Source organism: Seriola dumerili, unplaced genomic scaffold (assembly GCF_002260705.1).
Source record: "Seriola dumerili isolate Sdu_G_001 unplaced genomic scaffold, Sdu_1.0 BDQW01000043.1, whole genome shotgun sequence".
Taxonomy (NCBI): domain Eukaryota; kingdom Metazoa; phylum Chordata; class Actinopteri; order Carangiformes; family Carangidae; genus Seriola; species Seriola dumerili.
In genome coordinates this window covers 313,613-385,701 of record NW_019174298.1, presented here as the reverse complement: position 1 = coordinate 385,701, position 72,089 = coordinate 313,613, and the positions used below count along the sequence as shown (strand labels likewise).

General features: G+C 39.5%; 3 protein-coding genes across 6 annotated transcripts in view; 1 reads left to right on the top strand and 2 right to left on the bottom strand.

Annotated features, from left to right (window-relative positions):
• Positions 1-21,783, bottom strand: part of LOC111217370 (voltage-dependent L-type calcium channel subunit beta-4-like) — a 22,302-nt gene extending 519 nt beyond the window's left edge. Inside the window, exons 1-15 of one of the 2 annotated variants that reach the window (XM_022739203.1) lie at positions 21,454-21,783; positions 20,390-20,482; positions 10,687-10,806; positions 9,344-9,466; positions 9,128-9,243; positions 8,965-9,044; positions 8,844-8,863; positions 8,316-8,393; positions 4,887-4,945; positions 4,685-4,785; positions 3,505-3,656; positions 3,323-3,418; positions 2,638-2,808; positions 2,383-2,428; positions 703-786 (exon numbers count right to left, since the gene is read on the bottom strand). In XM_022739203.1, coding sequence (XP_022594924.1) covers positions 2,399-2,428; positions 2,638-2,808; positions 3,323-3,418; positions 3,505-3,656; positions 4,685-4,785; positions 4,887-4,945; positions 8,316-8,393; positions 8,844-8,863; positions 8,965-9,044; positions 9,128-9,243; positions 9,344-9,466; positions 10,687-10,806; positions 20,390-20,482; positions 21,454-21,534 — 1,320 coding nt within the window. In that variant the 5' untranslated portion in view covers positions 21,535-21,783 and the 3' untranslated portion in view covers positions 703-786; positions 2,383-2,398. Of the gene's footprint in view, positions 787-2,382; positions 2,429-2,637; positions 2,809-3,322; positions 3,419-3,504; positions 3,657-4,684; positions 4,786-4,886; positions 4,946-8,315; positions 8,394-8,843; positions 8,864-8,964; positions 9,045-9,127; positions 9,244-9,343; positions 9,467-10,686; positions 10,807-20,389; positions 20,483-21,453 lie in introns of both variants that reach the window. The other variant, XM_022739202.1, reaches the window with a different exon arrangement.
• A 5,167-nt stretch (positions 21,784-26,950) lies between these two features.
• On the top strand, positions 26,951-67,795 carry LOC111217291 (adenylate cyclase type 6-like). 2 transcript variants are annotated; one of them, XM_022739075.1, is made up of 24 exons: positions 26,951-27,165; positions 30,526-30,802; positions 30,929-31,868; positions 49,874-50,023; positions 53,156-53,277; positions 56,440-56,551; positions 57,275-57,402; positions 57,544-57,702; positions 58,050-58,191; positions 58,677-58,805; positions 58,904-58,932; positions 59,036-59,183; positions 59,303-59,400; positions 60,293-60,380; positions 60,485-60,601; positions 60,949-61,107; positions 61,264-61,439; positions 61,953-61,979; positions 62,095-62,124; positions 62,773-62,905; positions 63,021-63,284; positions 63,406-63,610; positions 63,719-63,843; positions 64,948-67,795. In XM_022739075.1, exons 2-24 carry the CDS (start codon positions 30,783-30,785, stop codon positions 65,074-65,076), a joined length of 3,630 nt encoding a protein of 1,209 aa, XP_022594796.1. In that variant the 5' UTR covers positions 26,951-27,165; positions 30,526-30,782; the 3' UTR covers positions 65,077-67,795. The 2 variants fall into 2 exon arrangements, with proteins under 2 accessions (XP_022594796.1, XP_022594797.1); XM_022739076.1 differs by lacking the exons at positions 26,951-27,165; positions 30,526-30,802 and having other exon boundaries at positions 31,183-31,191.
• A 2,399-nt stretch (positions 67,796-70,194) lies between these two features.
• On the bottom strand, positions 70,195-71,825 carry LOC111217397 (testis-expressed protein 49-like). 2 transcript variants are annotated; one of them, XR_002664952.1, is made up of 4 exons: positions 71,744-71,825; positions 70,692-70,868; positions 70,441-70,564; positions 70,195-70,353 (listed from the first exon to the last, which is right to left on the bottom strand). XR_002664952.1 is itself a non-coding variant. In XM_022739250.1 (4 exons), the coding sequence occupies exons 1-4, from the start codon at positions 71,716-71,718 to the stop codon at positions 70,305-70,307; spliced, it is 441 nt and encodes a 146-aa protein (XP_022594971.1). In that variant the 5' UTR covers positions 71,719-71,800; the 3' UTR covers positions 70,195-70,304. The 2 variants fall into 2 exon arrangements, 1 of the variants encoding a protein (XP_022594971.1); XM_022739250.1 differs by having other exon boundaries at positions 71,628-71,800.
• Between the last annotated feature and the right edge of the window lie 264 nt (positions 71,826-72,089).

Genomic DNA, 72,089 nt, shown 5'->3' with positions numbered 1-72,089 from the left:
GCAGCTAAAGTTTGAGTTTGCGTACAGCTGGTAGCCTGAAACCTTTCCATTGCAGAGGTGAGTAGCCCTGTTGACTTTTATCTGAATGACTTGACCCTGGAGAGGTCATTACATCCCCTTGGTTTAAATAAATTAAAACTGGGAGTCTGGAAGAGAGAGATTGTAAAAATTAAATACATACAGTCGTCTGCTTAATAAACTGGACATCTGTGTCTGATTGATGCTAAAAGTCTGGAGCTGATTTTGGGAATGTTTTTTCATCTCTAAACGTTGTGTTTGGGACAGTTCGACAGTCGGAGGGCTTGGGGTGATCTTGATACTGATCTGGAGGCTGAGGGGAGGTGTGGGGGGGGGCCTTGTTCCTCAGTAGTTGTCTCGGGGCCAGGGGCGGCTGCGCTGGCGGTTGTTCCTCTGGTTGTGACCTTGCTGAGCTTCGCGTTGGAGCAGCCTGTCTTGTGACTCATGCCCGTTGGCACTGTGGGCACTGCCTGTGTGCCCACGGTGAGGGGGGTACATGTCCCTGTATGTGCGAGCATGGCAGGGGGAGGCATACTCATCCTCCTCCTCTTCCTCTTCTTCCTCTTCTTCTTCCTCCTCCTCCTCCTCGTCCTCCTCACCCCCCCTGTGGCATGGACTCCCCCTCTGGCCGCGAGACAGGGAGTCACTGGCCTCGTCGGACGGCATAAGACTGTCCTGCTCCAAGGGGGAGTGGGCCTCCTCGCCCGCCTCTTCCTCCTCGTCACCCTCCAAGCCCCCCGCCTCATGAGGCTGCGGCTGGTTCTTGTTCTGGAGGATTTGAATAACCATGGAGAGTAAAAAAAAAAAAACACGAGTCAAAAGAAAGCTCTGAAACCAGCACGACATCTCAAAGTAGCTTCACATTTTCTGCAAACTTTTTTTTCTATCCGCACAGACAGTTGTTCTGCCACAAACACACAGAGGGTGGACAAAACAAAGCAAACACTGCATCAAGAAGGATTTCGAAGGAAAGGTTCAAGTCTATCTTGAAACAACACTCATATGCCCAAATGTGCATTGAAAAAGTTATTGGTTGCTGAAATTGTTCCTCCTGTCCACACTGGCTGCAAAGACACTCCTTCCTAACATGTTAGCAATGTAAGATAGAGGAGACAACATGCACAGTCCTCATTCTGTGCATGTTGTTCAGAGACCAGCAACTGATTCAACCTCGATATGGGCATGTCAGAATTGTTAAAAAAAAAAGAAGTGAAAATACATCTTTTAACTCTTACATAGCTGTGATAATTACAAACACTGCAACTAAATGTCACTTGTGATGCCAATTAGCAGCATTTGTCAGCTCTAAATGAGGTCTGACAATCACCACCTAGTCATAAATCTAATAGCATAACAAAGCAACACTGATAAAATTAAAGGGAGATCTGATTCCAGAGTGCTGATATTACTTGTATTGCAATGTTATTTATTTTTTTGTATATATCACCTATCCCACTGAGGATTTGTGGATGTGCACAGGACTGCTGTAATTTACATAATTTTGGGCACATTACATATTTTGTTGATTTTTGAAGTGAAAGAAGTAAAATATGTAATTTGCCCAAACTTTTAGAAATCTGAGAACAACTCTGCACACACATTTGTGACTAATACTGCGACAACAATACCCTATTGTTGACAAAGTTACTGATCAGCATGCAGCAGTGTTTGCAGTGTCGGTAAAGTCTCTTCAAAGTCCTTTTTTCGTAAAGTGTTTACAGTGTTTTATCTTTGTGTATATAGATTAATACAGACACTGAACAAAAGAAATGCAAGTGAAACACTTGAATGGATGGTCAGGGGGTTACTCTTGGAGATAAAATGTTATTGTACGGGTGTTATGGTCTCAGTTTATTGTTGTGTTAATTTGCAGTTATTTCCGGTGAATATATTATATTATTTAAGCATTGATCATATGCCTTCAATTAGCGCTGTCATTCAAGATAGCATTATGCACCACTGTGAGTGGGGGGGGCATTCACAAAGCATGCTTGGAAATGGAAATAGACAGAAAATAGAGAACAATGGTGAGACTTTGACATTTCACACAAACGTTTTACAATTCCAAACATGATGTTCTCAATTATGATATTAAATTGAAGCCTGAGCTAAACTGCTTTGTGAATTTTCTCCCAGAAAGCTTGTGGAGCAGCGTTGATTCACCTGAGACCATCAACTAAAGGAAAGGAGGCAGGATGCAAGAAAGAAACACGCGCCATCTTTTCTGTGGTGAGATCTGAATGAATAAAATGCTGTTCATTCGCTGTCTCAGCCGCTGGGTCGTGTTCTGGTGTTGGTAGGTGTGTAAGAGGGGACTGTTGGGGTTCAGAGTGCAAATATATATATATAAACCCTACTACTCACCCCATTTTGTAAGCGATCATTCAATTAATTCCTGTGTTTCAGAAAACTGCAAAAATGTTAAGCATGGATGAGTGAGAGGACAGACAAGACAACCGGAGACAATTAAATAAAAACATAGGAGTGAGAATCTGAGATGGGAAGAGCTGGTAAGGACAGTGACAACATGTTCAAAACAAGATTCCTACTTTAGAGTCTTAAACTGTATTGACACAGTATTAAACGTGCTCTCTTGCTTTTACAGAATGGATGACTCACCTGTAGGCTAGAGATGGCAGAAGGCGGGGTCATCAGACTCTGCTCCAATAAGGGATTAAGAGGGGTATTTCCTGGGAGGTGAGTGGCACGCCAGTAGATTTCCAGGTATTCAGCCAAATGCTCACAAGCATCTTCCAGCTGGTTCTCATCCAAAATGACATCAAACATATCCTACAAGTAAACAACAAGAAACACATAAACAAGCCTGAGAGTCTACAGCCGTGCTAGCTGGTCTGTGAATCCTCTTACAGTGTCCATGGGCAGACACTTGTTGCCGGGCCCCTATTGACCCCCCCCCGCTAAACGTGGCAGTTTTATCATTTCCGCAGACATAGAAACCAACCACTACACTAGAGTCCTTGATTAGTCAATTAGCAGAAATTAATTGGCAACAATTTTGGTGACGGATTGCTATGATATTAAATCCAATATCTTTGGGTTTTTGACTGTTGAAAAAAAAAAAGTAATTTGAATGAGTTAACTTAGGCTTTGGGGAGTAATGATGGTACTCAAGTACAAACACCTAATATTAAACACCAATAAAGTTTATGATCAAGGTTTTACTTCCTTGTTTTCACCTTGTAAATATGACTCGTGTGTATAAAATGTTCAGATTGTACAGATTGATTAGGACTGAACATCTTCTATATCAGTAAAAAGAAATCAACTCGCTCCTTCCACTCACAGGGGGGCACTGAGAGAGTTTGTCTGCAGCCATCATCTGCACATTCAGGTGCTTGCTCTGAGACTTCCCCCTGGATTTGATCAGCCTCTGGAGCACCTGCGAGAACAGTAAAGATAGCGTTACAGATCAAGGTAGATGAGGCTGCCTGAATCCGATATCATGAGTGAGGCAACCTACTGTACCTTTGGTGAGGAAACTTTAACATAGACAATGATGGGTGCGAGGGAGGTTTTGGCGAGCTGCGCAGGATGGTTGATGGTGTCCGCGTCCAGAACCACCAGCTGCAGGGTTTTGGCAAGTTCAAATATCCTCTCAATCTCACTCTGAACCTCCGCTGCACAGAGACGACACATTGCGTAAATTCAAGCTCATTGCTTTTCAAGAACAAAGACCTGTGGAGTTTTGATGTTGAGATTTAGACTTGGGCAGTGTATGGTATTTAGAGATCCCAAAGGTATGACTGTCAAAACTGTCAAAAACATAAACAACTTTTTTTTTTCTATTAAACTCAAATAGTGATGCTATATTAACCTGATGTATTGTAGTGTTCAACACGGCCCACCAGCCATGAATCATTACAGCTGGCGAAATACGAGCCGAGAAAGATACTGGTGGGGATACAGGACTCCTTGTCTGGGAACATTTTGAGTTCAGATCTGATGATACAGGCCAACACAGATGAAGCTGATTGGATTATTTGCTACAGGACAGTTGTGGCAAAAGCAGGTAACACATCAGACCATTCTTGTCTAGGGTGGACCGTAAGTACTTTAGCACAGCGGAGAGCACAGTCACCCCACAATGCTAAATGCTGCAACCAAAGCCACACAAAGGAAATATACTTGTCGTCTTTCCAAAAAACCTGGATGATTAAATCCACTAAACCTTTATGTGCTAAACCAACGGATGATCCATTACTTTTTGGCTGGTTTATACTTGCAGACTAAAGATTAAAATAGGATTTAATTAGAATAAATAATTATTCAGCATTTCTTTTATTTGTATAGGCCTATTTTTCTATCTTTTTCAGCCAAAGCTGAAGAAGGAAGAATAGGGCTAACCAATCAGGCAACAGGCCTTCTACTTATATTAAGATGACCTTTAACTGAACAGTGTGTCAATTCTGTCAAGCTATTTTTATTTTGTGTTACTGGTATTTAATACATGGGAACAACATTCTGCAATAAAGTTATGAGAGACATTTAAGTTTCAAGTTTGCCTTTACTGATGGAAAAGATAATGGAAAACTAATTACAACTAGCTACAACAGGGAACTTATCTAACGGTACTGTATGCCCCTGTTAAATGTTAGAAGATATTAAGATGTCAAGCATAGATACTGCCCAAGCCTACTGACATTACCTAGACTGGAGCGAGTATTGGATCTCTCCATTATGGGTCTTTTGTTGAGGACAGATCTCTTGGCTAAAGACAGATCGGCAGTTACACGGGTGATTGAGATTCTGCAAACAGTCACAAAAAACACAGAGAAAAATATTCAGGGGAACATTTTTGATCAGATTAATTAAAAGCCTGAATTTATTGATCTCTCCTTTTTACTAACCGTCCCTCAAATCTGTGTTTCAGGAAGTCAAAAAGAGCTTTCTGCATCATATCCGTCACCTAGTGGGAGGATAAGAAACTGATTGTTATAAAAAGACAGAGCACATACCTTCAAATACACAATATAAAATTAAAGAAATAATTTTATACTTTGGTTTAATGTCAGAGAGTTAGTTGGTTTACTTCCAGTTATGTCAAATGTTAAGCAGGTGCAACCTTGAGACTTTTAGTCACAGGGTGAGCAGGTGAACAGGTGATCAGCAGGTGAGATGACTGATGAATAAATAGTTACAACCAAGGGATCAACCTTTCCAAAGATGGTTCATGGGAGAAGAGAGATCTTGAATTGTTTGAATTTTGGTTAATTACAGTTATTTAAATAAAACATGCTGAGACTTTCAGAAGGGAAATACTGCCTATTTCTGTAACACTGGGCTCCAGATAGACACTTGTAGCTAACTTGCCACACGTCAAAATAGTTGGAAACCATTAATTTAATTGTTACCAATGTATTTAATGATTATAATTATTTCAAAGGTAAAATCTTACAAACTTTTAATGTATTTAAAATGATTTTCAAAGTAATGATTTTCAAATTACTCATTATGCAGAAAAGCCAATTTCAGAATAATGGAAATTATTGGATAATAATTACTGATGTGCACATCACTTTAATGCAGTTTGAAATGGTGGTGGGCTCATATTAATTACCTTATATACTGGTGGGTGGTTTGTAAATCAATGAAGGGATCAATAAAGTCTTATCTTAAACTGTAAGAATACATCAAAATGTATTTGTTGATTAGTTATTTGTTCTAATTTGATCTAAGATTGTTGTTCCACCATCTAACAGCCTTTGTCCAGTGCTTTTGTTGTTAAGTATTTGAAGCAGGTCACTTCAAGAAATTTCTTGACATGTCTGTAGTCCCTTTCTCTAAGTGGGAGATATTGTGATTGTTAGAAATTCCCCGTATCTCCAACTCGGGATTACAGGTCAAGTGAGGGGAGTCAATCGCCATAAAATACCCAGTTTTACATCAGAAATAAACATGTTTACAGTCTGGTACAAAAAAGTTTTGGATCCCTATAGCTACTGTCCCCCTTCACAACAACTTTATGGGGGTTGAACTCACTTTTAAATTGTATTAAGACGCAAAGTTATGCATGATTGAGGGCGTGGCCATGACAGGTGCGTGCAGTTAGCGAGGCTGCTTGGCCTCTAGCCGTTAAACTTCACTCTAGCTACTTCATTCACGTGCCCGCTCGCCCGTCATTGTGGTGTTGGTGCATTTTGGAGTATTTCACATGAAAATATTCCACAAATAATATAACTTGCTGTGCAGTTGATTGACTAACAGAACGCGCGGAAGTCTGTACTCCTGTTTTTTGAGATGAGTACAATTCTAGTCTTTTATTTACACGTTAGCACTAATTAGCAGGTGTCGGTATCTGCACTCACCATATCTGGCTTGTTAGCTTAGCTAATTAGCCGGCAAATGAATTAGCCTTGAGTTAGCCTTCGAACAAGACGCCCAGCTCTACTACCGATGCTAACAGGAGCATGTGCTTCCCACATTTGTTGAACCCCTGCATGCACCGAAGTCTCGGCTCCACACACGCTCCACTTCTTTCTCAATTTTTGGATTGTCTGGTTTACCGGTTAGACGGAGTCGGGCGCTGCCTAGATGGCTACGGTGTAGCATGTCCAAAAACTACGGCCATCTTTACATTCAGCCAATGGGTTGCAGTTGGGGCTTCGTTTATCAATGTTGAGGGGAAACGCAGACAAACAGGTCTAATCTGGAATCACTGCTCCACCTGCTCCACCTCTGATGTGTGAGCAACAGTCATCAGGAGGAGACTGCTCCTCTGCTGTGACGTGTTGGACAGTACAGGAACATCACATGGACATTGGAGCATCTTCCATTTCTCAAGTGACAGAGTGGACGTTTGTGGGCAGCGCGAATTTCAAGCAGAAGTGGAAGCAAAACAAGTTGGAGTTCATCAATGGGTGAGTTTTTTTTTCTCCTAATTAATTGTGAAATGACAGTGATACATATATTTTAGGTGTTTTACTGTTATAGCTGCAGTGGTAGAATGAAGAATGAATGAATTTGTGCGTTGTTTTTTTCATGCTACTTTATACTTGTACTCCACTACAGTTCAAAGGGAAATATTCCTACTTTTTACACCACTGCAATTATTCGATTATTTATCTGTAGTTACAAGTAATATATTATATGCATACAAAACATAAAGCATTGTGAAATATGAGGCTTAGTTATAGATTAAGCTACCCAGCAGTATATACAAGTTGAGTTGAAATGAGTGATTAACAGAAAATTAATCGGCTTTTCATTTGATAATAGTTAAGTTCTTTTTCTCAAATGTGGTTTGGTGCATTTATATTTAATTAATTTGAATCATTTTCATTTATTTTGAATAAGTTTTGATGAAAAAATGATTACTTACAGCCCTACATAGTACAGTTAAAGTATCTGCACTTAAACCAACAACAGTCAAATGCTGCTTACTTTTACTTACATTAAATGCCAGACTTTTACTTTTAATGGAGTATTTTTACCCCATGGTAATGGTGCTTTTAATTCAGTAAAGGCTCTGATTATTTCGTCCACCACTGTACACCTGTTGAAGCACATATGTAATGCCCAACAGTGTATTGCATTGTATGTCTCTCTAAGTGCAAGGCAGATCCTGTTTTGAAGTAGTTTCAGAACCTGTGTACTGATATTTGGGTTCTTGAGACCATCAATGTTCAGCACAAATAAATGTTTGTTTAGTTTTCTTGTTGGTTTGAACTTGGTGGTCTAATTTACTGTTTGTGGCTGTGAGAAACCTCTGTTACTTTTACACGGCCATGTAGAGCTGAAAGGATTAGTTGATTTGATTAGTCAATTGTCAGAAAAATAATCTTCAGCTATTATTAAAAATCAGTTCAGCACTTACGTTATTTTTCAAGCAAAAATAGTGAAAAGTGCAACGCGTTCTCAGTCATGTTTCTGTACTGGCATAGCAACCTGCAACACCAGGCTTTGTTGGTGGAGCCTGGTGTTTTGTTGATTTTTATTTGCATCTAAATGAAATGCCCATACTGTTCTGGCATCTTGAAAAATCATAAAAACCACTGGTGAGCTGAAGTTGTTATTTGATGTTTTTTGTAACTTAAAATGTTTTGCAATGTACATCACATCTATTCCTGCAGACAGATATGGAGGAAACGCTATAATAAATCAAGTTTTCTATAACTTGAAACATAGTTGGCCAATAAAATTGATTCTCATTCCAAAGGTAAATTAAGAGGGGCATCTCCAAACAGACGCAGCAATGCAGGGACAGTTTTTAAGAGAAAAAAGGGTGCAGTGTTAGGCAGTCGTTCTGTCTTCTGGAGGTGAAATGGGGAGAGGCTGACCTCATAGCCCTTCAGCGATGGTCCCACGAGGACCACCGGCCTCATAGAGGGCACCACGTCGTAGGGCGGGACGTGTTCCTGCCAGAAATAGGGGAGGACGATGGGAGCGGGATGAAGAACAGAGAGAACAGGGGGAAAAAAATAATGGGGTTTGGGTTTGGTTTTTGTGATTTTGTTATTTATTACCAATTGGGACTTACCAATTGAAAAATAATGTAAGTTAAGTTTTTGCTAAAACTGCCCTGTTTTAATAATAATAAATAATAACTAAACAATTAATCAGCCTCCTATATGCACATTTCACTGCTGCAATAGTCTGACTTGTAATTTAAAAATGTTTCATGTCTCCTCATAAAAGTTATAACTTACATTACTGTCTACAGCAAGCAAGAAAGACTGCATTTTTGTTTATATACAAGTTTTTGAGGGAACTGAATTCAGTGACTTCTCATGCAGATTATATCCCTTAAAATCAAAATCTATGTTTTATTGGCAAATGCTGTGTCCTCATAAGGTGCCAAAACCTACCTGTTTTTGCTTCTGTTTGGCTTGTGAAAACAAGAAAATAACAATCAATAAAGGGAAAAAGACAGATGACAGCAGAAGTAGGTTTCTGTTCCAGCACGAGAGGCAGGTTTGTAATACTTACATTCACCTGCAGATGGCGGTGTGGTCCTCCAGCTCCCAGTCACCATGTCACCTAAACTGGAGGAATTACCCCCTGTTTTCCTGCAACAACAAAACACAAATTTCTCAGTTATATTGTGGAAACAGATCCCCAGAGAAGCTTGTGAGTAAATGTATTAACTGACCTCTGTTTCTGCTCCTGTTTGAGTCTCATGGCCTCCAGTCGTAGAGGGCTGGGGATGAAGGTGATGTCTGCTCCCTCCTTTACTAGCCGGCCGATCCACCAGTCATTATTGTACTTCTGTTAAGTTCAGTGCAACAACAGTACCATGTCACATATATCTTCTTTATTTTAATCTAAGGGAAGTGAGGGCGTAGGGAGGTAGGAGATATTCACTCACTTCTTTGATGTGCAGGAAGTCTTTGGCATCAAAATTGACTGCAGCTCCTTGGACAGGACAGTCCTCATCTAGAGCTCCACAGTAACTCACATTCGTCTTTACTGCAAACGCTACAGGTTTGGACTGCGGCGTCAGAAAGCAATAACAAGAAAACCACTGGTCAATGATGGAAACTACAGTATAAACTTAAAGACACCAGAGTCTTGACTGGAGTCATTAGTTGATCAGCAATGTCCAACGTCGGCTATTTGTCAAGTTAGCCTGTCATTGCTGCTGTTTCTATTTTCATTATGGCTTGTTTAGGGCTTAAAATAAAAAGTATAGACTTGGACTTGACTGTTGGTCTAGATATGGGACTATACCTTACAGCCACAACTTGAGATTTATATTCGTATTCTTCATTAATGTTTGAAACTTATAATTTTGTCATATTAATTGTCCATAAGTACCTCAGTTGTTCCTCCTTATAAGTCTTTAGTTTTTTATTCACTCTAAGGGCGAGTTTTGGGGAGTTTTTCTTATAATCAGGGGTGTACGGACAGTGTGTGATTCAGGATTTTGGCTGTAGATATTCTGTAGATTTAGGGTCTCTTTTGTTTGACTAAATGATGCATTTGATTTGTAATTCTTCACGCAGCGATTATGTGCTTGTAGGAAGGTAAGACACATTTCTAGTGTTGGAAGAGGTACTTGGGTCTTTTACTTAAGTAAAAGTAGCAATACCACAGTGTAGAAATTCTCAGTTGTAAGTAAAAGTCGCACATTCAAAAATGTACTAAAGTAAAAATATTAACATGTAAATATACTTATAGTATCAAAAATAATTCAGAATGCCCTGTTTCAAAAATGCGGGATTATAATTATTGATGCATTGATGTGTACAACACTTAAATGTTGCACCTGGTAAATGTGTTGTTAATTTTAATCACTTTATATACTGCTGGGTAGTCTGTGAATTTCCCCTCAGGGATCAATAAAGATTTATTTTAACCTATGACAAATATCATAATTAATTTATTGATTATAATTTGTATTATTAATCTGAATCTGCAAAGTAACTAAAGCTGTTATATAAATGTAGTTAATGTATTGTAGTGGAGTAGAAGTATAAAGTAGCAGAAAATGGAAGTACTCGCGTAAAGTACATGTACCTCAAAACTGTACTTAAGTACAGTGCTTGAGTAAATGTTCTTGGCTATTTTCCATCACTGTATAGTATATAAAAGTTCCCCTGGAGCAAGAGATGAACACAAGCGGCTCCAGACTTAACCTTCACTAATTTTAACTTATGCAACTGTTGAAACACTACAGTATGTAGCAGCATGAATCAGTGTATGACCTACCTTAGCTCTGTCGAGCTGCAGCTGTGCCTGGCGCTCGGCTTCACGCCGATACGCCTCGCGGTCCTCCTCTGCTGACAGGTCTGAATCCGACGGTCTACTGGTATATGAATCAGCCGACCCCTGTCAGGAGAGAGCCGAAGGTGGATGTAGTTGGATTATTATTTGTGATATATGAATTGATAACTTCATTACTTGCTTGACATTACTCTGAGGTTAGATACATAGATCTGCTGTTTCCCTTTATACTTCTGCTTTCATCTGTTTTCGCCTGTGCAGTCTGGTTATGTGCAGGTGTGCATTCGAATACGTGTCTGCATTCATGAACACATTCATGTGTGAGCCTGTGTGTATCTACAACACAATGCGCTGCTCTCCCACACCAGCCATCTTCTGGTAGACCAAATATAGCACAAAGGAGGCAACTGCTTCCTCTTCTCTCCTGCTTGGCCCCAATCCATTCCATCATCCCCCACAGTGCAGCACATATACATCCTTTCTTCCCCTGTTTATTCTCCAAGGACATCTCCTCATTAGCAAAATATATGTGGACCATCATTTTTCATTGTAAGCGGTTTAAGGACACATCCCAGGGATGGCTAGCACATTATGCTGAGAGCGACAGATAAAGCAAACAAAGACAGAGGTATATTACACAAAGTAAAATGGTGAAAATCACTTGATAGGTGTTGCTGCTGCGGCCTTTATTCAGAACCTGTCAGACGACTTCTGTGATTATTTTCTTAAATGTCTGTGTTATATATACTGTAAAGCTGAAATGATTTAGTCGATTAATCAATTAGTAAATGGACTGAAAATTAACCAGCAACTTTGATATTCATTTAAATCTTTTCTAAAGCAAAATGCCAATAATTCACTGGTTCCAGCTTCTTGGATGTGAAGTTCTTTTTTGTCTTATGAGAGTAAACTGAATATCTTTGGGTTTTGAACTGTTGGCGGGAAAAAAACAAGACATTTGAAAATGACACCATCGACCCTTGAAAATTATTTATGGACATCTTATAGCCAAAGCAAATAATCAGCTAATCGAGAAATTTGAGTTTAGTCAATAATGAAAATAACTGATGCATTTGCAGCCCTATCATACTCTGTTATGGTGATTCAAACAGAAACCATGATGCTGATTTCCACACAGAAAAACATGAAATGAAGAAGAAAGTGAAGCCGTATTCTAGATGTAGTTTGGGTTGTGTGTGTGTGTGTGTGTGTTCTCCTGTATTTGGTATCTATTTGGCTTTGCCTTAGGAACTTTGTACTGAATCTGTCAGTAAAAAGAACTGCTGCAGCCAAAAGTCAGGCAAGAGAGAAAGGCGAGACAGGACACCAACATGAAATAAATAGAATAGTGACAAATGAAACAGACAAGGAAACACTCAGATAAATCTCTCACAGGTAACTGCAGCATTCATAATTACATTGATATACTGAGACAATCAAGCATGGTCTTGCAAATAAAGCCAAGATGTTAAGATACTAGAAAACGGCACATAATACAGTTTTCACTTTGGTTCCCCTCTCCTCCAGAGTGCAGTGACTTAGTCCTGGTCATCCATCTTGCCAACATATACAAACGGATCCTCTGGAGGACCAATTAGCAGCAGCACAACAAAAGGAAATTCAGGCTCAAAATACAAAAAAAGTGCCCAGAGATGAAAAACAACCACCAGTTATGCTTTCTCTGCACTTCAGAATGCATACGTATAATCCAAAATAAATCTTTATCTACAGTACCACTTCAAGCCCCAGAGAAGCAGCAAGCGAACAGCTCTCCTCGTTTCTTTTTTTGTGTGTGTGTCTATGTTAGATAACTAGATCTGATTTTTAGCAGCTCTGCAAGGCAACACTGCACCAGTGCCAGAGCACGGAGGGAGAAAAGGAGGGTGAGGAAGAACAGGAAAGATAGAGAGAGAGAATGGGGGTGAATATCGTTGACAAGATATCCTGAAAAGAGAAGGATGTTTACGAGGCTGGAGAGTGACTGATGGATGGTTGGAGAGACGACAGAGGTATAAACGATTTATATGACGAGATAAAGCGAGGCTATCTCAAGGGGAAGATGAGATTAGAACATAATAAAATGCTACGAAGGAGTGGAGCGAGACCCAGATATCTATCCTCATCGTAGATAGAAGAAAAGAGGGGAAACAGCAGGGAGGGGTGGATGAATAGGACCATGACCACAGACCACAAGAGACAGAGACACAAAGACAGCAGAGAGAGTTGCATACCTGGCTGATTAGGAGGACGGCGCTAGAGCCTGATAAAGACATGAATCTGAATTTTCTCACTGCTCTGTCTTCACTGGGAACATGCTCAAACACACACAGACATAAAAGTGGAATAAATATGGTGGTGGGCGCAGGGGAAAGGCGTTATGTCAGAGTGCTGTTTAATGATGTTAGAACACAGAGAGCTGCCTGGGCTGTGATTGTCGTTCATTATTAATGTTTGGACATGAGGCTGTGGACCTCTGCTGCACACACTCTGTCCTGGCTACCTGTCAGATCCTTAAAAAAAAACAAACAAAAAAAAACAGTGTTACCACCAGAAAATCGCATATTTGCTGGTTCTGCAGTGCAGAGTGTAACAATCTCAGCTCATCTTTATTGTCTGGTTTGAGAATGTCTTGTTTCTTTTTTTACTGCTAATGTCCCCGTCTGGGGGCTAAATTTAACTCTGTTCCTTCCTATTCTGCTTCTGTGATTATTCTTTACACACTGCAACACTGATGGCCTCAACTCCACAGGGAGGGGCTGACGGGGAAGTGTGTCATCCAGCTAGTCGAGTTCTCAGGAGGGCCAAGTCATCCTACAGTCTAGGGAAAGAACAGCAGGGGATTTCTACACTAATTTTATCATGATTTTACTGCTACGTTGTTCAGTGTTTTAATAATTTACATTCAAATGTGTTCTAATTTTCTTTTGGCAAGACATGTAGAGATGTCTTCGCCATTGGCCATCTGTTCTTAAATTGTAGGTTAATTAACTGGTCAGCCATAGTAAAGTATATCAAAGAGCAACTCTAAAGCAACAGTCATTGATCAAAATGTCAGCAAAACCACAAGACCAAAAATCAAAATTCAGGATTGGAATCTTTCAGTCTTTCTCTCAAATCAATTGCAGGTCTTTTATCACACAGAATAACAACACTAGACAACAAATAAAACTGTCATTAATGTTTCTTTATGTTATTAAACCGGCATTAATTGATTGATTTTTTTTTTTTTTAAAAAGGAAAAAAAAGAAAAAAGTTTTTGTTTTTTTTGGTTGCTTGGGGACAGCGCAACAGTGTGAACACAATGTTGACATATCACCTTAAGTTGATATGAGTGACTCATTTAAATTAGGGTCGTGTTTGTGTCCACTTGACAAATCCAAGTCAAGAGATCTGATATTCACTCTACTATGAACCACCATGTTCACCAGATAGTCACTAACTGTGTGCTGTGTGTTTGCTGTTTGGTGGTGGGCAGATAGCCTACAGTCTGTTTAACAGAGCTTTGTCACTGATGACAGCTGCCAGCTACTTCTGGAAACAACACAATGAGAGTGGTGAGAGTAAATCAGAACAGTAACGTTGCAGGCAAGAAATCCAAAACAATGAGTTGAAAGAGGTTAAATTGCTCCATAGTGCTGTGGGCGAACTACAGAATCCAGTGATCTATGTGGGCTCAGTAGAGTACAAGCAACTCTTTTAACTTCAGTTAATTGATCCATTAGTAATAAAATATTGATTATAGTTGTAGTAGTTGTTAGGTTATATCAATAATATTTGTAAACTGTGATATAAATCAAGCTTTCATTTTTGACTGTGATCCTTTTAATACAGGAGGGTTATACTCAGAAAAAACAAATTCATTAGAGTTGTTTCAATACCGTTACTAGTATCGGAAATGCCTGTGATACTACCTAAAATATGGTATTGGATATTGGCGAGTATGCAAGTCTATGCACCGACCATTTTCCTGGAAATCAATTTTTCATCGCCGCTCTAAAAGAGTAGTTGCCAGTGGCTACACAGCGCAACTTCCTGTATAAGCTATTGTTATACAGCAGCGAAGAAGATTTGAATTGTGGTTGATTGTGTAACGTTAGCAAAATGTTACTCTGGAGTACTCCGGAGAGTCCCACCGTATTGGATCAGTATTTGATATCAGCCAATACACAAGTTCAGGTATTGAAATAGTCATATCTAAAATTCATATAATGTATCATTCAACCATGTTGAAATGCAAAAGTGTTTTAAAGCTGTTCTGAATGGCTGTAATGTAACATTGTATAGTTGGGGTAAAAAGTTAGATGTCAGAGAGAGATGGAGATTGCTGTAATCATTTAAATATGGAGATAATGGTGCACATTTTCATTCAGTCTCTCCCGGAAGACATTCATAGTACTTCCCTTGTTTATATACATGAAAAGTTTTGTGTAATAGTTGTGTAAAACATGAAAACAGAGTTTGAGAGAGAAGGTCAGGTCCTGTTTACTTTTCACTTCCACACCACTGTTCAATCACTGTGCGAAGACGGCTTGAAAGCTAGATTGTTGGTTTCAAGAGGGGATTTCTGAAGATGTTGAACCATCTGAAAAGCACTTCTGTGGAAGCATACTGGCCCCTTTAGCCACAGCAGTGCTTTGAGTTAAATGTATGCATGTGGATGCTAACATGCAGGTTTAATGTTTATAATGTTCATCATCCGAATTCACTTTGCTGAGGCTGATCGGAATCATCATATCATTAGTTCTTCAGTTCTATTAGTTACTTCTATTTGGTCATAAAGTAGTGGACAAATTGAAAGAATTACCTGCCGATGGTGCTAAATAGATACTTAAAGAATCACCAAAGTTAATGCAATTCATTCTGTAGAGACCACGAAAGTCTGTACAAAATTTCATGGCAATCCATCCAATAGTTGAGACATTTTGGTCTGGACCAAAGCAGTCGACCAACCAACAAACCAACATTGTCACTAGTGAGTATGACTGAAAACAGCGGGTACCAGGACAGCAGGAAAGGAGTCAAAAATCTACTGTATGCCTTAAGTGGTTGGTAGTAAAGTTAAAATGACATGATTTGTACATAAATGGATCAAAAATCTAAAACACACTATGTTTCTTTGAAATTGTGTAAAGTAAAATGTAGTGGGTGCATGCTGATGGTAAAATCTAATTTCTCTGGGTTTATATGCAGGAAGGAGATTCTGCACAACAGCAGAATATATTATTCAGGAGGCTGAAAAACCTTTCCCTCAGAGGAAAAAAACAAAAAAAACTGCAAGCTCCAGCGATTTGGAAATCCAGTTGCCACATATCCAATTTCAAAAAGTGTTCGATTAACTGTGCAGTCATAATTCAGTGTCAGCAAGTTGCACATGCACGGAGCTCTCTCATACACAATGCAATAAATCACTCACTAACGGTGGGGTAACTACAATATCAAAGTCAAGACTGGGCATACTGTGTGTCAAATTGATCAATCACAAGACTCGTCTGGAAAGTGTGAAGAGTGCACACAGGATGACGCCAATCAAAAAGTAAAACAGGTGAAAGAATGAGAGAGGAAAAAAAAATGCTGTTGGAGAGGGAGGTGAGGTGAGGGAGGAAGACAGGATAAGACAAAGGAGCAGCAATGATAAGATGGAACAAAGCGAGACAGGAGCAGAGGAGTTTCAGACAGGGAGAAGGAGAAGCAGACTGTGTTGGGAGTCATTTGTACTTACTCAGTTAATGTGGTGATGCTGCTGCTGCCAGTCCCTCCCTCTCTATATACTACATGCTGTAAAATGCAGACAAACTGTACTGTGTCCCATCCCCTAACCAGGGACGACCTGCACTGGAGCAGACAGCAGCAACACCTTCTTTTCTATTCTTACCCCTCCTTATTCCAACACACACACACACACACAAACACACACACACACACACACACACACACACACACACACACACACACACACACCACACACACACACACACAAAACCACCAATGCAGCTTTTGTGTCACTTGATCAAACCACCTTTCTAAATTTACATCACATTCTTCCATTCAAGTCCAATTCAACATGCACAGGTAGAGAAGAAACAGGGAGGAAACTGATGTTATAAACACACACACGTAGCTCAAGATTTCTTAAGAACTCCTCCTGTTTCAAAGCCTCATGTCCTACATATAACACATACATCCACACTTATGGCAGCGTACTGCTTATTGTATCCTGCTGCAGAAATGAGTCATACTCCACTGCTCCTCCATAGACACCCCACCCCTATCACAGACGAGAAACTATCTGCTCTGTTTGTAAAATTTACTCCTTCTGCATAAAACAGTTTGTCATATCACCTATGCAGGGCGAGTTGGGGGGGGGGGGGGGGGGGTGGGGGGGGGGGGGGGGGGGGGTGAGATGCCTGTTGTGCGTGCAGAAAGAAGGTAATGATTGAAATGAAACTAGAGGTGCTAGTGTGAACAGTGAACCCACACATCACATTGCCTAAGGCCGTCAAAATGAGCATCATGAATATTTTAAGCCGAGCAATATTCTCAGGGAATCTGGAGATTGTCATTAAGCCCCCCCGATCAGGATAACTAATGTCCCCTCCTGAAGAAGATGTCTGCTCAGCCCTTTTTTTCCTTCTCACTAACGCCTCTCACACTGCTCCACATTCCCTCACGTTAATGGTGCTATGCATGAGACCGAGGTATTTTTCATGGTCTTTGCAGGTGTCAAACAAATGACTCATTTGAGTAAGGAATATCATGCATATTGTCCTTAAAATCTTAGAAGTGAATTTTAATGTGTTTCAACTACTTTCTTTTCAGGTGCAACAGTTAGGCCATCAAAAGCAAATTTTATATTTATTTATATTATTATATATATATATATATATATATTCAATGTTTTGGACTGGTGTTCAGATAACTCAAGCAATTTAAGGCCATCACTTTCCGCTAGGGTTGGGGTTTGATAGCATTTTTCTTGAACCTGAATCCTAATGTTAAGTGCTAAAACATAATTTGTCAATCGTAGCAATGTCGGTTACACAATAGAGCACGACCAATACATTGGTGGGCATAATACAGTGCAGCATAATACAGTGCGGCGTAGGTGTGCTAGAGCCAAGTATGTACGAATGCGGTAGTTCAACGGCTGAGAAGACGTACTGCCAAGTAATAGGGGTGGAAATATTCAAAATATAGCGTACATTTCAACTGATAACGGCTTTTTCTGGTGGCCATTTTTTAAGTGGCTGAAACACGTTAGAGCTATTATAAAACATGCTTGCAGTTTATCAGTGAGTTGTGATGCTAGCTAATGCCATGGTTTGTCAGTGAAATACCTCTTACGAGCTGTTAATGTATAGTGTCATACTCATTTTGCCTAAATGATTTAGTGCTAAATATATCTGTGATTTGCCTATCAGTGCAGTTAGTCGGTAAACCATTAGCAAAAACTGGTTATATTACAGACCAGCAGAAAAACACTAGAAATAAATGTGTGCACGCTGAGATGAGTAAATGACGGTTAAAGCTGATTCTGACACTCCCCATGCAGCTGTGAATTATTAATGTAATGAATCCTTATAAAAAATCTTTGTTTATTATTATGTGTTTCTGCTATAAAATGAATATTGGCCAATATATTGTTATCCTGTATTGGTCAGGCTCTGTTAATCAGTAGTAAAACATTAGCTAACATTAGCCATGAGCAAATACGGAGCAGCAAAACATCTGAGTGAGGTGAATTAAGTATGGGGGAGTTTGCTTGAGTTTACTTTTTTTATTCGTAAGAGGAATATTGTTATTTCTTCTTTCTAATATGACATTCTCACTTTAAGAGATTAATCGATTATCAAAAGTGAATTTCCTGAAGAACATCAGTTAATCAACTAATGGTTTCAGCATTACTTTTTCTTTTTTTGAAGATTCATTTCAACTTCTACTCTTTAGAGTTTTAGTTGGATTTAGTTGAATTAGTTCAGACAGCTTAACATGAACTAAAAATTATTTTCATTATCAATTGATCTGCTGATTACTTTCTCCAATATAGATTCATTGTTAGGTCTACAAAAACTCAGAAATAATGAAAGATATCCATCACAGTTTCCTAAGTCCACTGAAACGTCTTTAAATTGCTGGTTTTGTTAGACCAACAATCTGGAACCAAAAAGAAAGTTCACAAAGTACATTAACTCAAATACTTAACTGTTTGCTACTTTACACTTCTGTGCCATGACAACTCTGAGCTAAATATTGTACTTTCTACACCTTTACATTTAGTTGATAACTTTAAAAGTTACTAGTTACTTTGCAGATTCATACAAATAACAAAAATAATATGTGATGTATTATTTTAGGTTAAGATAAGATTTTATTGAAGCCTTTATTGATTAACAAGCCGCCTAGAAGTATATAAGGTAATTTACCAGCTGCAACATTAAAGTGATGTGCACATCAGTAATTGTAATCCAACAATATAATATTCATTATTCTGAAATAGCTCATTCTACATTATCAGTACTTACTTATAGAACTTAAAGTATAGTTGGTAATACTTATGTACTTTTACCTTTCAAGTATTTCTATATGGTAATGGTACTTTAACTTAAAGAAATGATCTGAGAACTTCTTCCACGACTGTATTCAACCCAAAGGTTTTAAGTTTACAATCATTTATGACAAAGAAAAGCTGCAAATACTTTATTTATCCTAAATCCGGACAAAATGGATACTGGAGACATGCTGTATTCTTTAGAAGGTGTGAAAGCCAGCAGGAATATAGAGAGCCTTGTAGTTTCTGTCATTAGTACATGAGGCTTCTTTTAAGAGCGGGTATCTGAATCCTTCCCAACTCCTGACTTTCCCTCTTTGATGTATCGAGGCTCACAAACCTCTGGGATCTAGTGGTTTGGGATGAGCTTGGTGAAACTTCTCGGCTCCTCAAAACCTGATTTCTACAGGGATCAAGTTCTCCCCTCTGCTGGACTCTGAGAAACCACCTCTGCTTTTACACTGACACCAAAAAAAGAAATCAAATACATCTTCAGAAACAACACTATACACCACCAGATGAGCTGATCTAGATGAGAGGGTATGATTCATAACAGCCACGCAGTAACAGCATGAGGGAATCTCTTCTGCTTTTTTTTTTTTCCTTTTTTCAGTCGCACAGATCGTCTTAAATAACACCAAATATCCATCCGCGTCCTCTGCACGTGCATGACCTATAAACATTAATTATAAATTGTGTTGGGGTTTTGATGTAACACACCTCCACTTTCTAGCATTTTGCTGCCATCTACTGTGCTAAACAACAACTGCAACTGAGGAGACAGCTCAGTGGAGATGAAGATGCAGAGCAGAAATGGTCTGGATGCCAAGATAATAAAGACAGAACTGCAAATTTATTTTTGTGCCCAAAAGAGCAACCTGGACTCCCCACCAACAGAATATATCTGTAAAAAACTAGAGGTGCTGTACTGATGCCAACAGAATAATGCACAGAGGCCGCTTCTGACTAAAACGCAACTTCAAACCACTATAGCTTCATTTAGACCTTAGAGCACGGGATGGCCTGTGTTTTTCTCCCAATACAAATCAGTGAGATAACCTAATACCAGAACATAACGTAGCAAACAATGCATGCATAAATAAGGAAAAAGAATGAAAAGAACTTGTTCTAAACGCTTTTTACCTGCCGTTTGATGAAGCTGGATGTTGTGTCAGAAGACGTGCTGCCATCTGAGCGTTTGAAGCGGCTCTTCCGTTTAGGCAACTTCCTGGGCAGCTGTGATGAAAGAGAAGCACATCATAGATAGATAGATCAATTCCGACAGGTCCTCAATCCTCCATCTTGTGGTCCTTTTCTTATTGAGGAACTCTGTTGTTTTAGTTTAAACTTCTGTGTCCAGTTTTGTTTTGTCAAACTGCTTCACATACAGAAAATGTGGATCGAAATATAATATGTAATTTTCTTCTGTTTAGGTGCCCCATTGTTTGTCAGTAAGGGCTCAACAACAATTTTTTTACCTTGGCTGTTGGTTAAACCAACCACATGGATACTATCCATCTATCTGTCTATTACATAGATAGATAGATAACATGAACCTAGCTGGTCTATGCTGATTTTGCTTTAATTTTAATTCTGACAAAATAAAAGCGTAAATACTGGTCAGTGTAACGCAGGAGACAGTTTTCCTCAAGCCTCCTTTAACACAGCACATTAATAAGAAAGCTTGGATGTTGCGGTGAGAGCTGGCAGGCCCTGTAGATTCAGGCTACAGGTGAGTTACAGTCATGCACCTTTACGCCAATAAAAAGCAGCATACAATTCCCATAAGGTTACTAGTGTGTGCTGGTTTCCCTACATTAGTGTGGATTCAGTGTTGCAGGAAATGAAATGGAAATAAATAATAAAACATCAATACAGAATGCACAAAAGGCCTGATCTCAAACAGCAAATGCATCAAGATCTGAGAAGGATTCAGCCTGATTCTGTTTGTGCATTAAAAGCATAATAATCACTTTATAATCGCACTCCCTGGATTTTTTTTCAACGATCAAGCATCAATCTGCAGTTTCAGTGAAGGCGGTGGTATTAAAAAAAGAAAAAAAAAAAAGAAAAAGTAGCTCGCTGCCAAAACGCGACGCCTCAATTTCAACAACAAGTAGGAAAGACGATAACTGACCATTTTTTTCCCACCACACTCTCCTCGGTGATCGATGTGTGAATAAACGACTGAAGTGTGATTTATTTACCTGAAAATAGTGCGACTGAGAGCCGGTTTCCACAGCAGACAGAGGGTCTACGGGCGATTTGGACATTTTGACTTGCACCATCTATTGAGAGCGCAGGGAGGCGGGATGCACACAGACATGGGTTACTGGAGGAAACACGGGATACAAAATACATCTATATGCAGTAAAAGACAGCGGAAGAAGCGGCATGAAGGAGCGAAAATACACTGAGAAGCCGATTAATATCCACATTCAGCTGACAGGAAGGCTGTAGCTCAATAAACAAAATGTGTGTTACATCGGGGAAAATGTAAAGCGAACAAGAAAAATACCGGAGCTAAAATAAACCGTTAAGATTGAAGCGTCATCGCTCGAGCAACCGTACAGGTCTGTACTAACTGTGTGTCTCTGCCGGGGGTGTCAAGGTTGGCTTAACCGGCACAAATTAAATCCATGTAGGCATACAGTTTGCATCTTTCTTTTTATCTTTTTTTTCTTTTTTTTTTTAAAGAAGTGCATTGCTTTGTACAAACACATCTGTGTATAACAGTTGTTTGTTAAAGGATTCAAACACTTGAAACCACAGTCAAATTATATGGATCTTTGAATTCATAATGTACAGTGGGGGAGCTCGGGGTGTGCTGAAACATTTTTTGTACCACTTTTTGGTAAGCACAGCCGGAATTACCTCCTAGGGGGCTCCAGGGCAAAAAAATTGTTGTTGGGCCCCTGTTGTGGCCCTCAACCCATTGCAACTTAAGAAAACACATAAATAGACAAAACACAAGCAAATTCAGAAAACATCATCAATTTGACAACACATGTTGCTGCAGATACTCAACAACACAACCAAATATACAAATGCGCTGCAAACGCCTTTGTTGTTCAATGGTTTGTGACTTTTGAAGTTAAAAGCACTGAACAACAAGTGTGCATGGATGTATTATAATACAGCCATGCAAGTGCGTCTCAGCCTTCAACACAGGTTCATCACTGTTTAGTGTCCCCTGAAAACACTTCCGTTGTTGTCTGTGCTATTTGCAGCTTGTTTGTGTATTTGGTTGTGATGTGAAAATTTGCAACATGTTTGTGTTGTCAAGTTGATGAAAATATTCTGAGTTTGCTTGTTTTGTCATTTACATGTTTTCTGAAGTTGCAGTGTTCTAAGCTCTCAGGGCCGCTGTTGTATCTTGAGAGCTTCATGACGTTATTACCAGTGAAACAGTATGGCAGTATAAAGACAGCATAGTTAGAAGACGGTTACACTGACAGCACAGTCGTCACTCATGATAGTAACACACTTTACACTGAAGAGGCTGTCTGAATCTGATCCAAAGCTTCTGACAGATCAATAGGCCCGCAGACAAATTACTGCAGGATACTGTACAGACTATAGGAAACAACATGGAAAACTGGCATTACCCTGAAATGACAGGAACCAGGAGAGTGGGGTGTAGACTTGATACAGAAAGTTGTGTGTTGATTGTCAACATACAAGTATAAAATAAACAGCCAATTTATCATATTCCCATGCACTTTTGCCTACGTGCAACCTGGAGAGGCATAATTCCATCTTAATTTTCCAGAACCATTAAGGACATATTTGCCCACTAGATGCCCTCAGTGAGTTTTCCTTCTCTATTGGTCACGTCACTGCTTTTGTTTTCTGCCACCAGCTTGTACACTCGCTCTTCATTTATTCATTAGTTAAAAAAAGAAAAAAAAAAATATGATGGGCAATTCTTCAAATCCATTTACCAGATGTTTATTTTGCCTTACTGCCATAGGAATGATATTTTGTCTGCTGGCCAATGGTGTATTCCTAACATGTGTCTGTGTGTAATAGGACTCCATTTGAGGTCCACTTTTTATTTCAATTCTGATTGTAACTTAAGTTGTTTCTGCAGTATCTTAAAACAGTGTCCTGCTTTATTCCTCTGACACAGCTTGCTATTCAGACACAAAAGACCAAATACTGTTGAAAACATAAACCTTAATTGTTGCACTAAGTTCCTCCAAAAGCCAAATCTTTATTCCAGATGTGTAGTTCATGCTTAACACTAAAATGACTACAGTAACACTAACCCCCTGCCCAATCAGAACCAGACATTTACTCATGTTGTGTTTGGTTTTGACACAAAATTATTTTGTAAGGCAGTATTACTACTCTATTATTCATTTTATAGTTGTCCTGAATATCCTGAGTTGAATTTAATCTAGCTAACAGTGCATGGATCTTTCTTTTACATAAACAGATCTAATAAAGTATTTAAACACATTTTAAAAATACAACCTTGTACATCAAAATTTTAACTAAAATATAAATGTTAACTGTTATACACTTAAAAGCATATTTTGAATCAATCTTGTAGTAGACTTGTTTTCCAGTTATAGTATTTATTGACAATTAAACTATTATGAGAGCCAAATCAATCAATCAATCAATCAAACTTTATTTGTATAGCACCTTTCATACAGGACAGTGTATTTCAAAGTGTTCTGTAGACTAACAAGCTGATAGTCAGACAGTGCAGATGTAAACAATGAAACAATCTCAGACCAATTCACACAAGATACAGAAATATAATGAAATTAATTGATCAAACCAATAAAATAGACAAAAAAAAAAAAAACTAAAATATGTCATGTCAGCATCACGCCCAGAGACTCAGAAACCAACCACTGCTCCTGTGCTAGAACCACCTGTATGTCAGGTTGTGCTAATATTATTTAAAACAACTTTGTGTAGGAACAAGTACAAGCACAATTAAGACTAAAATAATGAAATGATTAAAACCAGATTTTGACACAGGGTGTTTTTACAGGACAGAATCACAAAATTCTGTAATAATGCAAAATCAATCTATTTTGCATAGAAGTGGTGCAAATTCTCAAACAAATCTGCAACTAATAAATTACCTAAAACCAAATGACATGCGGTGAACCTGGGGGTGTTGGGGCCCCAGGGCAGTTTGCACCTTGCCTTTAACTTGAGACTTCACACACGGTGGTATTTGTACAGTAATATAATAGAGGAACTAAATGTGAGCCAGACCACACCAACAACATGGGTTGATATTATGTTACAATATCAAACTCTTATCTAGGATTACTTCATAAAAGATATGTCTAATTGTAGTAGTAACTTGAAAAGATGATTGTGGGCTTTACATAGTTTGAGTCATTATCTTCCAGCTTACAGCCTGTAGACTGTTAGCCTATCTATTTTTGCTAGTTGTGCCCATCCACTGTAACCAGTTCATTTCTGTTTGTTTACACTTACAGTTTTGACAGGGCCCTTATCACCTGTAACCTTTTGTTAACTCGGCTGTATCATGTCTGATTTAGTTCACACACTGGCAATAAATCGGTAGATAGTTCTTAGAAACCTGACCCTGTAATGAGTCTGGTTCAATTCCAAGAATTCAGTGGATTGTGAGCTCACAGCAATAAGCTTCATGAGCAGTATAGTGGTTTACTTTGTCCCTGGAGGCTGTGCTCTGTACTGCAAAATACTGCAACACCCTCTGCACATTTTTCAGGTTGATTATTAAAAGATTATTTTAAATCAATCAATTAATAAATATATATGTAGTTTTTACAGTGTATTCTAAGAAGATGTTAATGCACATCAATGTAAAACAGTGTAATAAAGGAGGTGGGTAGAGGCAAAAATTCCAGGTTTAATCCATATAATATAGAAGGACTTTGTGTGAATTTCTCGTTTTAAGATCTGAACTGTTTTAGTTGCTCATTTGTAATTCTCAAGTTTTTTTTAAATTTTTTTTATCAAACTGCTTTTGTTTTTTCTGTCAAGTAACTATCACACAGAAAACCTCAGGCAAGGCAGTATTATTCCATCGCAGAAGTACTGTAAACCTGCGACCAATTCATTAATAATAATCAATTTATTCTTGAGTTTATAAAAGTCAGAAAATGGTGAAAAAGGTATGTTTTCCCCAAAGCTCAGGTGAACATAATTCACAAATATTCACATTTGAGAGACTGGTACTTGAGAAATTTTGCCACGTTTGCCGAAGAATAACTTAAATATTTCATTTTTCAATCAAAATTGTTGCCAATTCATCTTGTGTCAATCAACTAATCGGTTAATCAGCCAATCATTTCAGCTCTGAAGTACTGGCTGGTTTCTGGGTGCCTGGGGAAATACCATGTAGTGAATGTCAGTGTGGGCCCAACAGCATATTTTTTGGATTCCTCAGGGAGTTAATGCAGCCATGGCTAAAAGGTTGATGAACTCTAAAAAAGATTTTAAAAAAAACTAAAGTTGTAAGTTGGCTTCACCTTCCTCTACATCACTGTTTTTTTCTTTCCTCTGGGAGTCCTGCTGGAGATCACAGCTCGTGGTGTTTGACCGACCGGGCTCACTGCAGACACCGCTTCACCTCTAGAGGGAGTGCCGAGTTACTAAAAGTGGGAATGGGAGAGTGGTGTGAGCAACGGCGCGCCTGGGCTGAGCAGAGCTGCGTCAAACCAGCCAAAGTTAGACAGCGTTACACCCGAACTGCGTGGAATTTGATTTCAAAATAAAAGCATAAAAGTCAAGTAGATAGGGGGTAACAGAACCACAAGCAGGCCAACAAGTTACATTTAACATAGTAGTGTGAGATAAAACAATTTTAACACATTTTGATTATATAGCCCAGCGTGACATATCAGAAATTTGTATCTGCATGACACCTTCATCCTTAGACCCTTGAATTGGATAAGGAACCATATAATGGAAAACGGGAAGAAACCTCAGAGAGCAACAGAGGAGGGATCTCTCTTTCAGGATGGACAGACACAAAAGTTGTCATGTGCACAGAATAGACCAGCATAGTTAATTTTCAAAACATCAGAAATATATATATTTTTTTAAATGAGATCTCCATGGAGAGTAAACCTGATGCTAAGTTTGGTCTCATTTTTGTCTGACTTATTGATAAAGACAGAAATATTCATCATGTGAACCAGAGCTGTTTAAGGAAAATAAATGTATTAACTAATTCTGGTTTTCTGAAAACAAAATTATCTTTCTGTATGACCGGTCACTGGCTGCTCATTTACAGCTAATAGATTGAAACATTTTTTATCAGTACCCACAATTTTCAAAATGGGAACAGGGAATAATAACATACATTTTTACCTATTTTATGACTTTTTATACACTGAACAATCGATTGATTATCAAAAAAACTAATTGTCAGAAGTATTGAAAATGAAAATAATTGCTGGCTGCAGCCTTGCAGTAGCTACTTCTGTGATATCCAAGAAGCTTTTAGGACCCCTGGGCAGTTGCCCACTTTGCCCAGGGCTGTTTATAATCTAATGATATAATATAGACTCATGGAGGACTTTATTAGGAACACCATACTAATTCTGGGTAGAGCCTTTAGCTTTAGATGTAAATGTATATGATCCTGATATTTGCATCTAACTTCTCCTTTTAATTTGAAAACAGTAATCGGAAGTGTGCTGTTTGGCTTTTCCCCGTCTTGACAGTGGTGCTTGGAGCCGAGAGGGTCAGGGGGAGGAGAGGCAAGGGAGTGGAGCGAGAAGACGACAGGAGGAGATCCACCACAGGGTGACCAGTTTAACCGGACCATCCTCGGACAGCCAGGCTACAAATGTTCCTCCACCCCGGCCGTCTCTCCGACCGACTGGTACACTGAGTCGGATTGTCTGCTGCGGTCCTGTCGGGGGGGGGAACAGAAATAGAAGATGATCACGGTGAGTCCCGTCTTTCTCACTGTAACTGCTGCTGTAACACACTGCAGGCCGACATATAATATATATGCTCTGCTGTCACACAAACGTCTCAAACGCTGTTGCATTGAACCGCCTCTGCCACTTGCCTGTCAATACACCATTTCTGCCGGAGTGAATGACATAGCTGGCGACAGTTGCTGTAAGGCCTCCGCTCCACACTGGTGGTGGTGGTGGTGGTGGCAATGGATACACGGTCAGTAAATGTTTTCCACCAATAACAACATATATGTGTGAGGGGTAAAAAAAAAAAAAGGATGAGCTGCATCACAGTGCGTTTATGTTTCATATAACAGCTGACAGTCCTGAAGGGTGTTAATACAGGCTGCATTCAGAGGCTCGCAGGTCGCATCTGATGCTCATAATGATTCACATCAGATGCAGATACATATCTTTTAAATAACAACTTTTAACGTAAACACCCCCGTTTATACCCTACTTACTATGACATGCACACACGGGGGTTATAAATGACGGGGTTTAGAGTATTATTCACCGCTAGTCCTCCATCCACTGACTGATGCTGAGGAATGTGCAGCAGCAATAACATGTTTGTATCTGTTTATTTACCCATGTTTGTCAGCACACTAATCCTGCGCGCTATTGCTTTGCTGCAGACTGAAGTGCATTTGGTAATATATATATATATATATAATATCTAGGCTTGGGTCGTAGTGACCGGAACGAGGTAGATTATATATATACATATATATTTATGTATAAATAGAGATAAATAAATAAATAAATAAATAAATAAATTGCTGACAGAGGCGTGTTTGTATCTTAACTTGAGCTGCCGGACGAATGGTTTTATGGTGCCCGCTATGGTTGTCACATAGGCCATGGTGTTATGTAACAAGAAGCCTACGCTGTTTGAATGCGGGCCCTCACACACGGCCTGTCTGTGCATGGCATTTATACACCGGATCGCAAACATAGCTATCATCCGCACATGATCATAACAGGGCGGCAGAGAATGCAAAAAAAAACCAAAAAAAAAAAACAAGCCTGTTCAACGCGGTGCATACCTTTGATTTCCCCTAATTGCCTGATCTGTTTTCGCATCTGTATCATCTGGATGATATAGAGAGAGCAAGAGGGGTAGCCTCGGACATGTCTGACTGGAACAAGCCCACAATGAATGACTTTATGCTCGTTGTTTGTGGCTGTAACGCCAGTGTAGCGGCTGTCCGGTTGAAAATGTCCCCTAGGGAATAGTCAGTCACCCCCGCCTTCCCTTCCCCGCTTCCCCTCCCCTAGCGCTAGAGTGGGGAGGGAAGTCGAGGGGGGGAGTACAGCCAAGCACCATGCAAACACGCACCAAAGCGGCTGGCAACACCGCGACGTTTGCAAACGGGTACAAGCTGGTCGACCTTGTGCAGGGGAGTGAGGGACGCAGCCGGGGAGGTGGTGGAGGGGAGGAGGAGGTGGGAGGAGAGGGGAGGTGTGTGAGAGGGTGTGTGTGCGTGTGTGTTGGGGGGGGGGGGTCTCCTTGAATCTTGTCGATCCGCTGCCAGCTGGGAGGAGGGATACGGCTTGGACGGATACGTGCCAGAGAAAGCGCATGCATGCAGGCAAGATATAGCAAGGAAATGCTATTTTTGCTTCAACAACTCAGCATGCCTCTCCGGTGAAAATGCCGGTCGAGGAGGCGGCGGCGGCTGCAGCAGAAGCGGCTGCAGCGGCGGCGGCTGCGTTGCATTTGCGTGTGTCTCTGCACAGTGTGGAGCTCAGGGCGTCTGGAGGCCTGGTAAGATCAGCTGGTAGCAGTTGCTGAGGCATATGTGGACGTTTTATAATTCAATCAGGACGAAAATGAACAGCACTTACAATGAGTGATTACTCTACCATACTATTATTATATTTGCTATTATAAAAGTGCTGTAGGGATGTTATAGTGATGTCACAGCAGATATAAATACTATAAAATGTGACCAGGTCAGCATAAATCCACAGCTGTATATCACAGAAAGTCCCACTTTAAGTCCTTAGAAACCATTTGAGGAATATTTTCGATATTTTATGTCAGGACAATCATCGTAACTACGGTGTAGTCTCCTAATAGAGATGCGTCTGTCTGACTTTTTCTCTGCCAATACTGATTCCCAAACTGATACCAAAAGTTAAGATCTGTACCTCTCTGCTCGTAGTTAATCATCCTCTTGTAAGGTAACACAAAGGCACTAAAATGACAATGTTACAGAGAGCAGCAAAATCACAGAGTTGTATAATGGCGTTCTGGTTCATACCAAATTTGCCTGATGAAGACAGTATCAACTCCGACACAGAGTGGTGCATCCCCACTTATGACTGAATTAATGATTGTCCTACACCCAAACTTGCATGGGGTTCAAGACACCACTTACACTACATTCAACAGCAAGAGATAACAAGCAAAACACATCTAGCAGATTTTTTTTTTTAAAGAAAAATTGAACTCAAAATGATGATAAAATGGATATTTTCTGTCTTATCTTTACTTATGTATTTCATTCAGCAAGAACAGACACATGTGCATCTGTGATAGACATAGTAAAAATAATGCTAAGAGGGAAGTATTGGCAGTTTGATTTCTTGGAAATGTCTAAACAACTGTTGGTTTAATCTGATGCTGCAAGGGCCACAGACCTTGTCATGCTGTATATACCACTTCTGTCTTGATATTTGTCTTGACAGTATCCTGTTGTCCAGCGGCATTTATCTGTATTTATTGCTCATCTTTTATCATTGATTGTGATGATAAACAGAGCTATAGTAGATCGGGTCCTTCTTTTATCTTCAGCCCAACTGACTCCAAAATGCTGTTATGTGTTTAGACCAGAGGGTCTGTTTTTGCATGGGGGTCAAATTGAGCAAGTTCTGGTTCACCTTAAAAAACCCAGACCTACAAGCTATTTTGGGTCCTGTCCTCCCCTCCCTCCCTTCTCCCCCACAGATTTGGAAGCAGCTTGCTCTTCTCTGCTGATTCTGTCTCAGTTTTCGTACATGAGACAAAATCTCAAGTGTGTCTGGTTATCCAGGAAATGAGATTTATGTGCATTTAGCTGAAAATTTGATGCATTTTATTTCCTGTCAGATTTGGGATAAAGGCGCTCTCTTCTCTAACAAGTGATTGAAAGAGCTAACTGTGAGACAGGCCTGTTCATTAATAGGAGTCAGCCAGCACAAGATATCCACATTATTATCATGATTTGATGTGTCTCATCTGATCCAAATTTGTGCCATTTATTGTAATGAACACCATCACAGATCTATTTGTGCATGAGCTTTCCCTGTTTTTCATTTAAAATCTACTGTGTCTGATTTTTTTTTTTTTTACTCTAGACCCAGCAGAAGTCGTGGAGATAGGCCTAGCGGCAGAAACTGGTCTTCTCATTAACCCTGGTCTCTGGTCACCAGCTCTGGCACAAAAATCTGGAGCTTTGTGAAGCGACTGGTGCGCCTTTTGACCCTATCCAGTCACTCCTGCCCCGCGGCCCTGCAGCCCTGCAGTGTGGCCTGTACAAATCCCTCCTCACTTCTTCACAATTTCGTCCACGGGGATAAATGAGTGAACCGGCTGCAAGGGAAAGGGCTGGGACATGTACCAGAACCCCAACAGGTAAATGAACAACTCCCACAGGTGGATAGAGGAAAAAATGTTGTTGGGCCCTCCCACATACAGTATTATCAGTAGTTGTTATCTCTCTTTATCCTGCTCCTGTACTGACTGTTCCTCTGTCTGCAGAATGTCCTGGTTCAGTGGTTTCCTAGTTGCCAGAGTGGACGACCGCAAGACTGCGTGGGGAGAGCGCAATGGCAAGAAGTCCAAACGGAAGGGAGGCTCATCTCTCTGCAACCCGCGTTACATGAGCTGTCTGCGGGACCCAGATGCTATGGAGCCCCCCTCCGGAGCCCCCCTCCATCAGCACCACCGCGGAGGGGTGGCTGGGGCTGTGGGAGGCGGGGGCAACTTCGGCGTCCGTTGCGGATGGCAGGAGGACCACTATGGTAAAAGGGGAGGGGCTCCCGGGGAAGGGGTGGGGCTGAAATCGGTCGACTTGGGCTTTGAGGACGGGGAGCTAAAAGGGAGGAAAGGGGGATGTAATGGAGGAAGCGGGGACATGGGCGATGAGGGTCCCAACGGCACAGCAGGGGTGGTGACGGCTGCGGACTGCTGGCTCAGGGTGGTGCGGGTGTTCCAGTCGAAAAAATTCCAGTCCCGCAAACTGGAGCGCCTATACCAGCGATATTTCTTTAGGCTGAACCAGAGCTCCCTGACCATGCTCATGGGGGTACTTGTGATCGTGTGCGGCATCATGCTGACCTTCCACTGTGTCCACGCCGCCCCTCACGTGGCCTATTCGTCAGCACTGTCAGTGGCGATGGCACTCTTCATGGCTCTTATGGTAGTTTGCAACCGCAACGGCTTCCACCAGGACTACATGTGGATGGTCAGTTACCTGGTGATCGGAGTCTTGGTGTCGGTACAGGTGTTCGGGGTGCTCATGGTGGCACCCAGGAGTGCTTCAGAAGGCATCTGGTGGTCTGTGTTCTTCATCTACATCATCTACACTCTGCTGCCTGTGAGGATGAGAGCGGCGGTGCTGAGTGGAGCAGTGCTGTCTATCATACACGTGGTCACCACCTGGCAGATCAACCAGGAAGACAAGTTCCTCTGGAAACAGGTGAGAGAGCCTTGACGTCTGACTGTTTGACTCTTTGTTTGTCATGATGACCTGAGCTGGCACTGATGGGGAACAGGGCAGAAACTATTCAGGCAGTTCTACTCGCAGACTATTTGGTGGGTCCATCAGTACAAATGTATGTTGTGGAGCCAAGCATTTGTCGAGTCCAAAAATAACTATTTAAAGGATGTGGAGTGATTAGGTCTGGAGCAGACAGACCAACTAATGTTTCAACATAAAGCATATCTTCATCAGGGCAAGAGGATGCAGTGTAGAGACTTTTAAATGACTTGTGTCTGGCTAGTAGTCGTGTCTCATGCAAGGGACAGGTTGTGGGCTCGGTTACATTCAGCCAGTGCCACAGAAAACATGTTGATCTCTCCATTAAGTCTATGAGATTTAGTCATATTCAATGTATGAACTTCTTCATTTTAAAACTGGATTTATAGACTTTTGGCCGATTTGCAAAGCAACAAGCAGTAAACACAATATTGACAAATTACACCTTATAAATCAATATGGTGAATATTTTAGCAAACTGTTGCCTATTTGCAACATGATCCTGTTTCTGGCCACCAGATATCTAGATTTTTAGCTGCTAAATGTTCCATTGTGTTCACCAGCTAGTTGTTACCTGTCTGATACTGGGATGGTAGCATACAGATGAAAACAGCTGCATGCTGCTGCTGGAAATGGGTCGATGAATAAAGTTGTAGGCCGCAGGAAAAAAAAAAAACATGAGCTGAACAAAGCTAAATGGTGATAATTCGCTGTGGGTTCGTCACTAGAACAAACACCTTTCACATGTGTAGTAATTTAACGTCTGTGCTTCAATTAGGATTCAGAGTTTAAGTCTGTAGTTTAAACTTTTTAAGAGTTTGCTGCTTGTTCAGACAATATATTTAAAGACTCCATGTTGGGCTGTAGTGTCCTGTTACAAGTATTGTCACCTATTTTCACATTCTATAGACCAAACGATCAATTGATTGACTGCAATAATCAATAATGAAAGTAATTGTTGGTTTCAGGCCTAAAAATGTTTCATCCAAATCTGAAGTTACTTGAAGCGAAAAATGGGAAACATTGAGGCTAAATTTCTCTATAAATAATTAAATACATCAGGAAACCTGAAAATGTTGAAACATGATGATAGGTTAACTGGAGGCATTGTGACGTCCCATCATGCCTGGCTGCATTTAAAACGTCTAGCATGGCATCATATTTATGATGGGGTGATACCTTGTGGACTGGCAGCACAGCTGATGCAGTGTATACGCTCTCCAACTGCTCCACTCTGTTTTGTCACCATATTGTATCTGCGTATTTACATTTACTTTGAAGCTTATGGGTCTTGCTGTACAGTGTGTTGTTTGTGCGTCATGCCAAGGACCAAGGGGCTCGCTGAAGGTCAGTGGGCTGAATGAACCGCTCCGACTGGACGGCTGTGTGTGCTGTTGTGTGACAGTGGGAGAATACCATGATATAAAGCAGTATCACTCAGGTCTCTGTGCTCTCACACAAGGGACGCTTTGTACTTTTCTCCAAGGGTGGGGTGATGGGGTAGAGGCCAAGGTGGGGGTGGGGTTGGGGGGGGGGGGTATGGCGGTATGGTGGATGCTTGCTTTCTGAACTGCCATAGCTGTTTTACTGTCTGTCTCCTTGGGGAAAAGTTATAATGGGAAGACCATTCCTTGAAAACAATAGAGGGATATAGGACATAATGATTTGTTGATTGTCACTCTAATGTCTCTGCCATTGCTATAAGCATTCAGCAAAATATCCTTTCAGTGTTAGCCGGGTTTCTCACAACCATGTGATTGTTTATTATAAATTAATTACTAAAGTAGAGGACCACGGTAGGGATTCGTGGGAACCCAGTAACATCATGCATGATATACCAGAGTACAATCCATCACAGGCCCCCACATTGTTTGCCATTGTTAAGTGAATGAATGTCATGAGATAGCTGCAGCCCAGCAATGCTGTTTATTCCTCAGGTCGTCTGTGCGCTATGTGACACAGTAATACAGTGTCATCAATCACCGCTTCACGCTTGTGTACAAGCATTTCCTCTTTCTCCAATAATTCATTAACCTTACAGGGCTTCTGGTGATGGGTAAAGATAATGATAAAGTTGTGCATGAGGAATGATGTACATGCGGATCCTCTTTTCTGTCTGTCTTTTCATTGTGGCTTGGTGGCACTGCAGGTTTAAACCAGGAACTGTGAAGGAATCTGTGCAGCTGGGTTGAGTTGACTGGTTACTGTTGACTGGGACAGTAACTAGATTCTGGAGTCTACTGATTTCTTAAAAAATCAGAAGCTGATCCTCCTAGAGTGAATGATGAGTGTGTTTACGGCTGCAAGCTATGTAATTTAAGTTAACGGTTATTTCCTTGATTAACCAATTAGTTTTGTGAATAAATTGTTAACAAACAGTTAAAAACGCCTGTTAATATTTTCCCATGACCCAAGGAGTCAGTTTACTCACACGTATGACAAAAAAGCATAAAATCTTCACATTAGAGCTACAACCAACAAAAGTTGCAATTTTTGCTTAAAAAATTACTAAGATGATTATTTGATTATCAAAATAATCAATCATTAATTTTCTGTCAATCGATTAATCAACTTATCATTGCAACTACATTTGTGTTATTTGTATATCAAACCGTAGTTTTAGGAGCTTCTCATCAGTGGATTGTTGAATTTAATCTGTGACCAGCTATGGGTGGTTTTCAAATGCCCTTTCCCAAAAATATTTGTATTTTCCCCATAGCTCATATGCAGTAAGAATATAAATGACCTAGATATGAGGATCACACACAGAAGACAAGGAGACTGCCTCAAGCTGCTCAACCTCTTTACCTGACTTACCTTCCTGTAAACACAGGGAAAAGGGTCAGGGGTCAACGTCAATGTTGCTACGTGTGGGTCGGCAACACTGAGACAAACTCAAACCACTGGAGAGCAGTCATTTAAAGGCTCTGAAAACAGTTTTCTTAATTTTTTTCTATGAACACAGTTTTCTGTCAGTTAAAACCGTTCAAGTCCTTTCACATGAGAGATTATCTATATTTTGTGTTTTGTTTGAGCTCTATCACTGGTTTTTAAGTGGGCAGGGACCAGATGTATAAAGACGATGACAGGTCCGTCTGTGCACCAATTAGGATTTAACAACATTTGAATCAAAATGTGATGACAGGTGTGAGGATGTTTGTTCATGCTGCCAGGCCACAGTCAGTCCGATCTAATCAAACCACACCCACACAGTCCTGATAAAGCAGATTAATTAACAGTTTTGACTGTTAAACTTTCACTATTGTTGTGACAGATCCTTTGTAAACTTGAACGCATCCAAAACTAAAGAATTGATAATGTCACCAAAACATAGTTTTTAAGTTGTGCAGACCTGAAAAAATACTTGGGAACTGTGTTTGATGACTGATTGAGATTTGGTGAAAGTACAGATGTGATTGTGAGAGAGGTTCAGCAACATCTGTTAGTAAGTCAGTAATGAGTAAGTCAGGCACAGTGAAATCAGTAAAATAAGACCATGACATAAATGTTATGTTATGTTTCTTTAAATGCACAGTAATTACTGGTCCCTATAATTAAAGCTGCAAAAGAGGAAAAGTTGGTTATTAATTTTAATCAGCAAAAACTTGCTTTGTCTGACTCTGAATGTTTGTTTGGATATACCTGGTGGTAGGAGAAACCCGTCTCCAAGTAAGCCCAGCAGAAAGCAAAAATAATCCCACATCATCACATTTAAAGTTTTTCTGGTGTATAACCTGTTTGCAAACTGCATCTCTGACTGCCTGCCTAGCATCAACCATAAGTTTTCCCACAAAACTTCCAAACCAATGGTTTGTTTTCCTTTTTAAAATAAATTCCAAATTCTTAAAGCAGCTCCTAATTTGTAGATATCACCAAAATCCCCTCTTGTCCATAAGCCAAAACCGTCTTTAAGCTATTGGATGGAGTGAATACCTCATTTATATAAACTTACATTTTTACATGCACGCTACCCTTTTAAAGGTAAAATACTAAATTACATTTTCAGTGGCTTGCAGCATGTAGTCCAAAACACAAAACAAATGCTCCAAATCAGAGGCATTAGAGACCATGATAAAAGTCTGGGAAAAATGGCTTGACAGGCCATTTGTTTAGTTTAGTTTTTTGTGTTATTGTTTACCTTAGCACCTTTTTTTAAAAAAAAAAAAATTATCATCATCCTATTGACCAAAATATGCCATAATATAATCACAGAAATCTTGTTGCAAAATTTTGAATGAGATTGTTGTATGCTTGTGCATAAAAATGAGCATTAGTATGAATTTATTTTGTCCAGGATCTTTTACTCACTGAATCTAACAGAATCTGTCATGTAAGACCAGCTGAGGCTCTCTCTCACAGACATCTTGACGGTGTCTGTTTTCTATATGAGAAGTGTTTTCATGTTCAGCTCTTAGAAATTTATGGCCCTTAATCCCTTCAAACCTTTCAAAAACACATGCAGTCCATCTGGTTGTTTCTTAAGCTGTATTGCTCTTGGCGTTGGTTGATATGTGTGTTTTTACAGCTGCATACAGCAGAATCCACTGTCTCTTCTTAGCTTCGCTCTCAGTGTTGTATTGTACATGCTCATCCCATAAACTACAATATCTATGAGTTTGAACTGCCTTGTTATATGCAGGATTGCTTTCAAAACTACAGTCTATTATAGTTTATAATGTCCGGACATCCTGTTACATGTAAACTTCGCTCTGCTGTTACTCTGATCCTCAGACTCCTCAGCTGAAATCAATTAGCCCCAGCGGTACAGTACATACACATGTGCATGTCCCACCCAGTCACCCATCACTACACACACGGACACACACACACACACACACACACGGACACACACATGGGGACACACGGACACACACCATCTCATGCTTTGTTATGGTTGACGCCTTCTCTTATAGTCTCTTTTGAATGTTTGTCAGGATTGCTGCAGTTTTTTTTTCTTTGAGAAATAACATCATAAATCTATTGTCCTGTGTCAAATTGAGTGTGAATACTGGCACGTACTGTACATGCTTCTGTCTAAGATTAAATAAGAGAAAAGCCCCAAGCATGTGTTATACACGTCACTCTGTCGAGCCGTACTTTATGTTGCATGCACGCCTATCGCTGCCTATATGTTGAAATTTTTGGATTTTGTCACTCAGACTTCTTATAATTGTGCATTCTTCACTCCAGCATTATTTGCTTTATGGCCCCTGACAATGGCTAGTATTGTTGTGTGGATGTTGTTGACACAAGTGCTGTGAGAGGTCAAAGACTGGTTCCTAAAAATATCCGGCCCTTGGCGTTTCTGCTAACTGTTGCGTCACATGGAACAGTCTTATCAGAGCCTGCGTCAGAGCAACAGGCAGGTCACTCTATCCCCCTTTTCTCTGCATACACATGGGCCTGCATTTTCACAAACCCTCAAACACACACACACAGGTGTAGAGGCTGCTAATGTTGTTTATTGACAGATCCGGCAGCGATTTCTTTATCTTTTTCTGTTGTACGTTAATGAAGCAAAACCTCATGCATTTTGTGGAGGATCTCTGATCTTTGACCGCAGCATAGATGATGGGTTAAGCCCCTAAAAGCCCACTAAACACCACAGAGGGCAGATGAGGCCTCCATGTGGACTCTGGGTCAGAGGACAGCCAGTATGTTTCACTGGTCTCATTGTCAAGCTCCCACTAAGTGTTTAAAGTGTTTTGTATTCATTAGATAAGATAAGGGAATATAGTTTGAATAAAAATGTGCTGCTTATGTAGTAACACACTTAGTTTATATGCAAGTCTCACGTCAAACTTTTCAAATGGTTGTTTACACATTTTTCTTTTAAATTTCCAGGATGTTATACAGAGAATAAATAGTTTAATCAACTCACACCATATCAAGTGTATCAGCTGTTCACAGTTTCACAGCAGCTCCTGGTGCTGGAATAACCTTGTGTGCTTCGAGATGGGAGACTAGGTTCCCAGTGGAGGAAGTGTCACCCTGTGATGATCACCTGTGCAAAGCTGCAGCTATAGAATAAGACACCCTGTATAAGGGAAGGAGGAGGCAGTGAGGCAAGAATCCGATATTCTCCCCACGCAGTCCTTCCACAGCCTCCTTGATAAATAATTTGTGTGTTTAACGCAGCAGCAGCATTTTAACGAGGATACCTGTCACATGTACACTTTGCTTCGGAGTGAGATGCATGCCGACTGATGGGATCACACACACACACACACACACACACACACACACACACACACACACACACACACACACACACACCAGAGCTTTACTCAAAGGCTCCTACTCAAAAATTTAAGCACTGATACATGTGAATGTAATATGATCCCTCAATGCCTAATTGTTTCATTGTGTAAACATTTCACTTGTTTGTAATTGTAAATAAGAGTGTTGTAAACTAAAAGCACAATACTGACATAGTGAGCTGAGGTGACATAGTGACGCATTTAGAAGCAGCAAAGTATAGTTTAATGTTTTTACTGTAACATACACCAGAATGTTATATTACATTACATTACATTATATTATACTGTATATTAAACAGTATTACATTCTGACATTTTTATTAGCTTTTGAAACCTGTTTTTCCACCATTCTAACTGGCATCATGTCTTTCGCTATGAAATATAAAATTGCACTCGCTGTGTCCCTGCTTCTTTTTGAGCTCTTACCGTACGGGGTAATGACTGAAAAGGCAGACAGGAGCGACCACTGGGGGGTGTGAGTTAGGAATCCCACAAATGGCTTGTTTGTATGCTTGGGTGCTAATGCTAGTCGTTTGGGATGGTAACATTATCTTTTCAAAAGGTGGCAAAGGTTTGTCGTGTCTCCTGTCTTCATAGGTCGCCTGCATTTGCATCGTTCCACTTTTTACCCAGCTTTAATTGGGTGATTGTGCAGAGGGTTGACCAAAATGCAGAACAGATACACTTATTGAAAATTACTCATCAGTTTATCATCATAATTTTTTTATGATAGTTTGATTGAATGATTTATGATTATCGAGACCATTTTATCAGCCATCCCTAGTACAGCATATGATTTAAAGTATATAGATGATATGGTATATAATCATAATAATATGAAGTATAGAATATAGTATAGTGTACGTCTATGAGGATTACATGTATGCAGACTCATAAATACACACGCATACAACCACTGCCAATCATTTCAATCTGTGGACCAATAAGAGCGCTGGAAAAGGAGTTATCAGTTTAGCATCACTTCTGAGAATGATGGGGAATAAACAGCATTGCTAAGTGTCTCACTCAGCGCCTGTGTTCAGTTGGTCCAGCGGTTGCCATGGAAACAACTACGACTCAAGCAGCTGAGACCCAGTTCAGCTTGCTCATGTACAGTTTGGTAACGGTTGCTTCAAGTAAAGATTTAAAATAAAAAAAAAAATCAGGTCAAAATTGATTTCTGCCGTTTACGTCTCCTTCTGAGAATCTGAAAGCTCGAGGGTCGGAGGGGTCCGAGCTTTCTAGACACACTGCTGGGATGGATTCGTGCTTTGTTTTCCTCCCCCCCTGGTGTCGAAATGAGACAGTCCATAATTAAACATGGCGATGACAGAGGAGAGGTCATATGAGTGGAGGTTGGTGGGGAGTTGAGAGGGAGGGATGCACAGGATGTTGTTTGCCTGTTGTCTGGTTCAGGGAAGCTTATCTATGGTCAGCTCGCCATGACTGTGCATGTTTGCAGCCTGAGTGCTGTGTGTTCTTAGGCCTCAGAGATACACACTTCTTAAAGAAAGCTTGCTTGGTTGAGTAATTGTCCTTGTATTCTTCAGTTATTTAGATGAGTTCCTTTTTCTGGCACACAATTGGTTTTATTGCTAATTACAGCTCCTTAACATTCCTCTAATGTTGACATAACTCATCTAAGAGGCTTTCTGTTTAATCACAGCAGTTATCCCTGAACCTGTTGTCTATCCACAGCAGGTGAAGCCGAGAAGCCTTGCAGGGGTTTTTTAATTTCCTCAATGTCCCTTGTTTTTATGAAGTTTTGTTCTAATTCTTTAAATAAAAACACTTTTGCTACCCCCAATGCTGGAATTCTTCAGTAGTCACACTCTCTCCGCAGAAGTCACACCTGCCTGGTTGCCAATAGAAATGTGTGGGGTGTGTAGTTTTTCAGTGTTAAAGCCCCCCAGCATGCCCCTTTCCATGTTTACAGAAACATTACTGAGGAATAAGGCCAGTGTGATCAGGACAACGGGCTGTACATTATTTATGTAATGTGTATGGTCTTGCGTTTCAGTGCACAACTTCTGAAACAGTCAAAGACGTCTAAACTTGCTGAAGGGAATGCAGAAAAATAGAATTATTAATAGGAAGACGTGTGTCATCAGACATACTTTTATGACTGATGACAGACTTGAACTTTTTTATGTTTATAAGAAAAAAGTAGTTTCTTCACTCAAAACAAATACCAGTGCTGACAGGTGAAAAGAGCTGGAGTGTCAGTGTGTTTTAGCTTTAAAAAACATGTTTGTTGTAATAAAATATGTTGTGACTGGAACTTTCTGTATAAATTACACTTTAAGGAACAGAAACAATTGCCACACATTTACAACATTTCCTGCCGTTAGAGGAACACACACAATAATATATATCAGTTGCTCATTTCCTTTCATCCTTTGTGATTTATGTTATGTATCACTTTTTGATTTAGACAAAAATACACCACTTCCTTCAGACTGCAAGAGCCCAGTTGCTAATGGAGTCGAGAGTAAACTGCATCTATTATACGACTGAATTAGTTGATTTAAAAAAAAAAAAAAATTAAGATGATTTATTGTCTGCTGTTGGAACAAATCTCTCACTGTAAATTATCTCTGGATGTACAATAAGTGAAATGATGCTTATTCATAAGTGTCCAAAATTTATATTTACTGTTTCATGGACTGGACTTTATCCCAGTCCTATTATGTGAAAGAGGATTTTTTTTTTTCTGATCCATATATCCAAGATATTTACACAAGTCAACATTTCCTTTAACGTTTCTCTTCCCCTGATGTAAGTGCATGTAAAAGACTGCGATGGGAATTCAGACTGTTTACATTCACATTTTAAGAGCATATAAGTGATCCTGCTTTATGTTTGTGTGGCAGAGGAACAAAATCAGTGGAGACTTGTTACTCACTGCAATGTGAACAACTTTGAAAATGAGAAAAATATGATTGCAACTGAAGAACTGTGAACTTGTGTATTAGAGTACATGTATTACATGTTGTGCCCTCACATGACAAAGTTTTGTTTTGTTTAAATGACGCTGCTTCTTGTCAGTCGCAATGATGACAGCGTTTAGAAACTAAAAATACCTTTAAACAGTTTGATTGATGTTGTTCTGGAAATGTCCTGGAAAATGATTTCCTGAGAAAGGACAAAACTCTGTCCTGTCGTTCATCATAAATTTACCGAATCTCATTTTCAGAAATGACTAGACTGCACAGGTTACTGTGTTCTCTGCAGCTTAAAAGATTATTTTTTTCACGTGAAGTTTTTCCAGGGTAAGAAACAAATGTATGCTTGTAGTTCGTCTCACCTCCAGACAGTGTATAGTATAGACCAACCGACTGAGTGCAGGAGCAGAGTGAGCAGGCGGGGCTTGACTCTTTTATCTGTTGATGTGGTTCTGGTCATTTCAGATAAGGGCAGTGCGAGCTGTGTGTAGACATGAGGCTCAGGCTGAGTACACAAACCCAGCAGCTGCCTGGCACCCCACACACACACACACACACACACACACACACACACACACACACACACACACAGTAACAAAGGCTAAAAGTGACAGCGAGTGCGAGCAGGAGCGTGAGGAGGCAGGAGAAAATAAATGAAAGAATATGGAAATAAATAACCGACACTCTCAGGCAAAGATAAGGGGTAACCTACAGGACAGACTCTTGTATTTTGTCACGAGTAAAGCACTGTCATTGTGTTTTGGGTGCTAGAGTGTGTTTTACAGAGCCTGATCTAACACAGATGTTCTAAGGAGTTCCAGATGTTCCTCAAAGACCAATGAGCTCTGGCTTGCACTCTTGTTGGCCCCGTTTCAACAACAATATCCCATCAGTCATGGCTCCCTCTGGAGAAAAGGTCTTATACTTCAGTGTCTTATTCTCTGCGAGGTTCACTGGACAGTACTGTCCGGCTTAATGATTTATTCCACGTCAGCGAGAAATATTGTTCTTATTGTATTTAAATGACCTCTCTGGTCTGTTTGTTGATTATCTTCAATTAATCGATTAGTTGTTGATTGTTTTCCGTCTATCTACTAATGAGTTAATCGGCCATTCATTGCAGCTGTAGTCCAATCATAGCTTAGCAACAGTAACCAGGCAGTGCTTCGCAGTTCTCCACATGCTAAAGCTGTGGGGCTTTAATATGAGCGATATTCAGCTTTAAAAGAGTATTAAGGGTGCTATAGTTTTTTTTTTTTTTTTTTTTCTAGCCTCTCCGAAACCAAAGCCACAAGAGCACAAGTATAAGGAACAGATTAAACAGTGTGTTTGTTTGTTGGAATGCTCTTAGCGATCGTTAGCATGTCTCACTATCTAGCTCACTACATCATTACTCTAATGTTACCAGTGTGTTTACACTGATCACTGTCCTGGTGCTGCGCTCTGCTCTACCTTTATACATTATTACAAGAATTGTAATCATTTCTGATTTGATTCAGAGTCATACATTCTTATGAAAGTTCATAATACTAATGGTAAAAATAATAATTCATACATTTTATTTACAGATAGATCAAGATGCTCAAAGATGCTTTTATCAAACTTTAAAAGCAGGTCTAAAAAGGTGAGTTTTGGGTAGTTTTTTTGAATGTGGACAGGTTGGTACAGTCACAAATGTGTTTCAGGAGGGAGTTCCAGAGGGTGGGGGTCTCTGTTGTTGGTTGTTACTGCTGTCGGTTTTTTCATCTTCCCCTCAAAACAACTGTTATTTGCAGATGTAGTGGTTAAGTTGCAAACTAGTCACGGGTATAGTATGTTGTCACTGGGGAATGTCGCTGTAATGAGCTTCTAAGGCAAAAGTCATGAGCCCACCCATACCCCCTCTTTCACCAGGTCCCCACACTGCACCCTCCATGAACCTGGGGGGGTGGACTGCAGGTCTTTGGAGGGAGGCTGTGGAATGTGGGTGATAGTTGCTAAGTGAAAGCTGCACTGCCATCTCTGATAATTCACAGTCTCCGTGGGTGTGAGTCTCGGGCCAACACTAAGCAGAACCTTTCACAAGCCTGATAAAGAAGCAGAGAGAAAGAGACTCTTCAACGACATTGAGTTCTATATAAAATCACAATCATCATCACATCTCCATCTTCCATACATGATGACTGCTGGCTTCAAGACGAGAACATAATGCCTGCATACACATTATCACAAATCTTGTTTTTGCAACAATAACTTCTGAACTGACTGGCCAAAAGCATGAAGAGCTAGAAAAGCTATACACCTTTTCTAGCTCTTCATAGCGTGTGTCTTGGGAAATGTATCTGATTGATTTTTTTCTTGCTAACAGATGTAAGAAAAGGGATTTAAAGTGTGAATTACACTGTGAAGTATCCCAGTGTTTGCATGCACATTGCGTGTCCTGAAAGTAACTTAAGTGTTTGTTTCTGTCCTTTCATTTTGCCGTCTTCTGAACTTTTCATCCTGTCAACTGACCCCACTTGCACCGGGTCTGAATAAATTAAGTGCTGCAGTAGCAACAACAGATGCCAAGGGAAAATGTTAAAAATCTTCCCTGACCTGCCAGGTTTGTGCATCTGCGTGCTCACACACTGGCACACTCACCTTCCTGTGAGCAGCGTCTGGGTGTTGGCTGAGTATTGTTAAGTGGGATGGAGAGCAGGATGGGGGAGATTAAAGGAGGGGGCAGGTCACCTACTGCTGTGCTGTGTGAACAAGCTGAGAAGAAAAGAAAAGAGACACTGGAACTTTGCACTATACTATATAGATTGTATGGTTTGAGATGGAACTGACTTCTAGTGCTGGTAATTAGTCACATCCTACTGTCTGTCTTGGAGAGGATTGTTTGTTATTTCACTGCACTGGCAGTCTACATTTCTTGTTCTGTTTCTCGTTTTGTCCTTTATGTTGACCCTACAGAAACAGATTTCTTTGCCACTTGGGGGCAACAGAAATTAGCTGTGAATGCAACACTCGCATATCATCACATTTTAAGTTGATATGGAAAACCTATTCACAAACTGTTGCTTATTTACACATCTAGCTAACATAGAGTTAAATAATCCCCCTAACACAGAGCTAAATTATCATTTCATTTTGAGCCATGTTTCTGGCCAGCTGGCTAATATAAATCAAATTTTATCTCTGTTTCGGGTCTTCACCAACTTCTGAGGGAAATGTGTGGCTTTTTATCTGCGAGTAAATTGGGTTTTTAAAGCTGAAAACAGCTGCCTGTTGTTACCAGAAGTGATGCTGAGAGTGGTGAGAGTGAACCAGAACACTAAATAGATGCTATAAAGCCAAGGAGAGTTGCAGAGTGGGTGATAATTCTCTGTGGATTCATCTCAATGAGTGACTTTTTTCACGTGCAAGTAGCCATATGATCCATTGTTAGTGTAAACTGGATTATATCTGCTTTAAATGATTTCCTCCTGATACATTAGATTCGTGTTTGTCTTGTAGGGTGCTGTTAAATGTTCCACATTCTCCCACATTGCTCTCTCCTCTTTAAACTCTTTCCCAGACTGAAAAGGGGCCTGATGGCCTTAAAAGTCAATGTTTATAGACTCACTGTCAGGACCACAGACTTCCTGCTAAAGTAAATAGCTGCTGTGCTAAATCCATCATAAAGGAGGAGAAAAATTATAAATAAAGTTTCTGAATATTCCATTATCCCTCCCTTCCATCCTCGTTTGCTCGTCCAGCGTGGAGATTATGGCTCCAGAGGGCTTTCGTGAGACGTAGCGTGGTGATGAGTGTTTGGATGTGGAGGGAAGGTATAGTGTTGCTGCTAAGGTATTACCAATGATGGGCAGGTGGATATCATTGTTACATTTGCCTCTTGTTTGTTTGGACATTTGTATTCCCTACTTATACCACCACTATCATTGTCACAGATTTCCACTTGTTTACCATTACCATTGAGCCATGGCAGCAACGTGGTACAGATGCACCGTCTGTCGGTCTGTCGGTCTGTCGGTCTGTCGGTCTGTCGGTCAGACTGAAATATCTCAACAACTATCATGATTAGATTAACATGAAATTGACTGACCTGACTTTTCTTTGACATTTGTAGTTTTTAGTGAAATAACTCTCAATGATTGTCCTGAAGAGTTTTACCTTCATGCTCCCCTCAAGATTAATTATAATAACTTTTATTATTGTAAGATATAAAATAAAAAGTCCTGATGAAGAGAACGTTTCTAATAATTATTAATCAAAGTTAAATGTTTTATATATTAGGATTGATATAATTAATATATATATACTGTAAATAAAGAATCTCATGTTAGATAAGGGGGTGAATTTTGTTTTTTTACAAGTGTCAGGTGTCTCTTAAATAGGAGATAACATCTCCTAACTATAAGAAATCTTTTCACAAATATGACTTCTTTGTCTTGATGACATTCTCACAATTTTGGCAATAATCGCAAGAAAAAAAATGCAATTATTAACCCTATAACATGCAGTTTTGCACTTTAATTTCCCCCTTGAGTAGCTTTAAGGTTGTTAAAATCATCTGATTTTGCATTATCTGACAGTAAGGCACATCATTTCCGTATCAGCTTGTTCTAGCTCTTCATTGAAGCCATATGATGTTTATGCTGAGTGAGATACTCAAACGTAAGACTCATTGTTTTTATACTTGCACCTTTCCTTCAGAGGGTAATAGTGCTGTGCATCATTACATACTATATATAGAGTTGTTGATTTATTCAGCAATGCATCCATAGAGCCATGTTGATCATTTATTGATTAAGCCTGCATATCCTCCCTAAGCTGCTGGGGGCTTTTTGTGGCAAAACACATTTTAATCTATGTTGTGCTGAATAGCCAGTATTACTGTTGTTTTGCCTGTCCTGTCTAGATCAGAGCAGCTCTTACATAATGCCATTTTGATATCCAGGGATTAGACTGAGGTCCTCTCCACAGACTGGCTGGCTGCTTCCATCATGCCCCCCCCCCCCGGGGGGAATGACGACTGCTTTTATTGCAAAAAAAACTATGTGATGTTCCAGTGACGTGATGTTCAATTCCTGGTTTATTTTAGTCTTCACAAACTGAACACAACCCTTTTAGTAGGCCATAATCATATTGGTAACTCAGTCATGATCCCCACCTGACAGGGAGTGAGCAATGAAGATCATAATGCGTAGTGGTATGATTATAATGGTGCTGGAACCACCAGCAAGGGAAAGGGCAGCAGGATAAGGTAATAAGTGATGAGTTTTGATAAATGAGTGTGTTGTTGAGCACAGAGGACACGAGCAGGTGCAGTGGCCTTGTACTGGGAGCGTGGCAGCGTGTACAGGTAGCAGGTAAACGCTGCCAAGCAGAGCTCCTAAAGAGGTGGAGTGCTGTTGCGTAAACACAGGACCTTACTGTGTACTCTGTAAACCCACTAGCCCTTGCCCTCTTGAGAAAAGCAAGCAATTAGTTTGAGCCTGTGAGCTCAGACACATGGAGTGTGATGTGATACGCATGTTGAGCGAATCTCACCAGATAAATACTTACAGTAGTACTTACAGTTTGCATATGGAGAGAAAACGCATATCCACACATGAAAGTATTGACTGCGCACACACATGGACTGACAGGAGGTATTCACCTGCAAACACACATCGTGCTGCAGGTTTCACTTTTGTCTCATGGCTGTTTTTGCTTGAACAGTGAGAGTAATGTAAACAGAGCTGAGCGCTCTGAGCCATCTGCCTAATGTCACTGTGGCCCATATCTGTCCTGCTCTCTGTCTGTCTCTCTCACGCAGATCTCCCTCGCTCCTACTCTTCTTTCTCTTGTTGTCCTCACATTGTCTTTTTCCTTCCTCATCCTTACCACTAATTTCCTTCCTACTCTCAACATCTGTCATTCTTCTAGTTTATCTGAGTTGTCCATTATGCCGCTCGTTTATTTTTTTTACCCTACCCCTTGTTAGCTTTCTTTTTTAAACTCATCGGCCCATTTCCCATCTGTTTCTATTCTTGTGTCGGTGATACTCTACACACTATGTCATCTTGAGTCACCTTTACCCTCTATTGTTATTCTCAGATTCTGTTGTAGCAGAGAAGTATATATTTAGTTTAGTAATAGTATTTTTTTTTTTTTATCCATTCTCTTCATTTTACATGCCAACAAGTTTCGTTTGACTAATATTAGGATGGTTGAAAAGCTCTGGTCATGGGCAGTTTCAAGGAGGACAAGTGTGTAAAGATACACGCAGACTTTTATCTTGCTCAGATAATTTCTAAACTGCAGGCTCGTCGCTCTGAGATACAACATTTTGACTATTTTTATACATGTTTGGACAGCCTTCAAAGCAAAGCTTCAAAAGTAAAGGAAGCATGGTGATCTATAGACAAAACACTTGAGGTTGATGAACTTCTAAGGAAGAAAAATGGATCTTAAAAGCAAAAGGTGTACTTCACAAGTAATCCAAAACGACCTGGATTGTGCTGAAAAAGGATTCTGGAAACCAGATTAGCACCAAAAAAGTTGCAAAAAAAAAAACAATTTGATCTACAGACACAACAACAATAAGACCTATTCCTGAATTTTTCCTATATTTCAGTGGTTTCAATTTTTTATTTCTTAATTGTCTTAAGTTCTTTGCAGTTATTAAAAGATCACAAAAGTATGTTAATTGCATTCATTTAAGGATTCTGAGATAGCAGCTCAAACAGAAGATGCAAATATTACAGGAGTAAAAGTTGATACCAGTGAACATGTACTGTAATAGGAGCTATCCTTTTCCTTCATGTGTTGTTGTTGTTTTTTTCTGTTTGTCGTGTTTGTTTTAAAATGTGAACTGAAGGTACAGTATGGTATTGACTTGAACATAACCCCTTGACCTTTGTGTACTTCCATTTTTACCCAGAAGGTGTCAGTGTTTCGTAGATTCTGGCTACAAACCCAAAAACTGGATTCAACTGTAGATCATAAATACTATAGAAAGAAAAGAAGGAGAAAGGAGATTTGCTTTAGAAATCAATCTCATCCAAAGACTATAGGGTAATGTTTGAATTGAGGCTTCACATTAGTTCTTTTCTTGATACAGGATGTATCATCTCCGGGCTTCCTTCTGGTCCACTCTCAACCTTTGTTAGTGTCCAGTGTAGCCTCTGGAGTGAAGAGTGCCACATCCAGGCTGTAAACAAGAGCCCATCTCTTAAGGAAGTGGCCCTATAATGGAGCAACAGCAATTCCCACGATGCAGTTGGGGATAGTTTTTGCAGCAGCACATTAAACCACTGACGCATCTCAACAGACAGCAGCAGACTAGCGCTCTATAAAAATTATAAAGTGGTCATTGGACTTTGAGGAGCAAAGGGGACGACTGAACCCACAAACAGTACTATTTCCTGTGAGAGGAAGTGTGTGTGTGTGTGTGTGTGTGTGTGTGTGTGTGTGTGTGTGTGTGTGTGTGTGTCATTTGAAAGTATAGATTAGCCACACACAGCTGCAAGTAAAGGCAGTTGTAAAGGACAAGAGCAAAATTTAACTAGTGTATTTAAAAGTATGTGCTTTGACACAAATATGTGGATTTAGGATAAACATGTCGTATTCTTTTCATTCAATTAATTGATTTACAACTGAATGTGTCTTCTGAATACATTTGTCTTCTGTTGACGTGGTGTAAAGGCCTTTACACTGTGCAACAATCATGCATGTTTATTTCTTGTCGCACTGTGGTTTAATAAAATCTTGTTTGTGATCTTCTAACTACTTTTTAAATCAAATTGACAATGTACACGTGATATGAAACTATAACAAAATGTAGTACAAAAAAGCCACATGCCAGCAAAAAATGAAATGCCATTCAATTTCTGATTATCAGGGTCATGGCATTGGTCACATTATGAAAATCTGGTCCTGAATTTCTGACAGTTTTATGTAGAGTATGATGCATTTTGATTTCGAGTGTGTTTACATGTATTTATAAGGTGAACGAAGAATGTGGCTGAAGTCTGATTTGTACATTTATCCCTTATCCTCCTCCTCCTGGTCAAAGGTTGAACAGTCCTCTGCAGCTTCGTATCGCATCACCATATTTACTACGCCCTGCATACTTTTGATCTGAGGATTTGATTTAAATACCTCTAGTAACTAAACTTCACCCATTCAGTTTCACACAGAAAAATGTCACATTACAAGAGATAAAGATGCTCTACCTTAGTTTTCACTGTGACTTTAATGCACATACAGTCTCCTGAGAGAGATAGAGAACAGAAATGTTTCACAAAAGAGGTAAACAGGGGAATGAAATACATGCCAGTAATATCATAATTTAACCCTTACAAAGAGGGCAATAAAAGCCTGTCACTAGGTAATGTTTTTATTTATTTCTTTATGTAAGGATTTTCCGTAAAAGCTAAGCACTCGAGATGTCCTGTGAGCCTACCTCTGTCTGTCTCTGTCTGCGTTACTGTCACTCTGATTGTCAATGAAACCAGGCTTGTTTCAAAGACATTGTCTTGTGAACTTTTCTGAGTTTTTGATTCATGAAACCATTTTGTCCAGGAAGCAATAACAACTACAGACATGCATAAGAAATAAATCCCTTGTACAGTTTGATGAGACGGTACTCTCAGTGATCTGCTTTATACCTGCTTACTTTTATGAGTTTCTCCCTCTGTTATCTCACAGAATTAGCAGCGTCCTCCTTCCTCTGTCTCATCTTAAACTTGTTGTCTACTTCTCTCTCCTTCCCCTCTCCTCTCTTCAGGTGAGTGCTAACGTCCTGATCTTCCTCTGCACCAACATCATTGGAATCTGTACCCACTACCCTGCTGAGGTTTCTCAGAGACAAGCTTTCCAGGAGACCAGAGGATACATCCAGGCCAGACTACACCTGCAGAGGGAGAATCAGCAACAGGTAGGCCTGTGTGTGCACACATGTCTATATGTATATACAGGACTGAGCGAAATAATGATCTTAACAACTACCACAAAAGAAATATCCCACAATAATAAACTGATGAGTAATTTACAATAAATGTATCTGTTCTGACTTTGAGTATATTCTCATCTACACAATCGCCCTCCTAGGCTACAGCAATAAACAAACTTGTAAACAAACAAAGAATCAAGACACTTTGTGGGTATCTTTAAGGCTACGGGAATAGACTTACGTAGCTGACATGTGTAGGGCCAACACAAGGGGAAAAAAGCATATTGTGGGAAACATAAAAATGGACACCTGTTAGGAGAGTCGGACCTACACACAAAATGAGGAAATTGTCGCAAAGAGAGCTCACACACAAAGGTCATTGGCAAGATACAGTATGTATACAACTGCTGCGTTCAAACCCCAGGAGCGTTTGCTCATGTCTGCCTTTTCACTGGTTACTGAGTCTTTGATAGAAACCAGACCCGTAGCTGTTTGTCACTTTGTAACTCGTATTTATCCATCTATGTATATATTTTTTTATTGTTTTTATCGTTATTATTTATAATTTACTTTTATGTAAAGTACTTTACTTTAAAGTAAATACACCTGCCAGTACCAGTGTGTAATATGCCAATATGTACAGAATAACATGCTGGTCTTTTGTGAGATGTTTATTCAGAAGCATCGTTGTTGTTGCCGTGGTGTAAATGTCAGACTGTTGGTTGCAGAGTGTATCAAATTATTGATTCAAAAATAAACGATAATTAGGACCCTGACTTTATTTAATTTATTCAAAGAATCAAGAAACCTTGTGTGTTTCTTTGAGGTCTTTTTTTCATATTTGTGTAGCTTGTCTAAGTCTGTTATCAAGTTCAGCTAATTCTGACAGTTAGCATTTTTCGGTTTGAGCTGTTTGAGCTCTTCATCCTGACATTCAGTGATATTTCTGGCTGTTGGACAGTTGATTCGGTATCCGATTCATTTCTGCAATGAAAACATCAGGAGAGACTTTCGACTCATTTTCACTAGTCAGGAATTTATTTCCTTTGTGGCAGCAAAACATGTTATACAAGCTGTTAGAAACCCCTGCAGATTGAACTATGTTAACTCTAAAAGACGTACTATATAAACAGACTTGAATTAACTAGCAAGCCTAGCAACTGTAAAGCTACAAACATGCTGCAATATCTAGAGAAACGCAGAAACACTGAACTTCACGATGATACTAGCAAAGAAACTGCATTTAATGCGGAGTGGTCACTTCATGGCTGATATGCAAACTGCTTCATTAGGTCAACTGAGTCAGTCAACTCACATAGAAAAGTTTATTTACTTGTGAATAACAATAATTAATGTTTGACCTCATCGCTCCCTGTAGCATACACTGACACGCAGACAGATTGGGGAGTGATGACAGCAGGTCCAAAGTCAGAGCCTGCAGGTGGATACTGTGGTGGTGCTGGGGCTGACTGAACATGCATCAGATGGTGCAATGAGCAACAGCAGCAGCAGAGGGAGACACAGGAGGCACAGGTCTTCACTGTTCCATGCCTGGTTAGGCCTGACCCGGGACTTAAGATTTATGCTGTTAAATGACTTTTGATTTGATTTTTGTTTGGAATCTGGAAAGTGGAGAGATTGAAAAACGACCCTGCTCTTTGATTCTGAGAGCCAACACCAAAACCTCACATTTACTACTTATTTTATAAGATAGACTGTAACTGAAGCGGAAGGTTTTTCTAGCCTGATGTGATGCCTCATCTTTCATGTTTGTCTAGATAACTGCACAAACACAAGTAGGACATGCTAGTTGTTTAGACAAATAAAACCAGATAGCTTTGGAAGCCCTCTCCCCCACATTCTTCCGATGTCAGATTAGAGGGGCGGTAACTTTCTGAAACTGATGATCCAACATTCATTCTGTAATTGGCCAGTTGTATGGAGGTGTGAGAGGCACCAGGCATTGTACTCTAGCTCTCTTTTTTCATCTAATACTCATTTGTGGCACTTTTCATGTGAACAACCAAATGCAACATCCATCCGTCCATACATTCCTGGAGAGACTGGAAATGTGTGCCATCATCCCCACGTTCAAAACTTATTTTGATAGACCATAAACCAACCCTAAGATGTCGACCGTGAATTGTTGTCATGACAACGCTGTCTTCCATAAGTTCCCGTCACCTCTTTTCTGTTGGGTGTCTCATAAAGGCAAACTTGAATTACTGCCTCGGATGTATGCCTCCCTCAATCAGTTAAATTACAGATATATGGTCACGATCTCCCTTTCTGTTGAGTTACAACATTGAATAATTTGCCAGAAGTGTTTTTGGGGAACATTATGATGTGACAGTGAAGTTGACCTTAGACTGTTTGGATATAAAATGTCATCACTTCATCATTTTATCCTATTAGACATTTGTGTTAAATTGTGTCATAATTAGCCACCAAAATCTAATCATCCTTGAGTTCAAGTTAATGTTAGTACCAAATTTGAAGAAGATGTTGCTGAGATATCTTGTATGTCCGGATGAACGGAAAACCCGAAAACATAATTCCTTCGGCCATGGCTGTCGCTGACGCAGAGACATAAAAATGCACCAAAAATACGTCAAAAAAGGTTATTGAAGAGGAACAGCACAGTGAATGGAGGGTATATTTTCAGTCACTATTTTTTATGTTGTTTAGAAGTAACAGAATTTATTAGTCTAAACTTAAGGATAGGGCTCTATGTTACATTTTCTATGTTTTCGCAACTAACAGTCGTTTGTCCGTCTCTCAGTACTTTCCTACTAAAGGAATAAATCTTCAAAAATAGGTCACAAATATGTACTTTCAACTTTTATAAGGCCCAGTAGTTTCCTAAAACATCTGGAGTCTGTAGTTACAGTGTTATATTTACACTCTGGGGGCTGTGTTGGAATCTGGACAGAAGGCTGAAACAAGAAAAAGACATGTTTACAAATTTAACTGGTTGAATGTGGACAGGCTCTTACATCTAAACCCCAAAATTCTTGTCACATGATTAGAAGAAGAACACACACTTGACAGACTTTAGATAAACAATATTGTGAATGACAATCTGCACTTTGTTTCTTTTTTTTCTGTGTTTTCCAGGAACGTCTGTTGCTGTCAGTGTTGCCAAGGCATGTTGCCATGGAGATGAAGGCTGACATCAATGCCAAGAAGGAAGACATGATGTTTCATAAGATCTATATCCAGAAACATGACAATGTCAGGTCAGACGTGGCACTTGGCCTCAGTGCTTTATTTCATGTTTTACACATGAATTATGATTTCATCCACTGAATCATCTTTGTTTTCTGTATTACTGCCCTACAATAGAAAAACACAGGAACTATATATTTAGTCAAACCTGAGTTACAACCTGCAAAGTAATTTCCTGGAACTTTTCCTCATAATTAGCCAAAAGTTAGCTGATATTTAGATGTTAAAGACAAGGATATTTCCAAGACAGGCTGATACTTTTTCTTACTAATTATAAGGGAAAAGTGTTTTTAAATGTCTACAGTTACTAGTAATCACAATTTTAAGAAACCGTTTGTAGTATGTAGGTGAAAATAGCTCATAGGCAGTATCCATCAGACCTTCTTAGAAATTTTAAGTAAAATTCCTAATAAGACAGGAAGTGTGTCACACTGAGTCACTTTATTTTACTTGTCTGTGGAAATTAGGTAGAAATATGTTTGTAAAGACATTGTGTTTTATTTGTTAAATGTCATATCAGTTTGAAACACAGTATTAAGAAATTTCCATTGCAGCTGAAAACTACAGGTAAGCATTCAATTCAACTGATATGGAGCATAAACATCAGTTAGATGATGCATGACGATTCAAAGTGGAGAAAAAATTGAAATAAAGAATTCTTTTGTCATTCTAGGAAATTCGGATATTGACATGTGTTTATGAACTATTTTTTACTTGCCCGCTACATGATTTCCTTTTTTTTTTTCTTGAAAACATGAATATAAGGAGCGGGTACTTGATAACTGTAGCTAATGACACTTTCTCCATTTCCCTTATAATTACTGCCAAATTGTGTCTGCCTTTTTTGGAAATATCCTTGTAATTAACAACTAAATACCAGCAAAAAATTATGAGAACCATTTCCATGAAATTATGATACTTAAATGTATTAAGTTATAGATAAATGTAATATATTGACTTAAAGATAAATATTAACAGGAACACAGAGATTAACACAGAGACAGTTGATTCTCATAAGCTATGGGCTGTAAATTATTATCAAACTGAAGTCAATTTTCTTAAATAAATTGGTTAAAATTGATAAAGAAGCTGAGAGAACAACATTTTTGGTATATATTGTGTGCTAATTCTAAGGTAATACAATTTTTTTGGGGTAAAATAATCAGCCTAAAAAGACATAAAAATCAAAGCATAACAGCCTCCCTAACTAACTGTTGTCAGTTTGTTGTCCAGCTTGAAAACGTTAAACCCTGTTTTTTCTCAGCCTCACTGCTTCTGCAGGAACTCTCTTTGTGGGGCCGTATAGTCAGTTTTAGATACAGTACATTATTTCAGCAACAAGCAAACTCTTATTTTGTCTTTCAACTTCCTGTAAGCTCCAGAAGTGGGAATGTGTTGCATTGTGTAGATTGACACATGCTGCTTGTGCTCACCTTCCACCTACATTTTAGCAAATATTTGAATAGTTATATAATCTAATGTCCAGCGTGAAGGACTAACAGAGCGTGAAGAAACTTTTTTCTACAACGGTTTGACAAACACTGACAGCTATTTACATAATGGTGCTAACTGGATCAGCTACATGTTCCTGTTATAATAGTCATGGGGACTGATCAGAGTGTCGGTATTTCTGTTCTATTGTGTGTTTTATTACAATATGTTATCATAACAGAACTTGTATCAGAGGCTGTTTTAAAATGTGTTAGTACACGTGTTAGTATTTGTTCATCCAAAACACAGTCACAGTGGAGATTCAAATGGTTTTAGTTATACAGCAGTTTCTCTACAACATGGGCTGAAAAGAAAATTATTCCAAAATATATTATCAATAAAATATATATTACATTACAAAGTTGGGCAAAACTTGTATTTTAATTCATATTTATAAATCAGCTTCCAGACCAACAAAGCAAAAATCAGCAGGTTTAGTGATCATTTATGGCAACTGCAATTTTTATAACTTAAATTATTAACTTAAATCCCTTATTAACAAGTTCAACATCAGTGTTTTTCACATCAAGCTAATGTACTACTGCAGATTGTGTTTTTAATCCAGTGCTTTTGGTGGATGTTGTGTCATCAGATCTTCCCATAAATGAGGACACGTGTTCCCAAATATAAAGTATAAAGCAGCCTGTGTGAACTGGTCAGGGCCGCAACTTTTTTGCTTGTATTTACTTTAGTCTGTCATAGTGACGGAAAGTTAAAAGACAAAACCAGAAATGGAACAAATGAAACGATGGACACGTGGCATAAGGTCAATACTATAAAGAATAGTATATCGTGTCATGTGATGTCATCCTCAAAACATTAAAATGAATGATGTAGATGTATTGCTTAATCCTGTAAATCTAAACCCAAAACAAACATTTTCCCTAATTCTTCCTAAAACCGATTTGCACGCACGCACACACGCACGCACACACGCACACACGCTCACTGAGTCAGAAGAGGGTAGAGTGGTTTGGCAGAGTGGAGGCTAATTAACATTAGTGAGGGAATACTTAATCACCACCAGCCAAGATAAGATAATCCCTAAAGATGGAGAGCTTCAGCACACATTCAATTACAGCACTGAGCAAACACACTGCACACAGTCCCTCGCTCCCTAACACACACACACACACACACACACACACACACACACACACACACACACACACACACACACACACACACGTTACACTACCACACATCTCCTTCAGAAGACTTTAAGGTCAACCTCTCTCAAGGTCAACAGCCGTGATAGTGACATAATGCAAACAGAGATACTCAAACTTTGAAACTAACCCTCTGAAGATATTTGAAAAACCAGAGTAACTGGGCTGGATTTATCTCTCGAGAGGAGGTGGGGTGATTTCAGTCTTTCTCTCAGCAATGATAAAAACAGCAACAATTACATTTCATACATCTGTTGTGGCTTAATCAACATTCAGACAAAGACATTGACATAGTTTGCAACTCCCTGCTAATAATTAAATTACTTTGTTTTAATTAATAAGTACCAGTAAATAATAATTAAAAATGGGAGGTGAAATATTTTGTTATCCTCCACCTCCTGTAATGTTTATCCTGTGTGAACAGGGGTATAATTAGGGATGAATAGTATGTTTGTTTTTTTGTTGTTTCTCTCTGTCTCACCCTGTCTTTTCACCTCTTGATCTCGTCCACAGTATTCTGTTTGCAGACATCGAGGGTTTTACCAGCCTGGCCTCTCAGTGTACAGCTCAGGAGCTAGTCATGACACTCAATGAACTCTTTGCCCGTTTCGACAAGCTGGCATCGGTAGGGAGTCACGGCCTCCTTTCTCCTCTGTCTGCATCTTACACATATTGTGTCATGTGTTCTCAGAGGTATAGTTTAATGTTTTGGGAACTAGCTTTAGAGGTGGTGATAGGCAGATTTTTTTAGATTTGGACAGAACTGTTCAGGTCAGCTGTTTCACCTGCCTCCAGTCTTTGTGCTAAGCTAAGCTAAGCCACAGTTTCTGAAGTTTGTCTTAAAACAATAGTCAGGTGTCCACAGGAACTTGTATTCATGCTTATTGTTCATGAAGAGAACCACTGTCAAATCAGTTTCAGTGTAAGTGATGGGAGACACTCATTCTGTGTAAAAATAGATCCAGAAGTTAAGAAGCTAATATGAAGCTTCAGCAGTCTGAGTTAGACGCAGCTAGGAATTTTGTACTAAACAGAAGCCTCATATTAACTTTTGGGAAACTGAAATGTATTTTTACACAGATCACTTTCATTCAACAAAGTGTGTGATTATGTTTACAGCCAGCAAAACCTGTTTCAGTGTTTATATCTGCACCTGACTATAGATTTAAGACCAGCTTGAAAATTTGGGAATCTACCCTTTAACTGGGTGATATGAGCATGGTATTGATCTTAAAAAATGTTCCTTTAATTTTCTGTAATCTCAGACACATTTACAACACATCTATTTTTTTCTTTCCTTCTTCTTTGTGCTCCCTTTTCTCTCTCTTGCTCCCTGCTCCTTTCTCAGGAGAACCACTGTCTACGTATTAAAATTTTGGGTGATTGTTATTATTGTGTGTCCGGGCTGCCTGAACCCCGGGCTGACCACGCCCACTGCTGTGTGGAGATGGGTGTGGACATGATAGAGGCCATCTCGTGAGTAGAAATACTGTTTGCATGTGTGTGTGGTGTTTGTTCTGGAGGTTAGTTTGTTCACTGTATATTTGTTCTTCTCTTGTTGTAGAGGAGACACTGATATTCTCTGGTGTTTTTTTTTTGTTTTTTGTTTTTTTGCAGGTTGGTTCGCGAGGTGACAGGGGTCAACGTTAACATGCGTGTTGGCATTCACAGCGGGCGTGTGCACTGTGGCGTGCTGGGACTCAGGAAGTGGCAGTTTGATGTGTGGTCAAACGATGTCACACTGGCCAATCACATGGAAGCGGGCGGCAAAGCAGGGTGAGAGAAATAAGCACAGATTCACACCCATTTATAGAAGGGCTGCAATTAATGGTTATTTTCATTATCGATTAATGTGACGATTTATTGTCAACAGTGTCAACAATAAGCCCAATTTCAGACTTTTTTCAAATGATGTGTAAAGTTTCTATGTTTCCCTGAACAATCCCTGGAGTCAGAAACTGCCACTCTCTGGAAGACGTTGTGAAGCATATTTGATGTTTAAATTAGACATGAATTAGAATTCATATTATTTATTTCATATGATGTCTGTCCTCTGTTCTGCATTCACCAATTAAGTTATACAAAGGAAAAAACAGTCACACCTGGTCATTTTGTCTCTGTAGGCGGATCCACATCACTAAGGCCACACTGCAGTATCTTAATGGAGACTATGAGGTGGAGCCAGGTTTTGGGGGTGAGAGGAATGCATATCTGAAGGAGAACAGCATCGAGACCTTCCTGGTCCTTGGCTGCAGCCAGAAACGGGTCAGTACAAACGAAAGAGGTTTACAAATCTGAAAAACTAAAAAAAATTAATTGAGGCTGAAAGAACCCTATAAATGGGCCCAAAATAATCCACAGATACAGTATGTGTACCCCTGCACTGAGTAAACAAGTGGAGTTTTGTTGCTTTATTGGTTGTTCAGAACAAAAACAGCCCAGACTGTAAGGGGCTGTGTTGGTTAGTAGCAGGTCCATGAGTTTGAAGGTTTTTCAGACACTGCACAGTGTTTCTAAGATTAGTAAAATAGTTTCTAAGATTATGAGACACACACACTAGAGCTCCCATTCAATTAAATGAGGGGGCTGGATTAGTTCACACAGGGTACAGCTGGTCTGAACACAGTCTAATGTTGGTGAATGACTGTAACATAAAGAAGTTCTATTTAGTGACTTTCTATTATCATGCACTGTGTGTTGTGTTGCATGAAAACAGTTGGTCAAGCCTTAATGTTGTTCCCTCTGAGCAGAAGGAGGAGAAGGCGATGATGGCGAAGATGCAGCGGACGAGAGCCAACTCTAATGAGGGGCTGATGCCACGCTGGGTCCCTGACAGGACCTTCTCCAGGACCAAAGACTCTAAAGTCTTCAGACAAATGGTGAGACTCAGCGTCAACACACTCCTACATGGTGACAGAGCCAGACTGCAGGTTCTCTGTAAGAGACTTAATTTTTGTCTGTTTGCTTCCTTCTTCAGGGGATCGATGAGACCTCCAGTAAAGACAAGTGAGTACTGCCTCTTAATGCTTACACACAAATGATCCTGTGTGAGGGGAAACTGCTTTTCCCTTTATCTCCTGCCTGATCTGTGTCCTTTCCTCTGTTTCAGCCGTGGTGTTCAGGAGGCCATGAACCCGGAGGATGAGGTGGATGAATTTCTCGGGCGTGCCATCGACGCTCGCAGCATTGACCAGCTTAGGAAAGACCATGTCAAGAAGTTCCTACTCACCTTCCAGACCTCCAGCCTGGAGAAAAAGGTCCAAACTAAGACTCCTGATTATTTTCTGTGCTTCTTCAACTTAAATATATATCATGTATGTATGAAAATCTGCTGTTGCTCATTTGGATTCTTGTCTTCTTCTTGTTCCTGTCGCAGTATTCCAAGAAGGTGGACGATCGATTTGGAGGCTATGTTGCTTGTACTCTGCTAGTGTTCTGCTTCATATCCTTCATACAGATTGTTGTCTTTCCACAGTGAGTACTTCGCACATTCATGTAATACCATACTGAAATGTGTCTAATGGTTCTTTCACACCTGTAGTTTGGTTCATTTGGTCTGGACCAATTAAAAAATGATACATTGTTACGTTGTAGTTGTGGTCCGGTTGATGTTCACACTGACTTATTAAAAGGGGCAAAGTGGGAGGGGCTGAGGATTATACCATTTACAACTGCAGACTTGTTGTGGTATAACCCTTTATTAACTCATACACAAAGTTTGACTTTAATCAAACAATTAATTGAAATATTATCAAAATCAATATACTGTGTATATATATATATATATATATATATATATATATATATATATATATATATATATATATATATATATATATATATGGCCAAATGCAATTTACTATGTAGTAGTAATAGTATAGTCAAATATGTCACAACAGACCATAAATGAAGAAGTGTGGTTGCAGAGATGCCATCGGCCTTCAAATCATATTCTCCAGACTGAAGGGAACCTGCTTGTTTAGTACAAAACCCAACAAAGATCACATCATTATCATATATTTTTTTTCAGTGAAAATGAAATGCAAAACTGACAGCTCCAACTGAAATCGTGACTCATATTGCCATCGCAATATCTGCCAAAATAATAGCAATACGATTTTTTTCTACATATTGTTCAGTCGTAGTACAAATGCAGAGAGAGAAATGCAGTAATCTGTACTTTTCTAACATCTACTTTAACACAGTCCTGTGGTTGGTCTGTTTTACTTTCACACCAAAAAACACCTCTCCACAGCCCAAATGAACCAAACCAAACAGACAAACACACCAGAAACACCCACCAGGTTAGTTGTGAAATGGTATGAAACATTTAGTTATAATGGCATTTCTGTGTTCTTTTCTGCAGCACCCCAGTCATGCTGGGGATCTACATCAGTATCTTCTTCATACTCGCCAACATCCTTTTCATCTGTGCCATATACTCCTGCATCAAGGTAGTGGAGCTTATCAAGACACATTAACAAAGTCTTTGCTCATATTTTTGTGCATTCACTGTATATTTAGTGTGTAAATCATTTATCTTGGCTGTATGTTGTAGCTCTTTCCAGCTGCAATGCAGACTGTTTCAAAGAAGATTGTCCAGTCTCGCACCAACAGCACCCTGGTTGGAGTATTCACCATTATCCTTGTCTTCATCTCTGCCTTTGTTAATATGGTAAGATCAAAGAAATTGCTACCCAAACACACCAACTTCATCTATATATTTTAAAACACAGTTTTCCTGTGTTTTCCTGCGTCCATATTAGCGTTCCCAGGTTTGTAGAGATCTCTGCCCACAATGAAACGCTTGAACAACATGCAGCTTGGAGGCAGTCTGATAAAGCCTCTGTTTAGGTGGGCGATAAACATTGTGTTAGTCTGGAAAAAGGGCTGAAAAAAGATGTGTTTATAAATTTAATGAGCTTAATGTGGACATACACAGACAGCATATCCATACAGTATACCAGTCATACGTGTTGAAAATCATGCTAAATACATACATGTGTGTGTGTTTCACTGCAGTTTGCTTGTGACACTACAAGCTTGGCGACATGCGTTGCAGAGAAGATGAACACCTCTGCAGGCCTGGTGACGCCCTGTCTGATCCGCAGCTTGAATGTGTCCATTGAGGGGGGTCTAGAGATCTGTCCGAGCCAAGGCCCCTCCTGCCCCTTTCCAGAGGTAAGTCCATTGTATGTCACCATTTCAACGTTCGTGTCCCGGGTCCAACTGGACGAACCATTTTCAAAAGAAAATGTCACATTTGCATTTGTGTTTTTCTGAGATCTGTTGTTGATAATACCACTCTGTGATGCCGCTGTCTCCTCCTTGTGCCAGTATTTCAGCTACAGTGTGCTGCTGACGCTGCTGGCCTGCTCAGTGTTCCTGCAGATCAGCAGCATAGGGAAGCTGGCCCTCATGCTGCTCATCCAGCTCACCTTCCTGCTGCTGGTGGAGTGGCCACAAGTAGCACTATTCGACAACGCAGACCTCTTTGTCACCTCCAATGCCATGTAAGTGCCACAGGCTGGATGATTATGAGGAGAGCAGGAGACCAGTTTATGTTGTTTGTGTAAATTTAGATGGAAAATAAAGCTTCTTCTCTATTTTCACTTTCACATTTCCCTCGCTCAATCATCAGAAAGTGTCGAGAGTTGGCATCAAACTTATTTACCTTTTCTTTAATCCCATATTTCCTGATCTGTATCAAGAAACTTTTGAACTTTGTCATTCATTTTATTCAGGTAAAGTTCATTATTTAACTCTGATGCATTGAGCAATTTGGAATTTTTTCTTGGGGTTTTAAAACTGTTTATTTACCTTGAAGCAAGGTATAAAAAAAAAAAAGAAGCATCGATTAGTATTGGTATGAAAATCAGCTGTGATTTTGACACTGACATCAATAGTTTTCAAACAATAACCAGTCCAGATTGGCCCTATATATGCAAGAATTATATATTGTGCATTAAAACAATACATTATGATGTTTTGTATTTGTTCTAATAATAGTTTTTTTCTCTTTCTAGTGATTTAAATGAAACTAGTGCTCAATGGTAAGATATTAAATTTGTATTTAGATTAAAAAGAAACACTTAAAAATAATATTATAATGATTATTTGCCTTATTTGTATTTATCAGAATAGTTTTTTTTATTGTTGTTCTTTCAGGTCCAGTTTCAATGAAACTACAAACCAGTGGTAAGATTAAATTCAGTCTTACTTTTGATGGTTTTTATCTTTTTATCATTTCAGCGCCTTTAGTAAACTCTCTGTCGGTGATGGAAAGTAATTAAGTACATTTACTTTTAAGTACTTGGGTACAATTTTGAGGTACTTGTAATTTACAAGCATTTCCATTTCCTGATGTTTTATATTTCTACTCCACTACAGAGGCAAATATTGTACTATTTACTCCACTACATATATTTCACAGCCACATTATTAGTCACTTTTTTTATGACTTTGTGATTTTTATTACAGATTGAGATTGGATTTTATTTATCCCCTGAAATGTATAAGCTATCCAGTAGTATAAAGTGGCAAAAGTTTGCCTCCCCTTTATATGATGTACACATTAATGTGCTAATTATAATCCAATAATATAATAGTCACTATATTGAAATGGGTCATTGTACATAATAAGTGCTTTTACGTTTGGTACTTTAAGTATGTTTTTTTATGCTAATTATTATGTAAGTAAAATTTTGAATGTATTATTCACCAGAGTGTTTCTACGCTGTGGTATTAGTACTTTCACTTAAGTTAAAGATCTGAGTACTTCTTCCACCAGTGTTCCCAGTTCATAGAATCTGCTTTTCATTAGACCATGAATCTGTCTCTTTGCAGCCCATTTGTTGTGACCAAAGTGTCCCTGAGGGTCATGACTCCAGTCATCCTCACAGTTTTTGTCCTGGCACTGTACCTGCACGCCCAGCAAGTTGAATCTACTGCACGCCTCGACTTCCTGTGGAAATTACAGGTATGTGCAGCGCTACACCGCGAAAGTGCATCATCTGACCATGTTAACTTCGAACAGCATCTCTTCACACTGCTGCAAAAGCTAAATATATCTAATAAAGAACCTCCACTCCCAGGCCACAGAAGAGAAGGAGGAGATGGAGGAACTGCAAGCCTACAATCGTCGCCTCCTCCATAATATTCTGCCTAAAGACGTAGCCGCTCACTTCTTGGCGCGAGAGCGACGTAACGACGAGCTGTACTACCAGTCTTGTGAGTGCGTGGCCGTCATGTTCGCCTCCATCAGCAATTTCTCAGAGTTCTACGTGGAGTTGGAGGCCAACAACGAGGGAGTGGAGTGTCTCCGGCTGCTCAACGAGATCATCGCTGACTTTGATGAGGTAAAGCTCGCTGAGGCGTATTTGTAAAGCTCTGCGTGTCGTTGTCATTCTGCAGATGTGATTATTTGTAAATTGTACCAATGTAATCACTTTGTGTCATTTGTTTTTTTTCATGTCTCAGATCATCAGTGAAGAGAAATACAGGCAGCTAGAAAAGATCAAGACCATTGGTTCCACTTACATGGCGGCCTCCGGTCTCAATGACTCCACCTACGACAAGGAGGGCCGTACCCATATTACTGCACTGGCCGACTATGCCATGAGACTGAGGGAGCAGATGAAATACATCAACGAGCATTCTTTCAACAACTTCCAGATGAAGATAGGTGGGGAGAATTACTGCTTTCTCGTTGAGACATCACAAAAATGAAAAGAATTAACAGTAGTAAGTAGTAACATGGCAGCTTTTGGTTTGTTTTTTGTCTCATTCCCAGGTCTGAACATTGGACCTGTGGTAGCAGGGGTTATTGGGGCACGGAAGCCTCAATATGATATTTGGGGAAACACAGTCAACGTGGCCAGTCGTATGGACAGCACGGGTGTACCTGACCGCATACAGGTATGGGTTTTATCCATCTTATCTTAAAAAGTTGACATGATGAATATTTTAGCTGCCAATTTACATTATTTGCACAATAAACACTGGTGTTCATTTAAAGAGGTGTTTCTGGCCACCTGGTGAATTTAAGTCCAATATTCACCCCCGTAGCTGCAATTTAGTCTCCATCAACTGCCATAAAATATCTCACTCTTCAGCTGCTTAATGCTCCACTATGTTCATTAGATAGTCACTGACTTGTTCTGTCTGCTGTTTGGTAGCATACAGGTACTTTTTCTCAGCTTCTTCACTGAAAACAGCTGCCTGCTGCAGCCGCTGGAAAGCAGTGCTGAGGGTTGTAAGAGTGAACCCAAACACTAAAGTTAAAGGACATAAAAGCAGAACAACAAGCTGAATGAGGCTCTACTCTGTAGAGCTGAGGGGAACTGTTTCATGTTATAAATCTCTGTGGGTTCATCACTACGAATGATCCTTTTCACATTACACATAGTCATTGGACCCATCGTTAAAACTCAAATATTAAAGCTTCAACAAGCCTGGAAATGAAGCTAGTGCTCGAAAGCAAACCATCCTGTCCCCATGATTCCACCCTCCCTCTGGTCTGTTGCACTCCGCCCAGCCCTTCCTCAACGTCACGCCATGATCACATCCTCTATCATGTAATACTAGCGTGAAGCTTCTGTGTGAGATGAGCTGTAGACCAGGAGCAAGGCTCGCTCACAAACTTATCTATCTAATATCTCTGCACTGATGCCAGGCTGTTGAAGAAGCCTGGGTAAGAGAAGACCCTTTGACAGCACCTCTCCACACTGACATGTTTTGGAGCATATTTCAACAAAAAAAATATTAGAAAAAAGTTACATACTGTAGCTTTAATTAGTGCAGCTTTAAATATTTTTGTCAACTTTGGAATAAAGGTCACTTTACTATGTCATCCCACAGGACAAGCTGTAGGATATAAGAACTGAGATGAGCAGCCTCCCACTTGTAAATTTACAAAGAAGATGAGACGGCCAAAAAATGGAAACAATGAACTGTCTCTGGGTCAATCAAAAATATTTATCGGATCACAAAGTGAACGTAACGAATTTTTTTTTCTCACAGGTGACCACAGACCTCTACCAAGTGCTTGCAAGCAAAGGGTACGTGCTGGAGTGTCGCGGGGTTGTTAAGGTCAAAGGTAAAGGGGAAATGACAACCTACTTCCTGAACGATGGACCACCCAACAGTTAGCAGCCATGGCGGCTGCAGATGCTGGGATGAACCCCTCGGCAAGGACACAGCACCACTGAGCGAGGACTCACAGTGTGAGCGAATGGCTAAAAACTAGAGACGCCATCACTTGAATCCCAAGCAAAGAGGAAAAAAAACTTAAGACTTCAAAAGGAAAGTGTTCTTGGATGAGAGGAAAATGTTCTCGTTTGACAGCCATTTTGGCCCACATACATGTTGAAGGACAAGTGTTTTTCTCATGTCTAGCCTCTCTCTCAGGCTTCTTGAAAGATGCAAAGTCTGTTTATTTAAAACAACGCCTTTTAGCCTGTGTCAAAAGAAGATTAACGCTGTACATAAGGCTACTTTTTATTTTACTTTGTGTTTTGTTTTGTTTTGTTTTTTTCTGTAATTTTTTTTCACATGAATTATGAACAGGTACTCATATTTTGTTTCTGGATTAATTATTTATTTCAAACTAGATGTTTTGTGCAAAAGGTCCTTTATGATAAAGTGTGAATACATACGTGCACAAATATCCAGTTTATTACACGTTTATAAGTGTGTATGTACATGCATATTTGTGTGTGTATGAATATATGTATAAACTGAGGAGGAATATATTGACCAAAGACTAAAGTATTTACTAAAAGCAAGGCAAGACATGTTTGATATGTTCTCGCTAAAGTCAGCAATGACCACCGCCTCTGTTTTTTAGGCAGCAGGCCTGAACCCTTTGTCTTTTTGCCCGACTGCTGGCAGCAAAGGCTGCTTCATTATTTTCATAAAATACGTACAATTAATTTATTTTGTCTGTCATTCAGGCAGCAAAGAGCTGATCACATTAACTCTAAATTATGATATTGCCCTCAACCTCTAGACAAAACTACTAAAGACGACTAAGGATGTTATTGGAAGGTGATAGATGAAATCTATATTTTTATCTCTACTCTCTGAGGAGTAAAAGTAGCTCCAGCTAGGATTAGGATCCTCTTCATCATTTCATGTCAGAATGGTTCCTTAGAGCTTGAGCAGCCAGTGTGCAGCTGGTTTCAGCCGTAACAGTATGTTGTCATCCCTTTCAGAAGTATTTTTTGGTGCAAATGGAAATGAAGGAACTTAGATCAGAGAGTTGTCCCAGAGCCATCAAGGGGTGGGGGGATCCTTGGATTTCAACGCAGTGGTACCACACAGCCTGATTCTTCTATGAAGAAGAAATAGATGAAGGAGGTAAATATATATTGATTTTGACTGAATACTGTGCTTTGTAATCCTGAAGGGGCATAACTATTTTCACTGTGAGGTTTTTATGATACAACAAAACTGCTTTCTTGCCAAACATAACCGCTTTGAAGCATGTCTGATTGTGGTATCTTGTTTTCATTTTTGTTTGTTTTAATGTAGGGTATTTTGTATCACTTCTGTATCCATCATTTGTATATTCTTAATGTTGTTATTATAATTATGATGATTCTGATTAATTATTATGCTTATTATGATGATTTCATTCCAATGAATAAGGATCAAAGACCAGCACGCTTTCTTGTAAAATGCCAGTTGTAAAGCTCAAGCTCACTGGTACCAACTGATCAACTGCAGCCAATGAATTCTGCTGTTCAGTCCTAATGTACAATACAGTATTTCAACTGGCGATAGGTATGATCATGTATAGTAAGTAATAACCATTAGCTGCCTTTGCAGCAGAACCCGTGTGGTGTATGCTCACACAAGCATAGCAGTAAACACACACATATACAGATGATTCACTGTGCTTTTTTTTAATTTATGCCACTACTGCAGTATTGTAAATCTCAGTCAGGCTTTAAGGTGACCTCTCCCTTCCACACATTAAACTTCTAAGTAGTAACAAATGACATCTCTGGTATAACACCATATGAAGAGGACCGGCAGAATTGATAGGCCTGCACACATTTCTTTTATTATTTTCCCCCACTCAGTCTTTCAGCGAAAAGTGAAAATACTAATAGCTGAATTCGATTGCCTTAAGTTAATATAAAATAAATCCTAGACTAACACTAAACAGGAACTGTGCCTGCTTGCCCTGTCTGGACTGCTGATGTTTGGACGGAGAGAAAGGGATAAGGGCTTGTCGAGAATAATTTTCAGTGAACATTCTCATCATTGCAATGATGTTGGTTTCTCCAGCTTCAACTTTTGTAAGTGGGAGAATCAGCCCTGACTTAGCTCTTCCGCCACACTCAACAATGGCAACCAACAGTTGATCATGTTTGTACCAAAGCCAGCTCACGCAGCCTTGTGCTATTGGTCCCTCCTGTGCAATGATATTTGGCCTCGGGCATGGTGGGTGCACCAGAGGACAGTAATGTTAGGGAGATCACCAACTATCACGTGAACTGTGACCAATGAAGAGTGATTCATATAAGCAAAGAGTTTATAGAATGGACATGAGTTTATAAAAATGTGCATTGTATGTATTCTATTTCTATTGGCTGTCCATAGACTTGTGTTGATTGTTAACTCTTGGGATGTTTTTGGGGGAACAGGAGAGGGGAGGAAGGTTGTCCCCATACTACTGAAACAGTGTTTTGCTCAGGCCTGATGAATCCTTCCGTATTTGTTTTTGTTTTATTTGTATTTTCCCTGAGTTGGAGGAGTTGAGAGGGGAGTGTTTTGCAAAGTTGAAGGACAAGAAGAGTTGAGGACTATGACAAAGAGAAAAATAACATTTCCCCTTGAAGAGAAAAATAAAAAAAAATCAATGGCTGTTTTGTGTGATCATATATTTACTAATCTTGTTGATTGTACAGAAAATATGTATTACCTATGGCTAATAGGAAGAGACCCATCATAAATTACACAATAACTTATATTTGTGGTAAATGCCATTGTGAGGTTATTTTACAGTTGTAAAAAGTGTGTCCATTTACATATATAGACTTCTAAATTTTAAAGGATTCTGTATGCTAACTGTATTATTATTATTATATTACAACACTAACTGTATTCAATGCTTTGGATGTGTTAAGAGTTACCTATGCAGGCCACACAGTTTGACTTTTTTCATGAAAGCAAACATTAATGACAAGATTTTGGCGTATTGGACAACACAAGGCCGCAAACAAAGATATTCTCTATGGTAAGTAACAGTAATTGTAAGAAACATAAATGAGATGACTTTCTATTCTTCACTCACCATTTTTACAGAGAAATAAACCGATCTCTGAAGAATACGTCATGGATTCATACGACGGTGGACCACAAGCTGAAGAAATGGACTGCCAAAACAAGGACGTGGTCACAAATGGAAAGAACCTGAGACTAAACTAAGTCCATCAGAGCTGCAGGACCAGCAGGACTGCTGATGAACACGTGCCTCCTTGCACCGTCTACAGGAAAGTTACGGTAAGTAGTAGCCTATAGAAATTATACACTTGTACCACCTGTGGATAATTAGTGCACCTTCAGTTCTGCAACTACAGATGCTAATTATTGTCTTGATTAGTCAATTGATTGTCTGGCTCATGAAAGTTCTGAAAATAGTGAGAAATTCTGTCACAGTTACCCAGAGCCCAAAGTGACACCTTCACCATGTTATTTATTTCAGCTGTACTTGAATCTAGTGATGGGCAAATTAGCTCTTTTACAGACACCACCATTTTGCACTCACAAGCCTAAAAATAATGGACCCAAAATAAAAAGGTTACTGTTGTTCAACCCTTTTGTTCGCAGTCATAACTCTGGTCTCCTTTGAAGGATAAGTCTCTAAATAAAATGAAAAAGTCAGAATGAGTGGAAGAGATACTGAACAAAAGTGACAGAAGCACAAACATAGTAGCAATATAGATTTTTGTTCCTAGTCTCCTTTTTTCAGAAAATAACTAATATAAGGCTTGTGCTGGTACCTTTTAATGTGGAAAACATTTTGGAGCTTTTGCCAGATATCGGAATTCTTTGTCAAGGGCTGTTGCAGTGATATGGGGATAGATAGAATCGGCACACTTAGAGCTTTCAAATAATATGTAATTTGTCAAGGTTGTGTGAAAATCTAGCTTGATACAGACCAAAACACACCTGAAATACTGCTACCAAGGCTATTATAAAAGATGAATTTACAATTAAGCATCATATTTTATAAATGCTTTATATTTTCGTATGCAAGAATCTTAATTTTTAAAGTAACTAATAACTAAAGCTGTCAGATAAAAATAATTCAGTAAAAAGTACAGTATTTCCCTTTGAACTGTAGTGAACCTCAAATTTGTACTTACAGTAAGTACTTGAGGAAATGTACTTAGTTCAATCCATCACTGATAGCTGACAGATATCCATGCCAACAGAGACAGGCATTTACTGTAAGCTTAGATACTTCCGGTCCCACTTCATTCCCATTTCAACCAGAAAGGCAAACGAGATCTTTCAGTTTCCTGTACTGGTGCACCTCATGTGTACAAGTGACCATGCACTCTTCATGTGATGAGTGTGCTGAGATAGTAAGCTTAGACACATTCATGGTCATCGTCTGAGAGTCCACCACAGACCACACCATGAACTCCAGCAGGATGATGCCCTGATCCAACTGATGTCCTTCACAAATGTTGCAGAGAAGCCCAGCATGTCTTGATTACTGCGGCTTGGAATTTGACATAACATCTGCAAACATTTTTATTTCCTGATTCTGAGCAGCAGGTGAAAGAATTTAATCTCAAATCTGGCAACATCAAAAAAACTCCTGTCCTAAATCACAAATCTATTATCTTCTAAAATTAAGAAGTAATTATCTTCATTTCCTCCAGGGGGCAGTACAATCTCACTATTTCTAAGGACCACTCCAGCAGTGCTTTGGAACCTGCAGGTCTGGACCCCTGAGAGGTGGTAAGATGGTTTGTAATATATATGTTTTGAATTCTTTCAAGAACTCCAGTTTGCTTGGTTAACAATGAATTTGTTTAATCTTTTATTTTTCTCCCAATAAGCAACCTGTAGATTTTTGTACCCACCTGAACTCATTTTGAATATTCAAACCACTAGACTTCATACAGTACAGTTTTAGAGAGATACTTACTGACCACTCAACAATTACTTAAATGTGAAAAATGAATTCATCATTAATTGATAATGAAAGAATCAACAAAATGAAGCATGAAAAATCTCCAAAAGTAGATCTGCTATCAGTTTAATTTCAGAAATTCTCATTAAAACTGATGCTGCTTCTGTTACATCTGTGTGTGAGTGAATGTGAAGAAGAAGAAGAAAAACGAGGAGGGCTATCAGAAAAGACTGAACTCCCGGTCTGTCACTGACATTTCTTTGACAAATCTGTGAAAGCAACAAATTGATTGCAATCAGAGGTAGATAATATGTAAAAAAAAAAAATACAATATTAGATTTGGAAATGTTACCCACTTGGTCATCTCACTGTTCTTTCGGGGAAACCGTTTGACTTGCGTCCATTGTGCAGGACTCTTGGACATCATCCATCCGTACTGCTGACTGTCCGTCAGAGGCATTATGTACAGCTGGTTGGGAGCTGGGGAAGAGAGGAGACCAAGACTTTGACCAATCTCATTTAATGCACTTGGCTTGTCACTAGGAATACAGCTGTGATCTGTCCATCAGACACTTAAATTATGTGTAACATCTTAATGTCCACTTACATCTGGGTGTGTGAACCCGTTTGACCATCTCTTTGTATCGCTCATGGCTCCCATGGTGTATGTCAGTGCTGTACGGAAGAGGCTGATGGTAAACACTGCATTTGTCTGCACATGTGAGGGGTCCCTGTTGTTCTTGAAGCGATGGAGGTGGTCCTTCTTTGCTGTTGATCCTAGCATCTTTAAAGAAGTATGTTACTACAGTATACATTGCTCATTATTTGGATTACATTAATAAGTGTGTGGCTACTACAAAAGACGCAAGAGATCAAGTTAAAGTTAAACTTGAGTAGTTGTTTTTGCAGTGCAGTACATGGGATTTGATAAATGTTAAAATATTGCATGTTATATACAGTGTCAAGAGCCAAAAAAGATATGAATATGAACACAAAGCCCTATGGAAGGTTCCTATGCGCATTCTTCACAATTTTCTGACATTTTATATACCAAACTATTACTGAAGTTATCGAGAAAATTAATCACAGATTAATCAATAATGAAAATACACCCAAGTGGTCAAGGGGCTCTCTTTTTCAAATGACTTCACATTTCTTATTTGAATGTCAATCAAACAACTACAAAGAGACACAAAACCACCTCAAAAAGATGTAAAACCACCAGACAGTGATACAAGCTGATAACAAACGAGACAACCACAGAAAATGACCACAAAGAGATTCAAAACAGCCGTAGGAGACATAAACCCAAAACAAAGACACACAAAACGACCTCAAAAAGACACAAATTACCACAAACGGATGCAAAGTGATCACAAAAAAAAAAACACAACACAAACACAAACAGATACTCAAAACGACCACAAAGAGATCCAACAGGATAGGTGACTTTTAAAGAGTTAAATAAGTAGCATGTCATTGTTAACTATGAGCGAGCTAAAGGCGCTGCTTTCCCCGTGGCAGCAGCTACAGTTCCTCTTACCCTGAGACTGAGACGCTCTTGTAGGATTCACTATCTTTTTATCGCCTATTGGGTTTTGATAACCCAGGTGTGTTAAACCGAAGAAGGCCATAGTGGCACAGTGAGAGTCTACCCACCAAACGAGCCTGTTGGAAACCGAGACGCGCAGAGAGACAGACAGTTAAATAAATCACAACTTTTGGTTTAGACGTAACCATGGCAACACATCCTGCCTACCCGTAGGAATTCGTAATGACGATGACTACTTTTGCTTTCTGTAATAAAAAATAAAAAACATTAGATATGTAGCCTACTTATGTATTTATTTATATTTATTTATACTTTAGTTGGTTTATTTGAACTGAACTATGATCCCCGGCAAATTAAGAGAATCACGATTTATTGATCATCCTAACGTTTCGATCTCTAGACCTCAGTCAGAAGTACTTTAACAGTTCTTACAACAGTTCTTAAATAAGATCA

Excerpts from the sequence above, each read along its gene's own strand:
- LOC111217291 (XM_022739075.1), top strand. The coding sequence starts at position 30,783 with ATGTACCAGAACCCCAACAG. Across the intron at positions 30,803-30,928 it reads ATGTACCAGAACCCCAACAG|AATGTCCTGGTTCAGTGGTT; the intron begins GTAAATGAACAA and ends CTCTGTCTGCAG. Across the intron at positions 63,844-64,947 it reads GTGTACCTGACCGCATACAG|GTGACCACAGACCTCTACCA; the intron begins GTATGGGTTTTA and ends TTTTTCTCACAG.
- LOC111217397 (XM_022739250.1), bottom strand. The coding sequence starts at position 71,718 with ATGGCCTTCTTCGGTTTAACACACCTGGGTTATCAAAACCCAATAGGC. Across the intron at positions 70,869-71,627 it reads AAGAGCGTCTCAGTCTCAGG|ATGCTAGGATCAACAGCAAA; the intron begins GTAAGAGGAACT and ends ACTTCTTTAAAG. Across the intron at positions 70,354-70,440 it reads AAGAACAGTGAGATGACCAA|ATTTGTCAAAGAAATGTCAG; the intron begins GTGGGTAACATT and ends TTGCTTTCACAG.